General features: G+C 36.8%; 2 long non-coding RNA genes across 3 annotated transcripts; both read right to left on the bottom strand.

The window, feature by feature from the left end:
* Window positions 1-1,044: 1,044 nt before the first annotated feature.
* On the bottom strand, window positions 1,045-13,384 carry LOC127513571 (uncharacterized). Of its 2 annotated transcripts, XR_007930429.1 has the most exons (3): window positions 8,836-13,297; window positions 7,413-7,504; window positions 1,045-6,102 (listed from the first exon to the last, which is right to left on the bottom strand). It is a non-coding gene; the product is annotated as an uncharacterized LOC127513571 (long non-coding RNA). The 2 variants fall into 2 exon arrangements; XR_007930430.1 differs by lacking the exons at window positions 7,413-7,504; window positions 8,836-13,297 and adding an exon at window positions 13,305-13,384.
* Window positions 13,385-19,318: 5,934 nt separating this feature from the next.
* LOC127513614 (uncharacterized) lies at window positions 19,319-39,777 on the bottom strand. The gene is made up of 3 exons (XR_007930439.1): window positions 39,492-39,777; window positions 31,751-32,011; window positions 19,319-23,106 (listed from the first exon to the last, which is right to left on the bottom strand). It is a non-coding gene; the product is annotated as an uncharacterized LOC127513614 (long non-coding RNA).
* Between the last annotated feature and the right edge of the window lie 32,312 nt (window positions 39,778-72,089).

The following is a 72,089-nucleotide window of genomic DNA, read 5'->3' on the forward strand; positions in this document are numbered from 1 at the left end:
TTTCTGCCTGTTTTATTTGTGAACTTGCTGTGATGTGGCGGGTCTTCAACAGCTGGCTCAGTCAAAGATGTTTAATCTGGGTAAATTTATGGGAAAAAGGAATCAGAATTGGAGACGAAACGTTAAAAATTGCTAAAAGAGCTGTGAAGTGATGTGCTGCTGTAGGTCGGTAGACTAACATAACAAATATCAGTCAGAAAGCAAAGCTATTTGTCTATCACTTCTCACATAATTTGTTATAGCTCTAGATGAAAGTTTGGGAGGAGCATGTAAATCTAATGCTGTCAATCAACACAAGAACATACATTAGCGTTCAAAAGTTTGGGGTCAGAAGGATTTTTTTAAAGTGTTTTTGAGAGAAGTCTCTTATGCTCACCAAAGCTGCTTTTAACAGTAATAATGTGAAATATTAATACAATTTTAAATAAATGTTTTCTATTTTAATGTATTTTAAAATGTAATTTATTCCTGTGATGGCAAAGCTGAATTTTCAGCATCATTACCCCAGTCTTCAGTGTCACATGATCCTTCAGAAATCATTTTAATACACTGATTTGCTGCTTTTTACATTTCTTATTATAAATGTTAAAAACAGTTGAGCTGCTAAATAATTTGGTGGAAATCATGGTATATATTTTAAGTATTCTTTGATGAATTGAAAGATCAAAAGAACAACATTTAAAGTACTTGAAACAGAAAACTTTTGTAACGTTATGTCTTTACTGTCACTTCTGATCAATTTAATACATCCCTGACGAATAAAAGTATTCATTTCTTTCTTTTAAACTTTGAATGGCAGTGTAAACAACCACTTAAAAATGATTAACATAATTCTGTATTTTCCCCCATTTATTTATATTATCTTTATTAATTAAGTAGTATAAAGAGAGAATATGGCTCTTATAGGTAAGCAACATGTTTACCTCCATCTCATTCAAAGATCATATGAAAATGTTGTGATTGATTTACTCTGATTCAGTTTAAGATCGAAAGATCTGTTGAATACAGATACAGTGGTCCCAAAAAGTATTTAGACACTTAAGCCACAGCCAAAATGAATTTTATTGCATTATATAACAAAAAAATCAAAACATTTCATAAAAACAAGTTTGTTGGGTTTTAAATAAAAAATAAATGATATACAGGTCAATGACGTGACAGGTCATTTTTTTGTCCAAAGGCCTTAATAATAATAAAAAAAACAAAGATATGACATCCAAAGTATGCAAGGTAGAACAACTAGATCTCTTTTATTGAATCCAAAAGGTTTAATTATATTTTGCTACATATAAAGGTATTTTAAAGATTTTGAAGTGTTTAAAGGGCAATTCAGTTTAACTGTCCAAAGGCCAATACAGCCATTTCATTTGTGATTAAAATATATTAAAATGTAATAAATGTATATATTTTTTATTCTGGCATGATTTTATAACATCATATATCAACATATTGCGAAATGGTATTAAAATTTTGTGTAGAAGTCGTTGTTTTATGAGAAAGAATGTCTGGAAAATGAATTTCATTGATGTCATTCAGAGGAACCAATATAAAGGGACCATTTTGGATAAAGTCATGCGGTCAATATCATGTGACAAGATGTGACATCATTCAGACACCTGCAAAGGACCACATGGTCATGAAGCAAAGTAACTATCTCTCTCTTAACTATTTGAAAAATTAATGTTTTCACTTGCTCATACACATGTCCTGAAACGTCAGGTCATTCGGTACAACTGCTATAAAACATGGAAAATGTTGTAATATTTTAAAAACTTGTGCGAAATATAAAATGTTTGATTGTCCTTTTGTTGGCTAGCTAGCAAGCTAACTAACTAGCTAGCTAGATATCAGCCTGTTAGCATTGTTTGAAAATATCGTCATTTGGTGTAACCAAAAGTGTCATTTGGTAAAACCAAAATTTTGGTTAAACCAAAATACTTTTTTGGTGATCTTGTGAAAAATGACAAAAGCAGTGTTAATTGATTATAAAAAAAAAAACACATAATCTCATTGTTAACACTTAATCAAACTTAAATTAATTATATCTCCATTATGTTTTTTTTTTTTTTTTTTTTTTTACACTTTTCAAAACCTTATTCGTCAATAACCCATACATGTAAAAATATAGATAAAAATGTCATTATTTCTGGCTATCAAACATTAGTTGCTCGTGTTTGTAGTTAATGTAATGTAATGACAGCTGTGGTTACTCTTGCCAGGACACCTGTGTGAAGAAATTACTTCAATTATCCACTATAGAATGACCTCGGGACCAGATGATTAAAAATAATAGTTATCAAGTTAGTATGAGAAAAGCTCTAGGAGCATTTGCATGAAGATGCCACAGTCAAATGCAATAACATTCATACATTCTTAAGTGTTCAAATACTTTTAGGGTCATTGTATGTTTAATTGTATGTTGTCACACCTGTGTGTATTGTAACCCTAACAAACTGCTTATCGATTACTCTGCACAAAAGTGCCAGTGTTTCAACAGAGGGAGAGTTAGACAGAAAACAAGGCAGGGGGAATGACGGAAGAGATAACTATTAATTTCCCCTCAATCGCTCCATTAGTTAATCATTTCTACTTGAAGGAAGCAGCACTGTATAACAAGAGCTTTAATTACAGAGAAACATATGTGCCCCTATTTGGCAAGAGCCACTCACAGGGAAAGAGAGAGAGAGAGAGAATGAGAGAGAGTGAAAAGGGGGCACAGAGACACTGGGATAGCTTTACAGAGAAGTGCAATTTAAAAGCTGTAAAGTTGGGAGGCTGGGCCCATCTAAACTGTGTTTTTATTATAAAAACAATGTCAGGGCTAATTTCCCCCACAGACAGCATTTAACAATGAGCGATGCAGCAGGTTTTAGGAGGCTGCCACGAAACACGATCCCAGGAGCATTAAGCATATTTTCAAACATGTGGGAATGCTTTCGTTCTGACATAAAAGCTGACCTATTCCCAAGCGGGAAGCCTAGCTACCATCAAATAATGTTCGTTTTGACAACTCTCTGCGCTGTTTTGTCCAGAATTAACCTTGAGACAACCCTGCATCTTTGAAGCTTGGGCTCTGATGTGAGGAAAAAATCTGGTCGAGGCCAATAACGCTGACGATCACGGCAGCATTATTGAAAAATGGACGTGAGCTCGAATTTTGACCCTGGTGAGGTGATTGCCATAAAGTGTGAAGGGATTTGAACTCTACTTGAACCTCGGTCATTAAGTGGAGAAAGAATGGTGACATTACAGCAGTGTGTACATTGTAATCATTACAATCACGAGCCACAGTGGCTATAGTGTACGACAAGGGGTTCCCGAAGAGTTCAATGCAGTGAACGCACAAGGAGGACACATGTGGTGTGCAAAAGAGCAGCCCATCTACAACATGCCTATCAAAACAAGCCAGGAAGCATTCGATAAAGCAGGCAAGATGGAACGAAACGCACCTCGGAAAAGCAAAATGTCGATGGGCGGAGGATCAATGGGACACTTGTAATGGATGGCGATGGATTGTGCGGTTTAATATTACATCTAGCAGGTCGAGCATTACAATATCTCTTCCGAATAAATGTTAACCTATAATCCCTCTGCTAAGAACACCTGCTTTGTTTGTCCTCGCAGCCATCGATTTCACTTTATTGAATGCTCAAACACAGTGCACCTAGATTGATCACCACTAATTAAACGTTCTCAGAACGTTCCCTTTCATGTTTCTCAGCTCGCCCCTTCATATACGAATGTTAATTTGCAAACCATCTGATATGGTAAGCTCCGGTTGGGTAATGCATTTCGATGTAATGTGCTTATTTTCTTCTTTTGATTTTGCCAGGGCAAATCAGTGGGCTTGACCTGTGCTCTCGACCTCTAACCCTTGACCCTGACACATCTGACCAGGCTCCACTCCAGGGGCGGCAAATTAATACAGGGGCCACAGATTGTTAATTGTCGAAAAGATTGGCTAACTGATTCATCACCTCAGTCATGGCCAATGCTTTAGTTTGACCCCTCTGAGATCCCATAGGGCATCTGTAAGCAACCCCAGCTGCGCTCTCGCCCATAGCTGATGTTTGCAGCGTAATTATTCAGTATCGGCCCACTTATTAATCAAGTCAATGCTCCACATTTTAAATGGAAATTGCAGGATTAATACAAGCATTCATTTTGTCTGGGCGAGATCGTGATGGCTTTAGCTCTGCTAATCAAATTGGAATAAAAAAGCAAGCTGAGAGGAGGCGATGATTGAATTAGGAGAGGCACTTGGGCCACCCACACACACTTACACGTTATGCTGCACGTTGCAAGCAGGGCCCAACCCTAAACCACCAACGCCCCAAAATGAGCATTGCATGTAAATTATGAGACCTTTTCACACTGAAGTGAATATATAGTCACACATGTTTATAGTTAATGGCTAATCAGTCTTTAGACCATTAATATCTATGGATGCAATGTAAGCAGTTTAAAATTCAACATTTCACGATGTTTGTTCTAATCTTAAAAGGACTTTGAGTATCTGTACATATCTTTGAAGGTATACAGCACAACAAAGTCAAGATAGGAATATAGAAACACCAAAAACATTGTTTAGGGTTTTACTGGAGTTATAAATAGTCATAAGGAGTGATAATAAATAGACAGCATATGGGTTTATTTAGCATTATGATTAAAGCATGTGTGACCCTGGACCACAAAACCAGTCATAAGTTGCACGGGTATATTTGTAGCAATAGCCAACAATACATTGTATGGGTCAAAATTATCGATTTTTCTTTTATGCCAAAAATCATTAGGATATTAAGTAAAGATCATGTTCCATGAAGATATTTTGTAAATTTTCTACCGTAAATATAAATCAAAAATGTATTTTTGTGAGAGGATATGCATTGCTAAGGTCTTTATTTGGACAAATTTAAAGGCAATTTTCTCAATATTTAGATTTTTTTTTTTTTTTTTTTTTTTTTTTTTTTTTTTTTTGCACCCAGATTTTCAAATAGTTTTATCTCGGCCAAATATTGTCCTATCCTAACAAACCATACATCAATGGAAAGCTTATTCAGCTTTCAGATGATGTATAAATCTTAATTTAAAAAAAAAAATGACCCATGACTGGTTTTCTGGTCCAGGGTCACATATGATAAGAATAAAGATTTGAAGTGGAAAAATGAATGTTGTTAGCAAACAATTGTGTAGGATAGGAACTTCCTCTTGGGCTCACCTGAACACAAACAGAAAGTGACAGGAAGTCATGAATACAAACAGAGAGACTGGCTCCTACCAGAGGTAATGAAAGAGAAACTAGTTCTGGAGTTATTTCACATGAAACAATGACAAATGTGACATTTATTTTTTTAATTAAAAGTTGGAATAAAAAAAAAAATAATGTTCATTTTCTGTAATTGGTCTTAAACGATAAATAAAAGTTGAATATCTTACTAATTGGCTATAGGTACAAATGTAATCCTTCCAAAAATGTTCCATTTTATGAATTGGTATCAATACAGCAAAAATGACCTTGATAGTATGTGGTTTGGTACTGAAAAGAAAAGAAGTGTTATCACCCTTCCTTTTACAGACAGAATAGTATCATAAGTCTTGTGATTAATTAGTTTATGAACAGGTGGGCACGTCTAGCATCTGTGCTTTTCTTATTATACACCATTGCCAGCTTCCTTCCCTTAATTCCCTCTTCACACATACACACACACACACCTCCGATTGATGGACAGATCAGATCAGACAGAGCTGACAATAGTGTCCTATCTGGTGTTTGGAGGTGTTGTTTGTTCAAAATGACAGGGATGTAAAGCGTTCTCTCCATATGAGTTGCCTTCAGTGCTGATAGGTGATAGCAGGGCTGCCACATCCACAGTCTTGCTCCGATTAGCATCAGGTCGTGCTGAGGTGTTTCCTCAAAGTCTGTCATTTCCTGTCATTTGTTTGTCAAGCCCTGGCACGCCGACCCCTTCACCACGAGTGTTTGTTCTAGGGAATGCACAGTGGCACACTTTTTTTCTTCTTCTTTTCACCTGCCCTCCTCCGGGTTGGATTTTCTCTGCTTGATATGGTCTTGACACTCTTTGACAGTATGTAGATTTGCTGCTGAAAGTAAAAGGGATTAGAAAATACATGTGCTGCTGGAAATATTGTGAATAACTTTAAAATCACTGAATATCTTTTTTTTCCCTATAATGTGCTTATACTGTAGGGATAATGTTCACAATAAAATGATTTTAAACTACAATACAATTATTTTAATATCAGTTATTTCATGCCATTACAAACACATATGCTTTTCTTCTAAAAGAACACAAAATTAAATAAAAATGACTCCAAATCAGGCTCCAAATTAACAAAATATTAAAGTATTATGAAAGTGGTACATATATTATACTTTTATATATATATATATATAAGACCAGTGACAATTACATTGGTGACAATTCATTATCATATCAAATACACTACTGTTCAAAAGTCAGTAAGATTTTTTTTTTTAAAGAAATTAATACTTTTATTCATCAAGGATATGTTAAATTTATAACTGGCAGAAAAGAATTTTATAATGTACAACATTATTATTTCAAATACTGTTCTGTTAAACTTTCTGCTCATTAAATGATCCTGAAGAAAAAACGTATCATAGATTTTACAAATATATTAAGCAGCACAACTGTTTTCAATATTGATAATAATAAGAAATGTGAAAAATCACCTTTGCCATCACAGGAATAAAATTAATTATTTTTTAAAATACATTGAAATAGTGTTAAATAATAAATTATTTAATAATAATTAAATAATTTTAAATTGTAATAATATTTCACAATAATATCACTATTTTACTGTATTTTTATTAAATAAATGTACACTTCATTAGCGTAGGAGATTAAAAAAAAAAAAAAAAAAAACTTACGGACCACAAATGTTTGAACGGTTGTGTATGTAATATAAAAATGTAATTTTTGGGGATCTAATCTTTTATGGCATTACATAAATACTGGATGATGAACAGCAATTTTATTTCAATGAATCTTGTAGATTGACGTTAAAAATGAACTTTGTCCGTTTCTAAAAGAGCACTGATTCTTTCATGAAGACAGCCAAATGAAACTCACAGGGGAGAGAATTAATGACATTAAACCAATCACTGTGGCTCAAAAATGCAGCCTGTAGAGGTTCAAGTTTGATAAACGTGGGAATTTCTCAACTTGTGGTGATTTCCTGTCTGTGGAAACTCTGGGGCCGTATATAAAAAATAGATGAGCGCTGAGTTTTTTGGCTTGTATATAACAGTCCTCCCATATTTTTGTACTGATAAACAGTTATCTCAAGACTGTAGGCTACATAAATCATCCTTGCTCTGTTTAGACACTGTGCATTTGGGCGGTTCAATGAAGTAAACTGTGTACCTCTGAGATGATTGAAGGATGCATCATATTCGTGGAACAATATTCCGATTTCTTTTAAAAGCTGATATCCGTTTCTAATGTGCTGTGTCTGACTGAAAGCAGAACCCATGTGTTCATCAAGGTTATGCACTGACAACATATACATGGCAATGTTACAATGGTAATATCTTCCATATTCATTGCATTTCTACTTCTGACTTGCTGATGTACTTGATAAAAAATAAACTTCTAACTGTTAAATACCGCGGGTCAAGTGTTTCCTGGCTTCTTACATTATTTTCTGTTTACTTCAGATGTTGGTCAGATGCTTTAATTGGACCTGTGCTATTTATACAGGCACTGAAATGGAAATGCCAGAAACAAATCTCATAAGGTCATAATCTTCATAGACTGTCCCAGGTAGACATGCTTTCATACGTTAAATTATATAACATTAATTTAAGAATAAATCGAAAGACTGTGATAAATTAGTTGTTTTTCTTTTTTTTCTTTTTTTTTTACAGTAAAAAAAGGTCACAATTTCCTGTACATTATTAAAGGTTCACATTTCTTTATCGCAGAGCATTGGAGTTATACTTTATGACACAAAGATATCATATGGCATCAGAACACAGCACATTAATTGTATGGACTATATTTATGATACTTTTATGTGCTTTTGGATGGTTGACAGTTTCAACCATCATCCTCTCATTCCTCATGCATCTTTTGTGTTTCACAGTAGAATAAAATATGAGCGTGTTTGAAAAGGTAGAGTGCACTGTAAAAAAAAAAAAAAAAAAAAAAAAAAAAAAAAAATTAGAGGATTATTGGAGTATATTACAGGAAAATACTATTTCAGTCTTTCTACTTCAAAATTCCGCATTAATTTCAATGTGCTGTTTCATTGTAAATATTTGTGACATTTACAAGCATTTTTTTTTTGAGTGAAAATTGTAAATCCTACACCACTTTTTTTCTCCCAGCGTTAGTAAATGATGACAGAACATTCCATTTTTGGATGTAAAAATACAAAGAACATTTTAATGATAGAACATGTCTTTTAAAGTACCAAGAATAAAATCAATCAATCAATCAATAAAAAGCACCGCAGGAGGAATATTAAAGGGATAGAAATTATCTGCAAAATCGTTTTTATTGATTGATTAATCGAAGTTTCCCAAAAAAAATTTTAATTAAAATTTAAAATTTTAATTTAGAAATATTTTCTGTATTTTCAGTTAATAAAAAACGTGTTCAATCAATCAATCAATCAATCAATTAATCAACAAATAAACTCCTTGTTAAGTTGCTTCTGTTTATTTTTTCTTGTTTTTAGCATCTACTAAATTAAAATTTGAAGAAAAAAAATCAGCTTTACTCAGTGTCTGGATGTAGCATCTTTGGAAAATCCCACAAATATTTCTAACAAACAGAAAATTACTTGAAAATGGAGCACAGCCCCGAAACACAGCACAGCCCACTTTCCTTGATGAATGATGTCGTTAAGTCAAGCTATCAGTGGACATGAGTGAAGAGATGCCACAACAGCCCAGCTCACCAAACAAACAAACAAACAAAAAGAGAGAGAGAGAGAGAGAGAGAGAGAGAGAGAGAGAGAGAGAGAGAGAGAGAGAGAGAGAGAGAGAGAGAAAAAAAGTTTTGATTAATGTCAAGGACATCCTGCATGACTCTTCCGTCTAAAGACATTCATCACTCTCGATGTTGATCCTCCCTCGTATGTCCACTCCACTCTTCCGGGATGGAAGCAGCAAGGAGCTTGTGCTAACAGAGATATAACGCTCGGCTTATGTGGTCAGTCAGCACGTAGCCCATGCCAAACTAACGGAAATATATATGATGCCCAAGTTTAAAAATGCTAACAGTTGAAAGTAAAGGGCCAAGCCTAATATACTAAACAATAAGCTTTTAATTGTCTTAGCCACAAATCATTGGTCAGGAAATTAGCAAGATTTAAGCAAATGCACTACTTAAAAAGCTATTGCTGTTTAGAAAACATCAAAGACAGAATAAAGTTTTTGGCAGAATATGGGAAGTTGTGTGTGGAGTGATGAATCCCAAAACACGAGTTGCATGGTGATGCTCCAGAGCGGTGTCTTTGAAAATCTGGTGAGAAATATAAAAATAAATGCATCTCTACCACAGTGACGCATGGAGGAAGAGGTGTCATTGTGTGGGGAGTCTTTTTAGCTGCTGGTATTGGTGAGCTACTTCACTCTGAAAAGTCATTTAAAGCTTTGGAGCACAGGAGAATATTGCAGAATGGCTTACTTCCCACAACTGAAAAGTTGTTTTCTAAAGAGGAATGATCAGATGATATTTTTCAACAAGACAATGCTCCTGCCCAAACTGCAAAGACAACCCAGAAGTGGCTTGAGAACAAGTCCAACAGGCTCATGTTTTGGCCTTGGTTTGAACCCTATAATGATTTGAACCCTATAATGAATATTTGGTCTCACATTAAACTCAAACAAGCTGGGAGACATTTTTCAACTACACATGAGCTGTTTAAAGCCATTAACATTGAGTGGAACAACACTGACTCTTCTTCCTGTAAAAAGCTCTCTAAAAAGCTTACCCACATGGCATAAGCATTTAAAGAAAACAAAGGGGAAGGTTATTCCACACTAAGTTATTTTTAGGGGTTCAAGCATGAAGTGCTGAAACCATATGTAATTGCTCAGATTTTTATTATTTTTCTTCTTCCCTAAAACTGATCGGGCAGCCCAAACCATAAGGCAGAGAGACTTGAAATTTTGTCAGATTATAGTAGTCTTGCTCGCTACTCAAATACCCAGACTCATCCAAATCAGCCAATAGGTGGCGCTACAGCGATCAAAAGTTGAAAATCGCTTATAACTCCTAGAACTTTTGTCCTAGAATCAAGTGTTTTATATCATTGGAATCTTTGTCTCGAGACGGACCAAACATATATCTCCAATTTCATTTCCGCCTAGAAAAATTTTCCGCCATTTTGAATTTTGTCCAAAACCTACTTTTGCGAACTAGTCCTAGGTTTTTCGCCCGATCGGAACCAAACCAGTGCAGAAATGTTCTCTGGAGTCTGAATATCAATAATTATCAAAAAAAAAAAAGTTGAAATTTTGATTCACGGTCGCTAAGGGGTGCCAAAACGTAGGGTGTGGGCGGAGCCACTTTACTAAAATGGCTATAACTCGAGAATGAAATGAAATATTTGGACCAAACTCAGTACACATGTGTATGGGCACCTATTAGACAAGGTTAATGGAGGCCGATCGGAACGAATCTCAGTAGGCATGTATAACTCATGGTCCTAGAGGTCTGTAAGAATTTTGAAAGAAATCGGCCACTTGTTGGCGCTAACGAGTTTTATACCTCAGTAATCACGTGGTGTTTCACAGATCCACACAATATGCATTTCATTTGATAGATCTCCTCATTCTGAACAACTGTGCCTCAAGAACCAATGCTGTCAATCAAATCGTTCATTAATTATTCGCAAATATGTGAAAAACCTACTTTTGCAAACTAGTCCTAGGTTTTTCACCCGATCGGAACGAAACCAGTGCAGAACACTTCTCTGGACTCTCTAGATCAATAATTATCACAAAAAAAAAAAGTTTAACTTTACCCTTTGGGTTGCTATAACAGGGTCATTTAGAAAGTGGGCATGGCTCAACATACCCAAAAACCTATAAAGCCTAAACGAAAACTCAGAACTTCACAATAATAGGTAAGCACATGCAGCATATGACTCTAAAGAAGCATGGCAATTTTTATGGAGATCGGACCATAGGTGGCGCTATAACTGTTAAAAAAATATTTTAAAAAACATATGTTTTTAATGGTTTTGGATGAAAATGTGTATAACTTTGGGTGTGGTCGACTTATTTTCACAGGAGTCATGTGCTTAGACTCCTGAAACCTTGCCGAGTCCAGCGATACCAGACTTGCCAGGTTTCGGTTTGTGCAACGTTGTGATTTAGCCGCGAAAATCTTCGAAACCGTTAATCCGATCGAGACGAAACCAGCGTACGAAACACGGAACTTAAGTTGATTAACAAAAATGTAAAAGCCCAAATGTCAAAATTTTCATAGGAAATGGCAAAAAAATCCAATCAAAGACGTTCTAAGGTCATTTTTTATGCTCCCATATATATAAGTATCTATAACTTCAAAACGAAATGAGATATTTTCACCAAAATTAAAACACATATGTATGGGCACACTCTGAGGACATCCAAAAAAAGTGGTGGAGATCAGGCAATAGGTGGCGCTATAACTGTCAAAAAACCTTTACAAAACATATTTTTCCTTATTAAATTGCCTCTATTGGCTGTAAATGGTCTTTTCCATCTATGATCTAAGTGTTTACATGCTTGCTGAATAAAATATAATACCTTTTTATGTGCTTAAAGGCCTTAAAGTGCTTGAACCCCAGTAAATGCTGCTTGCAGCTTGAATATTTAGGGTATTTGTGCAATTCTTGCTAATTTCCTGACATGTGATTTGTGATTAAAATGGTTAAAGGGTTAGTTCACCCAAAATTGAAAATAATATAATTTATTACTCACCCTCATATCGTTCTACACCCGTAAAACACCCGCTTTGAAGCAGTGTTTTGAAATTGCATATATGTTCCTGATAAATTATTTGTTGTTAAAGTGTTTACGTTCACAAACCACTGTTAATCTTAATGGAAAAGCAATATGGGATTTGGCATGACAGAATGCACACAAAGATGCACTCATCTTAAGTTCATTGCGAAGTTCATTCCTCACAAATTTCCGTTATAATCAACAAACCTGACTGCACAATGAATCTCTTATTTACATAATTGTTTGTTATAATGAGAGGATTTGTGAGAGTGCAGAACTCAGAATCCACTCACCGCTCAAAATGCCAGAGTTTTTGTACATGCCAACTTAAACATCTTTGATTGGCCGTTGCGTTCAAGATATCAACAGATATGTTTGTGATTGGCTACATTGCTCAATGCTGCAAAAACACATTGTAAATAGAAACCTTTGACGTTCTCCAGAGCGCAAACACAGATATGCACTGGATAATTTGCTAAATACTGCCAAAAGAAAATGACAGAGAAAACTGATTCTAGACAGCAGTTATGGGCAGCTTTTACCTCCAAAAGCAACCAGAAGCAGCAGCAGGCAGTGGTTTGAGAGAGAAAATTGCTCAAGTCTGTGGCCAGGAGAATGCTATAAGCCTAGCCCAGCCAAGTTTCTGAAGATAATGTGTTGTTTAAAGTTACTGTTGTAGAAATAAGTATTCCTGCGAGTTAAATGCTGCTGAAGATGTTTCATTATGGACTATGTGCATGGCTAAATCCACAGAAATAACGTTTTTTTGCTCTCAATAAGTTCGCTGAATGACCAGTTAGCACTGCCCTCAAATGCCACCCCCTTGGCATTAGTCCTGCCCTAACCTAAGAGTCTACTAATAATCTAATGAAAGTTAGTTGACAAGTTGTTGCAAATTAATGAGAGTTAGTTGCCATGTAGTTGCAAAGTTTTAGTTAGTAGAATATCTAAAGTGGACTATCGAAAACAAAGTGTAACCAGAAATTTTACAGAACATATTCAATGCAGCTATGTATTATAGAATATTTGAAAGCTTTAAAAGTTTTGAAGCACATTATAAATTTCAGTTTCCATGTCCTAAGTTTCATATATCACTTAATGTGCCTTAATACACCTTTTGTAAATTGAGCTATCAATGTTTTTGTTAACAAGAAGAGAGGGCACAAGAAACATGACTTTCCTTGTTCTACATTGAACAATCCAGCGAGGGCTCTGTGTCATTAATTTCTCATATCTTCATTATACCTCTCTTCATGCAGAGAATAATAAATAGACTATAAGTACATGGAGGTGAAAATATTAACACACTCACATAAACAGACGCAATTGCTCCCCTTGACTTCCTGAGAAATGTTACATGCTGGGAATCCTAAAAAGAAGTGCTGAGAATGCAATACTGTCAGAGTTTACAGAGGTTTAATACAAGCATCTGTTCTAATGAGGGGGGACTGGGAGGACACCAGAGTCTATGGGAAAAGCGGGACACTTCAGTATGCTTATAAAGTTTGATCTAAGGGCAAGAGACTTCCTGTTAATGTAAGCAATCTTCCACTGTTATTACTAAAGCCACTCTGGACATCCACTCAGGGGCTGAGACATACACCATTATATATCGGCCAGAGGTCAAGAGTAAAACATATTGTCCCAAAAGAAGGAGAAGGGGGGGAAAGTAAATATGGAATAAGGCAAGCAATTTAAAATGACAAAACATTTATAGATCCATACAAAACTATTATATATCTAAAGGATAAATAAAATACTTGGTTACAGACAAATATATATATATATATATATGACTGGGTGGCCCTCTAAGTTTCTCTTAAACATCCAGTGAGCTCAAATATTTTGACAGTCATGAGAGAGGCAAAATGGATCAGTCAGCATGCAAAATAAAAGCACTGAGAGAGAGAAAGTGTGTAGGCAAAGAAACAACAAAAATATGTAAATAAATGCAAACTAACACTTAAAAAAAAAAAAAAAAAAAAAAAAAAAACTGAAGCGATTAATTCAAATCCCACTGTAAAGTGTTCAGAGTCAATCAGAACATATGACACTCAAACTCCAGACAGAACCTACCATTATAAACAAAACACCTGATACAAAGCTTCATATTTAATGTGCTCAGTCTCTTAAACATCTAACGTGTGTCTTAAGATGTCAGATATGAAAGGAGCATGACAAGGTGACCTCGTTACAAAAACAAGTGTCAGAACTCAAAGTGTGTCACACTGGAGTTCACGACATTTGGTTTCATGTATAATTCAGAGCAGCGCAAGATACAAAATTATTTCATAGAAATCCCAAGGAAAAGAGCTTGATGAATAAATCCCTCAACTGCCTTCCAAAGCTCATAATTAAAAGAGAATATTATAATTAAGAGAATACAAACAGCTTCAGATCAAAAGGTCTTTTCCTTCTGGTTACGAAAACTACAGAAACAGGATTTATCAACATAGCTGCAAGTCAGTTGACTGGTACCAATGCGTAAGTGTATAATTTTGAGGGCATATTTAGGCTTATGCAATGTGATACAAAACTTCACTAGTAGGACTTCTAATAAGATTCTACTAATTTTACTAGCATTACTAGTAAGATTGTTGCTTCTAATTAAATGTAAATTTAATTACCTTTTGGTTAAGAGTGTGTACATAGATCTGTGTATGTGTACAATAAATGGAGATTGTATTAGCAATGCTTAATGTCTTCTTAATACACCATAATAAATGGAGATATTAACCAAAATATCAATATTCTGAAAGCCAGAATAACAATATCCTGGTAGGAGGTCTGTGCTGATTAGTTAAAAATGGGTCCCACTTTATAATAGGTGTGTTTAACTACTATGTACTAACATTTAAATTAATAATTTTATACAATGCACTTATTGTGTACATATATATTTTACATAGTACCTGTATTTAAAATACCTGTGCATGTAATTGTAGCTGTAATTAATTTATGTAATTACATCTATAATTAAATAGTTGACCCTTCCCTTACACCTAAACTTGCAGTGATGAAGCATTTTGGGTACCCCAAAGAATCTTTCAGTGAACAGTTCTTAAATTAACTTTTCTTTGTCATATATAGTGAGAACTTTTTAATAATTTAAAGAACCTTTTGTGTAATGGAAGGGTTCCATGGATGTTAAATGTTCCTTTATTTTTAAGAGTGTATAGTGCTGTTTATACCTAAATTATGCTGGAGTGTTTCTTCAACCTGACCAATTAAAGCCAGGACTGGAAATATTTGTTTTATAATAAAACTTATCCCAGACCCAGACTTCAAAACTTAAATTATGAAAACACATTAGTATTAGTTATTATTACATTTAAATTATGATTATCCAAACAAAGAGTAAAATAAACAAAAAATAATCTGTCTGGAAATGATTTATGTCACTTACACAAGTGATTTATGTCACTTACACAAAGGTTGTGTACCAAGGAAAAAATACTCATTTCCAAAACTGCTGCAATTTGCAATTTTGTCAAATTATGCAAAAAGTGTTTTGTATGTTTTGAATATGTTTATTATATATAAAATGTGAATCATTCATTTGAATCCAAAAATGTGAAAAGAACATTTCCACCATGCATTGTAATGTTATTACAACACAATATTTGAGATGTGATGAAAATTACACTGTGGTAGAAATATTAACACACACAGAAAAAGATAATTCTCCAGTGATGTGTATCCACTGTTGGACCTTGTTGGTTAAATAAACTTGTGAGAATGTGAAAATTATGATTAAAGACAGTTTATATAGGCCAAAGTTTCATAAATGAAGCCTATAATTCATATTACTTAATAGTTTAGGGACAGGCAACTTCTACCTCAACAAAACAATTCTAAACGCTCAATAACAGTGGTCATTTCAGCCTTGAGACCAGAAATCATGATATTCAATAATTGAGGGTGGCCTTACAGTGGCTGAAGTCTGGAAGAGTGTAGGAAATCAGTACAAAAGCTTTTTGGCCAAAGGTCCCCCAGTGGTTAAATGAACACAAATGTTATGAGTTCAGTTAAAATTAGTGTTGACCCAGGACCTGGACAGTTACCAAGATCACATTCCTGCTCTATCACCACACTGCCTTTGAGGAAAGCGCTCAAGGTTGCTGTCCCTGAATCACTGCAAAGTAAGCCACTCCAGAAAAAAAAAAAAAAAAAAAAAAAAAAACCTTGTGTGTATTTGTTTGGGACAGCGATAGCCTCATCCAGGTCTATTGTCACAAAACTGACACCAACTGACATCATGTGCTGTTTACAGCAACATCTTGAAGTCAAAAGTGTGCCGATTCTTCACCGAACAACAGCACCTTCTGCTGCTCACAGCGCATGCACCCTAAACTTCACATCAACTGGGTTTAGTTTACACTGTGTGAGTGTCTGTGGGGGAAACACTGACAGACTACGAAAGAGAAGGGGAACGAGACAAACCAAATCAAACAGAATACCAACCAAGACGGGTGACAGTGTATAGGTCATATGTTCCTTTGACTTCTGACAGCTAGATGGATTGCTTTCATTTGAAGAAAAGGAAAATATTTAAAAAGTAAATGCATTAATATTCATGCACTTCAGGAGGAATAGATGTCTTGTGTCTTCTGAATAAGAGAGGGTAACTAATCCTGACAACAAGACGTGTGCGGTCTGATCTGGGGAAAACACTGAATACCACAAACAAGCAGAGTCATGATAAGCACCATTAAGACCATATAAAGGTAAAAATAGGTTTCTGAAAGAAGTTTCTTATGCTTTGATCCAAAATACAGTAAAAACATTAATATTGGTAAATATAATTCAAAATAACTCCAGTGTCACATGATCCTTCAAAAATCATTCTAATATGCTGATTTGGTGCTCAAGAAACACTTCTTATATTATCAATGTTGAAAATAATGTGCTGTGTAATATATATATATATATATATATATATATTTTTTTTTTTTTTTTTTTTTTTTTTTTGTGGAAAACCGTGATGTTTTTTCTTTTTCAGAATCCTTTGATGAATAGAAAAATCAAAATAACGCATGTATTTGAAATAGAAATCATTCTAAATGTGACAAATTTAATTCATCCTTGCTGAATAAAAATATTAATTTCTTTAAAACAAAGAAAATCATACTGTCTCCAAACTTTTGAATGGTAGTGTACATATGTCAGGAAGTCAAACATACATATACATATAGATCATGATAAAAAAAAAAATAGAAGATTCAGAAGTTTAAATGGATTTAAAATATTTTCATCTATGCCATTCAGAGTCTTTGAAACTCACCTGAATGTTAAAGAGATGAACCTTGACCCGATTTAACATGACGCCCTATCTGCGCAGAGGACAACATGTCATTACAGGAAGTAAAGCAATCGTAATATACAAAAGGAGCAGAGGAAGAAGACTAGTGACAATGGGAATTATCGCTGTTATTCTCTCTCTCCCCCTCTTGACAGGCAGAGCTTTAATTCTGTAATCCACACAGACAAGAGGTGATAAAAACAGCAGAGGAACCTGCTCCCTAATCGCTCACTAATGGTTATGACAAAGACCTGTTTCTTTTACACGTACACACACACCAGACAGACACAGACTATCTAGAGCAAATACAGTCAATAATTAGCTCCGTCATTAGTGGAGCATTAGGAGACGTGAAGTTTTTTGTAGGGACCTGAATGCGAGGCCTGTGTCATTACATGATTTTAAGATTCCTTTGGTGACGTTAAGGAGGACTGAAGGCTTATTGGCAAAAGACTGTGGTGCATATTAAACTAAAATATGCATTGATATCATGGTTATGAGCGACAAAACAAACACTCTGCCTGTTGAAAGCAAATTACTAATCAGTATCATGTCAAAATACAAATTAAATGTCTCTAATTAGTATTTCAAATTTAAGCATATATATTTTATGCATAAGGGTTTTTCTTTAATCCATGTGACTTTAACTTAATTACTCAATTAAATTCATCCCTGCACTGGCTGAAGTAAGCGACTTCTCTCAGAAAACCGAGACACTTTAATTTACACTTTAATTTACATTAGTAATGAAAAACTAGTAATGAAATGAACTGTTGAAGAGTTCATTTCAATAACCCTGTTCAAAAAACTAATTCAGATTTTACTGTGCTGAAAACAAAAAGTTTTTGCATGTTTTAATCAGTGATGAAAGCCAAACACACAATCAGTTCATAAACATATGTCCAGTAGTAAAAATCAGAATCAGAATGAGCTGTAATGCCAAGTATGTTTACATACACAAGGAATTTGTCTTGGTGACAGGAGCTTCCAGTGCAGAAAAAAAAAAAAGTACAGGCATACACAGGGATAAAGGCAATAAAAATGAATATAACACAATAATAATAAAAAAGTCAATAAAATTAAATATAATAAAATACAATACAGTAATACAAATATAGAAAATACACAATGGAAAGAATTTTGTACATAAATGCTATACAGATGTACAAATGAAAGTGTACACGTGCTATATACAGTTATGTGCAAAACGTATGTTTATTTTGATGGTCCCCTTTAGAAAATAAGTTGATTATAAGTAATGTTGCAGCTATACATATCAACTAACTCTAATTAGAGTATTAGTAGACTGTCTGCTTTATATCTGCTAACACTTTATCATTATTTCGATGTTCCCCAAACAGACATTCATCTGACTATAAGTAACTTTGCAAGTACATGTCAACTTATTCTACTAAATCTACGCCTAACATTCTACTACTACTCTGAGAGTTAGTTGACATTTAGGTGCAACGTTACTTAGTCAACAGAATGTCTAAAGGGGACAAAGTGTAACTAAAAGTAGAATAGTATTCAATATTTGTGCTATTTGGCTATTAATGCCCCATCACCCAAATGTTCAGTACACTCTAATGCACTTACTGTAGTATCAGCTCAAAAAGGATGATTCTCATTCAGTGAGTAACGTGAGCACCGCTAGGATAATTTCAGTTCAATTCAATGAAAACATCTGAAGAATGTTCATGAGTCACTAAATAACATCACTACATTAAAAACTAGTTGTTCAGTTTACATGGATTTTATATTAATGCGACTAACACTATCTGCATTTTTTTTTTTTTTTGAGAGAGAGCAAATTTGGTTTTTACAATTAAAAATCAAAGTTTCAAAAGGCAGTTTTCGCAGTGATATCATAGAACCACAATTTTAGCTTCCACCAGAGAACATTTCAATGAACAGTTCTTAAAGAACCTTTTTTTTTTTTTTTTAGTGTGAAGAACATTTTAATAATCTAAAGAACCATTTTCCAATGTAAAGAACCTTCTGAGGAACAGAAACCATTGAAGTGAACCCATGTGCAATTTATTTTAATCCAAAAACATATACAAATACAAGATAAACAAAGACTTTACATAACATAACCATGAAACAAACTCACCTATCATTGGGTTAAACAGAAAAATACTAGACAAAGAAACAAGAACATGAGGGCTATTTATACAGACAGACTAATGACTAACAAGGAACACCTGTGCATAATCAAACAATGAACCAATGAGAACATAGGACACATGACTAGACCAACCAATGAGAACAAGACACATGGAAATCGGGGAGCACATGGCAGGATAACATAAGAGCTGTGTCCCAATTCAGGGGCTACGCACTTCGGAGTGCATGAAAGGGGCCTCTGAATTGGGACACAGCTAAGGTGTGTTCGAAATTGGCTGCGGCTGGATGCAACCGATTGGCAAGAGCTGCCACTTGCATTCAGGGAGGACCTGAAAACAGAGACATAAAGTCGGACACTTTCTGCTTCCTGCAGTGACGCTTACACTGCGTTTGCATACTTTATCACAGCTTAAGTGAAATAAATGCAGTATTTGTCAAATACACAGACATTTCAGAGACATTTTCATTCAATACTTTATGTACTGCTTACAGCGTCTGTTTGAATAAGAATAATGTTCAACATAAGCATATACTTTAAATACCAAAGAAGTGGGGTATACATTTTTTTATCAGTTTTATTTTGATAAACATGACACAATATAACATCATGACTACATGAAAAGAGCTTTTACTGTACAAAATACAGATTTGTGAGCATTAGTGGAACTGAAGGTTTCAGAATAAACACAAAACACATGTGATTGTTGTCATGCGGTGAATCCGGCCAATCGTGGAACAGCTGTGTCAGAGCCAGTGCAGCCACTGGCTGACTCAGCCGACTGCTCTCGAATCGCTCTCACGGTACTTTGATGCCACAAGTACGTCACAGCCATGTGGCATTTGCACTGTCTCAAGTTAGACAAAATTTCGAAACGGCATGCTTTAATACAGCCGCCAGTCAGTCTGTGCAGCGCTGCGTGAAGTCAAACAAGCCTATAAGGAGCAAGGGAAACACATGACAAACAGGAAGCATGACTGTGAGAAACTAGATAATGCTAGATAAATCAAGACCTTGTTTTCATCTCGGAACAAAAAAAAATGGAGAACACCTTTTGAAAATTAAAGCTATTATCAATCATCTGTAGCAAACTGTCAGTCAACGAAATGTAATTATCTAAAGACTCAAGGCCATGGCTTGGCCAAAGTGAGCAAGGTGCTGCTTTGACAACTTTCTCATGTCTTCCTCCTTCAGTAAGCCAAAAGTGGGGCGCTCAAATCGCTAAATCACTTTGTTTATGTGCTATTCTGTGTGTCTGTAAGAAAGAGAGAGAGTTGCTGTGTATCCTGAATGATTTATTTGCTGGCCTTCACAGCTATGAGGCTACAGCTCTGATTCAAAGCTCCTCCGTAACACTGACAAATGACATATATTCCTGGCTGACATGAATACTGTACTGAATATGACCTGCTCAATGGGGACAACCATCCCGGCCCTCTCTATTTTGAAGTTCCTCAGAGGGCATCGGGACACAGAAGTGAAGGGCTTGAGATAGAGATCTGTGACATTCATCCTCAGGTGGTTTCTAGTACATATTTAGCACTGTAAAGCTTTTGCAATGGATCTTGCATAATCGTGTCACCCCCAGAGGTGCAGTAACTCACACATAATGTTAGTACAATAGACCTACTAAAACATCCATTTACATGTGTTTTCATCCAGACCCACAATTTACCACAAAATATACTGGATAACTTGTTCAAGTGCATTGTTAATCTCGTCAAAAGAATTAATGACAAAAGTGTTTGTTATTAGTGTGTGTGTGTGTGTGTGTGTGAGAGAGAGAGAGAGAGAGAGAGAGAACTAAAAAAAGTGCTATTAAATGATTAAATGATTATAATTAAATGATTTGGTAACACTTAAAGCCTTCATGTATAATGCATCATAAAAGTATTTTTAATGCATTAATTATGCCTTGTAATGCATCTTATAATGCAATGTATGGTCTCATGAATAATTGTAATATATAATGCATTATAACGTACATTATGAATACCTTTTGTAATGCATTTTACATGGCTTTAAATAAAGTGTTACCAATGATTTTAATTAAAATGTAATGTTGACAAAAATATAAGAGAAAACAACATCACAAGATATTAACCATGCACTAACAATGCTTTTTGAACAACAACAACAAATATCCAATTATAGTCAAACTAATGCCATCATAAGGACTTTTCACACTTGAAATAGTTAACCCTGGGTAAACATTTTCCTGGGTTATCTTGCTTCATGTTTCACACTGTTCATAACAATTAATAATTAATCCTGGGTATTCATAAGCTGTTGTTTCACACTGTACATTCCTATATCCTGGGTTAATGTCCTTAATTTCATATTTGTGGTGTCAGTGTCATTGATTGGACAATCAGCACACACAGTTTATTTACATAAAGGCTCTAGCGTTGCGCATCCTCATATTATATATTGCCGATTGTACTATATCAAGTTTATCCCAACTGGACTTTTCGGACTATAAAGGTAAGAATGAAATGGTCTTTTCTTCAATTCAATTTTAGTTAGTTGTGGGTTGCTATGCAGTTAACCGCAACATTCTAACATTGCATGGTTTCACACTGTACAAGTTTAAAAAGCAGGGTTTAGAACAATAATAACCCAGGATTAAGGACTGTGTTAAAAGCTTTATACTCAAGAAAGCTGAAGCTGAACAGTGAATGAACGATGTATTTGTTAGCGGGTTAATTAACTCATCCAAACGCATCCTATACAGAAGATCATGTAGACACAACACAAACATAATATTACAATAATATTAAGTTAACTATTAACTACATTTTAAGAATATTTCCTTCAATATACAAAAAACAACTGAACTTTTAATTGACTGAAGAAAAAAAAACTGTAAAAATGTACAGTGCTCAAGTAAAATATGACACCATACAGTAGCCTACTGTCAAGTAGTGGTCAGGCCAGAAGTCTTTAAAAAGTTTTACATGTTAAATGTACTGACATAATCAAGGCGTGCAACCTAAATGAATTAGCCATGGTCAATTTTTGTTTAACTTATATAAAAAAAAAACAAAAAAAACATAATTTTATTTGTAGAAGCAGACAACCTTGTCTCGACCCCCAGAGACTCTGCAGAGAAATGGCTTCCTGTGAAGAAGTTTATCCAAGGGTATGCAAGATTAACGAGGATATTTTCATTGGACGCCTCCGTTCCATGCCACGCATACTCTGAGGTGATAAGATCAGATTATTTATTGTGCCTTCCTCTCCAGGTCATTTACTATGTTAATTTTTATGAGCCGTGTGTTGCCTTTGTCTGTGGGTTGTGTGCTGCTCTTCGCAAACCTCGGGCGAGGGGTGGAAAAAAGGGGATTTGTGTACTTAGTGCACGCTCTGCCAAATTAGTCACCCATGCCGATTATTTCTGCCATTCAGGGCTGCTATGGAATGTCTAATTTAAGTTACACTCTGTGAAATTCAATTCTATTAGCAGAGCCGGAAAAATAGGCCTCTATTTGCGGGACCTTGTGGTTTGTATCTGAAGAGATAATGAAATGTTACTTGTAACAGATTGGTTTGACTTGGATCCTTCAGGCAGAGGAGTTCTTTGTTTCTTGTATCTAGGTCTTCTCAAGAGATCACACATATCCCAGTAGAACCAAGCTATTTGGAAGAGTCCAAAACGAATGATGCAAATATGAGGCTTTGAACCTGTAACGAAACAAATGACAAGAAAATAATTAAGTCATGCATTTATGACATGTTATTTTTGGAATTTCAGTCACTACTTCATCAAATGCAACTGGTTTATTCAACTTGGGATTGTTTACTTTGGTTTTGTGATATTGAAAACACAGTAGGGTCAGCGCAAAGGGTCGACCTCAGCACCCCTATAATAGATCGGGGTTAAGTGCTTTGCTCCCTTGGCCAGAGGAACTGCAACCCACAGGATATGAAACCAGGAGCAATTACCAATGAACTAACCAGAATCTTGTATACATTAGACTAATTGCTCTGTCTACAATTTTCTAGTGACAGCAACTATGAAAAGAACTTGTGTCGAGACTTAAGTGCACCTTTAGTGGCATAAGCCCTCAAGATACCTGTGAGTGATGTGAGAGGCTTAACCACAGTCTGTCTGTCACCTCTAACAGACAAACCTCACGTCGACAGAGACAGCTTTAACATCAAGGCCTTCATGGATAATTCATGTATAATTACAGAAAGCTTTCAAACTGGTTTAAAGCATGGTCCCTCCCATCTCTCCACTCCATTCCCCCACCACACACACATACAGACATGCATAAAGTGGGGTCCAAAATCCAGAGACCACAAGTGAATGTTTCTATATACATTATATATACTTTTTTTTTTTTTTTTTTTGCAATTTAAAACTTTCTTTTTCATTTCAAATTATATGATCCTTCAGAAATCATTAGAATATGCTGATTTGCTGCTCAAGACATTTCTTATTCTTTTCAATGTTGTATTTTTGTGAAACAGCATTTATTTGAAGTCTTTTGCAAGATTATAAATTTATTTACTGTAATTTTTGATCAATTTAAAGTGTTGAATAAAAATATTAATTCCCCCCAACAACCATGTAGGAAGACATATCATGGCTATATTCCAGGATGCACCGCTTTATGGAAATAAATGTTGTGATGATATTTCCATCAAGAGGTGCATATTTTTTGGTCAAGATCTTATTTTGACAATGCAGGACTCTAGCACTCTGTAAAGTCTGCTCTAGCACATTCCAAAGACTTTCAATGAATTTAAAGGTCTGGACGCAGAGGTGCCAATTTATGTTTATATTCTTCATGTTTCCTCCCAACCATTCTTTCATAATTTGAGCCTGATGAATCTTGGCTTTGTCATCTTGGAATATGGCCATGATACATCTTCCTACATGGTTATTTAAGAAATGAAAAGCTACACTCTCCTTCAATTAGGGTTAAAAGAGCTGTTCCCAAACATATAACATGCTAGAAACATAACACAGCAATCATGATCCAGTCATACACTTTTAAGTATTTGCCTATTTAAATCAAAACCCTTTTTTTTTTTGGCTGGGCAATGTATAATAAATATAATATAATATAATATAATATAATATAATATAATATAATATAATATAATATAATACATCATAGCATCATAGCTGACTTTTCAACATCACATACATACATTTTACTCGATTTCCAACTGTCATAACTATAGAACTATAAAACTATGGTATTGATATATTTTTTTTTTTTTTCAGTGTGAGATTGATATTGATCATTTTTAAATGTAAAGAAAAATTTGCTCAATGTTATCACTACCCTCCTTTATTCTCAGTCCCATTCACATCAGCGCTAATAATCAAGAGCTCACAGAGAGGTGAGAGGTTCTAACCCATAATTTACCCTTTGTGCATGTGTGTGGGTGTGTGTGAGAGAGAGAAAGCTAGTGTGTGCGTCTGAGAGTGAGAGGGCTCCATTCAAGGTCAACTGCAGGTGAACACCGGGTCAAACGGAGGTCGTTCTAGCTTCTAGGCGGGTCAATAACGCCCCCGGATCAGCATCCGCACACAAGCAGTGCCTTGGCCACACATCAATTTGCCAGCTTGTGAAACAGTAATAAAAGAAAAAAAGCAGGTGTACCAGAGATGAATTGAATAAAACAAACGTATGGGTTGACTGCAAAATAGCACTAGCTTTCAAGTCCTAACTCCTTTTCATGTAAACGGCTCTGTCTGACACCTCTCATACATCCCTTTTTTCTGCCTCCCTCACACTCTCTCTCCTTGTAAAGAAGAGAACTCGAGCAGAGAGAAACGAGCCACTCGTTGGGGTTGGCGAAAGGTCAGTGCTGACAGGATGCAGGGTTAAACTGCCAGCTTAAAATACTGTTCATGACCCTCGCAGCCTTGTTCTAAATACCCCGCTTTTGTGTCACCGTCACTGGCAGCATCAATATTCGCCCCTCTCAGATTTATTAGACATTGTTGGGCAGGAGGGAAGAGACCATTTATGCACAAAAGTCACATCGATCTAATAGGCTAATTCAGCCACACAGCAAAAACAATCGCATCACTGTGCTGAGCAAATAGCTGGGTGCTGTTAGGAAAAGATTTTTCTATGTTTCAAGCTTTTCAAAAAAGTTGTTTCTATGTTTTTAGTGAAGCAACAACAGGAAATAACGGGGAGATAAGAGGAGGGGTAGGAAATGACCTGAGGAGGAATCAAACTTGCGTTGCTTGCAATATGTCAAAGCACATGCACTACACACCAGGCTACATGTGTTTTTGGTTTTTTTTTAGAATTAAATTCTAGAATTAAAAATATGTAATACATCTATCATAATATAATTAAAATGTTGTGATTTATATGTTGCTTGCAAAAACATCTATTTTATGAGAATACAAGACTATTTATTTTTGCATGGCAGTAAATGAGCAAACTTTTTTTTTTCAAGGAAAACGTCTCAGGTTACTACTGTAACCACAGTTCCCTGAGAAGGGAACAAGATGCTGAGTCAGTGACACTTTTGGAACACTCCTGCGTGAATGCGTCTGAAGCACGTGTTGACACTAGTCCAATGGTGAGACGGAATGTAATGGGTGGGTGATTTCACGACCAGGAGAGCACATCCAGAATGACCTGCGTTAGCTTCAATTAGCCGAAGCAAGTCCATCACATGCAAGTCCATGACGCAGCGTCTCGTCCCCTTCTCAGGGAACTATGGTTACAGGGAACTCGCGCTGCATCAATGACGCTTTGGGAGCAAAATGCCCAAACGCCATACTTACAAGTGCCTGTCCATGTGAAACTGTGGCACAACTAAGACAAGAGCACCTGAGAACCTGGAGCAATGCCCAGGTCCAGGCTATAAAAGCATACGAATGTGAGCGGGGAAGACCAGCCTGCCACATCACAAACCCTTTTGAAGTGATACACCCGAAATTAAGTCCTTGGACGCCACCATACTCCTGGTAAAGTGAGCTCTGACAGCCAAATGTGAAGGCTGACCAGAGACCTCATATGCAAGAGAGATAGCCTCAACTATTCACTTGCTTCACCTGCTAACTTGCTTAGAAGCAGGAAGACCTTTATTAGGCGATCCATAACAGACAAACAGTTGATCAGATCTTCTCCACATGGCAGCTCTGTGGACATACATATCCAGTGCTCTAACTGGATAGAGAAGATTCAACTTTTCCTGGCCCTGATCCTTGAAGGGAGGAGGACAGAAGGCTTGCAACACAATAGGCTTCTGTACATCAGTTGGCACTCCGGGGACATAGCCGGGCTAAAGGGAATATAAAGGAATGCCTTAACCCTCTGGAGTCTAAGGCTGATTTGGGGTCCTGGTGTAGTTTTGACATGCCCTGACATTTGTGCTTTTTTCAGTTGTTTATGAACATATTAATGACAAAAGTCTAATTACACTGTATTCTGCAGAAACTAGGCTTCAATAATATGTGAGCAACAAGTATGTACATTAAAACCTTGCCCCTAATGAGCCACATAATGAGCCATTCAGTCAGGAATAAAGAATGCAATGACAAAAGAAATATATAATTTGTTTGAAGTTTATTTAAAATATAATTAACTATATAAATGAGAGTCAAAGACACATTTTGAGTACACAGTTATACATGGAAATAAATCCTGTTCAAAGATATAAGTGAACATCACATACCTGGCATTCGGTGTTTCTGCAATGGAGAAAAAAAAAGAAAGAAGAAGAAGAAAAACAAAACTTTCCTGCTTCCAGTCAGTGATCTCAGTATCATATTCATGCAGTCCAATGTGGGCAAATACCTGGTCACTATGATGTCACTATATTCTTTTGTCTCTGTGAGAAAACCTCTGTGAGCATGCTGATAACAGAATCATATCAGCTATTGTATTAACGTTAATATAATGTCCACTCTTAACAGAAAACATGATTTTTGTGATCTCATGCATGCATGTATTATTGCACATCATGTGAAGAAAATTTTGTATAGGCCTATATTTTTAATTACAGTAGGCCTACCGGTTAAAAGATTTGACACATTACTTTTTATAATGTTTTTGAAAGAAATCTCATGCTCATCAAGCCTGCATTTATTTGATCAAAAATACAGAAAAAACAACAATACTATGAAATATTATTACAATTTGAAATAATGGTTTTCTATTTTAATATACTTTAAAATATAATGCATTTCTGTGATGCAAAGCTTTCATCATTCCTTGCGAACGAAAGCTTCATTGATGTGGCACTATATAGGCTATTTTACAGTAAACTCTTCATAATCTGTCCAAAACAGGTCAAAGAAATATTGTCTAAACATTCATATTGCTATGACATTTTATGTATCTTATTTGTTATATTATAGAGCCTATAAATGTTAATGTGCAGTTTAATATGTTGCTAACACATTTTAGTTTAGTATTTATTGCATATTTTAGTCGATTTCACTCATCTCTGTATAGCGATATTTTTTTGGGAAAAGCCAATAATCATTCACACAGAGACACGTTTAAACAGTGGTTTTGCAGCTTAATATTGACAGACACGAGTCTATATCGCGATTAGAATAAATGATTTAGAGATAAAAAAAACTTACCATGGCATGACATTCAATCCTCAGCTTGATCAATTTGATCCTCGAAATGGAATTGAATCCAGTCATGCTCTTCCTCTGAGGTAAATCCTTTTAGAATTATTCCTCAGCACATCTCAAAACGATGAAAAGTACATGAAACTGACTAAGCTTGATGTGTTTTTCTGAGTTGACGTGGGCGTTCACTCTGTTGCAGGGATCGCCTCAGAATTTTCGTCTGAATAGCGCCCACGCTCCGTGGGCGTAGCCGCATTAGCGGATAATGAGGTGACTCGCAAACGACAGACATGTCTCTCTTTTCAAAAACAGATTACATAAACAGAGAATATTTGTTTTCGATTTGACTTACAGTATTTAAAACCTGACATTTCAACGTTTCTTTAGACATATGTCTCATGTTTGTGTGATAAGTATTCACTAAGTTACAGTTCATTTTCTGAGGGAGTATCAGATTGGACTTCATTCAGAGAGAGATGACAGGTCGTGCATCATGTTAGTTTTCTTTATTTTGCTAAAAGCACAACATTTAGTTTTTACTGTGAGTGTACACAAATAAGACATTCTATAGTTTCACTTGATACATTACTTCTGTCTCTATGACAAAAAATGATGGATTATTTTAAGTTGATTTTGCTGCTATGTGAAAAAAAATCTAGCAAAACGCGCCGGCGTGTTTCCCGACTTCTGAGTGTTAACCATCCCTGGTACAAATTCAAGGCACGTAGGGAATACCGAAAGGGCCTGAAGATCTACTCTTTTTAAAGACAAAATGGCTAGAATATAGACTGTTTTTAATGTCAGAAACTTTTCTAAAACTGATTCAATGGGCTCGAAGGGAGCCATAGATAAGTCTTCTAGAATGATAGCAAGGTCTCACGCAGGGACTCTAGTACGAGTTTCAGGCCTCAGCCTCAAAGTGCCATGAAGGAAACGAGTTATTAGAGGGTTCCTGCCCAAAGATACACCACCCAAAGGGACATGGTAAGCTGCAATGGCCACCACATAGACCTTCAAAGTGGAAGGGGATATCCCTGCTGAAAAGCGATCTTGATGGAACTCCAGCACTGAACCAACCGGGCAGTTTACTGGATCCCACTGTCGCATGTTGCACAAAGAATTGAAAACTCTCCACTTCAGGGCATAATGTTTCCTTGTGGATGGAGCTTTGGAGTGAAGTATGGTCTCTACAACCTCAGTTGAGAGACCAGAGTCTATGAGTTGGGCCCCCTCAGAGGTCAAACCCACAGATTCCATATCTCCGGGCGGGGGTGAAAGATGGTGCCTCCCACCTGAGACACAGGACCCTGGGATAGGAACCAAGGATTCCTCTATATATTCAAGGCACGGAGACACGGCAGAGTGATCTTGATCATACGAAGTGGGTTGCCCCTTGGGGAAAACCCCTTGGTCCTGAGCCAATACTGCAAGGGTCTCATGTACACAGCAGGCCAAAAGGTATCACGTTGGACACAGCTGCCATCAGACCCAACAGTCTCTGAAATGGTTTCACAGTGAGTGACTGGCCTACTCTCGAGGCTGGTCTCTGGTGTACTTTGATCAGCCACATCGGTGACCTGAAGCAAGTGGCAGGAAGCAAACGATTTCACTGCTGTTTGACCCTCCTCAGAGGGCACGAGCCTGACACAATGTCTTGTAGACCCTGAGTCATGTGCTCGCTGGAAACCACTGCGCCTGATGCACCGAGGGTGGCGGGGTTGGCAGAAGGGCCTCCTGAGGTCAACGAAGTGAAACGGGCACCGTATAATGAGGTGAACACTGGCCCACCCAGCAGGGAGCTGCCCTCAGAAGCCTGACGTTGGTTGTGTCAGGGCTTCTTTTGAGTCGAAGCCTTTTGGGAGGCTTCGACAGAGAGTGTCATCCCAGTCCCCATGATTTCTGTGGGGGAGCACGAGATGCAACACTCTTTTTTGCTGTGCCCTGTACGAGGAGCTTGAAGCCTGGGGCTGCTCACGCCCAGCAGCCTCAGAGGGAGGAGGATAGAGAGAGAGGTAGCATTTGAATGCTTCCACTTGCTTTTTATTCTCCTTGAACCTCTCGATGACAGTGTTCATGGCGCCGCGAAGAGGCCAGGGGGGCGATAACAGGGCATCCAGAAGAAAGGTTTTATTTTTTACCTTTATTTCTGAGAGATTAAGCCAAAGATATCTCTCAGCAGCCACCCGTGGTGCCATAGACCGCCTAACACCTCTGGCAGTCTCTTTGGTGGCCCTGACAGATAAATCTGTGGCCCAACGCAGTTCTCGAACCGCCTCGGGCCCTACCTCCTCACCATCATCCAAGTCCCTCAGCAGGTCAGCCTGGTATGCCTGCAGTATAGACAGTGTGTGCAGACACACACCAGCCTGACCCGCTGCCTTATTTGCTTTACCCACTAGCACTGATGACGTTCTTAGTGGCGTAGTGGGTAGCATTGGAGCCTTCAGGGATGATGCTGAGCTAGGGGACAGATAGCTCGCAAATGTCTGTTCAACCCTACTTGGGGGCTGAAAAGACGGGACGAGTATGGCTTATTCCATGATCTAGATAACTCATTATGAAGATCAAAAAAGAAGGGAAGGCCCCATGGTGGAGGTGTAATGTTAGATGGCAAAAAGCTCTCGTCCAGTTTACTTTTAGGACAAATGCCGTTTCTCGAATGGCCATTCGATATTCAGTTTAGACACAGCATGAGTTATCACCTCCACCAGCTCCTCGTACGCTGGAGAAAGAGGTGGCAAATCCTCTTTCCCCATCCCGATGCTCAACACATCCACCTCCTCAGAGCTGGATAGCTGAAGCACCAGGCTCTTTCCCCGGGCGGAAGAAGCTGCGTTGCGGACTTACAACAACCGAGAGAGTAAAGCAGAGAGAAGGCGGAGCCTGTCTTTAACCCCGCCGAAAGATCCATTTGCGAATCCCATGACTTCTGTCTTCATGGTCCAGAGCCACGAGGAACGTGAGTCTGAACACTTTCCTCGAAAAGTGACAGATGGGAGTGGAGTGTGCGAAGCAGCATTCTCTCACAATGCTCACAGTCAGCCCCCTTGAAGGCTGACAGAGCATGATCCGCTCCCAAACACATAACACACAAGTCGTGTGAATCTCCACCCATAAGGAAACGAGGGCAAGGAGGAACACACTGCTTGAATGCTTGGTTTGCCATATTAATGTGTGATTTTTGTGTACTGCACCATATTGGGACAGACAACAACAAATAAGACACAATTGAACACAGATCACTTGCTGAGTCACAGAAGCTAAAGCCGGTCATTCCGGATGTGCTCTTATACTTTCCTGGTCATGACGTCAACCGCCCGTGACGTTCTGACTCACCACTGGACTAGTTGACACATGTGCTTCAGAAGCATTCACGCAGGAGCATTCAAAAAGTGTCATTGATGCAGCGTGAGTTCCCTTGAAAGGGAAGTCATTTCACTTGATGACCATATTAGTAATGAGTGGCTGCAGTGTTCGCACGGTGAAGGACAATAAAAGAACACTTTTATTAACACTTAAACTAATAGCACTCAGGAGATTGTAAAGGAATACAGGTGAACATAACCACTATACATAAATGAGACCGAACAAAGAACTGAGGATACTAAGGGCTTAAATACACAGAGAGACAAAATGAACTGAACAGAAACATGTATTGTACATGGAACTAATTAAACAAGGGAACTAATTAGAAACTCAGGTAGGCAAAGCAGGAACAGAACACAATGAAAAGGAAACAAAACTGACTGTACTCACCAAATTAGGATTTGCCACCTCTTTCTATGGTCCCAGGTGGAGCCAATGGAGGGAGGAGCCAAGGCGGAGCTGACTGGTTGAAGATTTCACCCTCAGTAGTGGGAGTGTGGGCGTGGTCTTCCTCCATTCCCTCGTAATCCACTAGCTCACACACCTGGTCAGACAATTTGTGGGGCTTGGGCTCCGGGGCGATGGCGGGCTCAGTCCTTTTGTCTAGCATAGACATCACGGAAGACTCTGGCTGTCCATCTGTGGTGAGCTCTGGCATCATGCCCATGCAGCAGGGCGATAGCAAGGCAGAGCAGTTAAACGGCCGGCAGGTCCATTGTTGAGGGAGGAGAAAAAAGAAAAAAAAACAGTCTTGGTTCAGTCTTCTGCCATGACTTGCTTGTAGTGATCGCACAATGAAGGATAATTAAACAGGGATTTAAATGGGCAAATGCTTAAGAGTCTATGATTGGACCATTATTAAAGTGATTATTATGTTTTTCTAACCCTAATTGATTGAGTGTGTAGCTTTCCATCAAGAGGTGCATCAATTTTTGGTCAAGATCTTGTATTGACAATGCAAGAGTCAAGCACTCTGTAAAGTCTACTCCAGCACATCCCAAAGACTTTCAATGAATTTAAGGTCTGGACTCAGAGGTGCCAATTCATGTGTGGAAACGGTTCTTCATGCTCCCTCCCAACCATTCTTTCACAATTTGAGCCTGATGAATCTTGACATTGTCATACTGGAATATGGCCATGATGTGTCTTCCTAAATGGTTGTTTAAGAAATGAAAAGCTACAAACTCCATCAATTAGGGTTAGAAGAACTTTTGCCAAAAGCTAGAAACATAATAATCACTGCAATAATGATCCAATTATTATTATTATTATTATTATTATTATTATTATTATTATGGCCGGGCATATTATATTATATTATATTATATTATATTATATTATATTATATTATATTATATTATATTACATTATAGCACAATGTATAGATAGGCTACCTCATGCTGTGACAGAATAATTTATTATTAGTAGGCTATATGTTAAAAAATATATATATATATTTAAGCTACAAAAAAAGATAGTTTCCTTTGTTTAATTTGTTGTTCATTTGTTCCATTTATATGTATCACATACTGGTGTAGCCTAAACTTCCAGAAATACAGTCATAAAATCATCACTTTATTGGCATTACTGTCAGCATTTACAGTATGTACAAAACATATGGCACTTTAAAGTATTAAAATAGATAATATGGAACATCAATTAAGGTAAAGAGATACATGAAATGAAGGGGAAAATATAGCAAAGATAACAATATAAATACAGACAAAATGTAATTTCTTGTCTGTCACCAAGCTTACCTTGTGATACTGTATATAACCAAAAACATAATAATAATAATAATAATAATAATAATAATAAATGAAAAAGAAACAATAAGTGAATGGGTGTAAAAGACTGGCATGCGATGGATAAAACATTTTCTTGTAGACCTATTTTGTTTTATATTCTTACACATTCTTTAAATATTGATAATAACAACTTCATTTGAATGCTGTTTATAGGCAATATAATCTAGCCTATTTTTTTCCAATAATACCCAAACTTACATTCAAATAACATATTTCAAATCATAATAATAATAATAATAATAATAATCTTACATGAACTTACATGAACACATAATGATGCATATGGCTTTTATCAGCAGGGGCTAACCACCACTGTTAACCAACCCTTTACCCCCTGGCACAATACATAGTAGTTTTCTAAGGAAGTTAAGTTTGGTAATTTTGGTTAGTGTCATTTTGACAGTATAATTTCTTGTAAACCTTGCATACTGGAGTTTCTATGAAAACACAGGAGAAATAAGATAACAAACAAGCGGTCAGGTATACATCAAGATTATGAAACGAACACAACGGAGAGCTAATTTCCCTTCTATCATAATTTATCTCCACCCTTTAAATATGTAAGACACATTTAAACGGATCCATGCATGTTCTAGGCAAATTAAAGCAGCTCTAATTAATGCTATGCAAAACACGGCCGTACGTTTATTACTTGATTTATCTTTGTTCTACTTAAGAGGGGCAGAGTTGTCTTGCCAATTTGTCTTCCTCTCGCATACTTAAGATTCAGTATGTGTTTAAATGATTTATTTAATAAATAAGTGAATAAATCACCTCACAGCTAATTTCCCTAATGATATTAGAAAAGAGTAACTGTACAAATTGTGCAAAATAGAAGCCGCTATTAACCTGCAGCACCTTTCGTTTGCCGGGTTCACAACGTCCATCCATTTTCATTTGTGCAAAAACAAAAACATGATTAAAAGATTTGACATTTGACACAGATTTCACAAATAAAACCACTTTGCTTTCCATGTCTAATAGACGAGGGTCAGCTCCCTGGTTCTCACGGTGATACATCAAAACACAGCACATGCTGTCCCATTTAGGACAACCACACCAACACTAAGAGGTCTAAAAAATATCAAAACAAATAGCAATACATATAAATAACCACTGCATACAATAAATTCTGGTTCACAGTGGCGACAAGTTCACAACTTGATCTTTTTTTTAACCCACCATTCGTTTTTTTTCCAGCTGGGGTATGGGGTCCCTGGAGGCAGTGAGAAATAGATGGTGGAACTTAATAACTAGAGATGAACATTATTCCCCCAGCTACAGCGAATGTTTCACTGCTTGATTATGAGTGAATGGCCGACACAGACTAAAATGTTCCGTTTCCACAAGCATGAAGAGGGCATAAATAATTCAAAATTTATTCCCGCAGAAGGAGGGACAATGAAAATCATAAATTATCCATGTGCGATGCTTTAATGCAAGAGCTCAATGAACCTGCTCTAACTAACTAGTCTGTTTCCTCATTACACGCTAGGCACAGACCTCTTAACCCTTGAATATTAATTTAGCGACAACTACGGTGGGATGGGCTTTCTGTAAATGGGAATGATGGCTAGTGGAGAGGAAGCGTGGGTATATGGCGGGATTATGAAATGATCCTCAAGAGGTTACCATCTATATTTGTCTCTGCTACCATCTGTAAATAACAATCTCAGTGTGAGTGCTGGTTTGTATGACTGTAAGAGATGGATAGACATGGGTAGACAAATTTAGAATGCATTTAATTTTACAACACCAAAAAGTTGCATGTTTTTTTTTTTTTTTTTTTTTTGCAAATGCTAATGTGAAAGGGATTGTTTTTGTAGTGTTCATCTAGTAGCAAAGGCCAAAATGAACAGAATAAAGCAGAAACTGAGAACGGAGTCATTACACTGAGACTACACAGTTCTACAGTGATAATTTCCTAACAAGGTCTTGAGCACAGGAAGAACAGACCTGTAAATGTACTGTGTTTCATGAGTAATTGTGACATATATGAGTCCCATGATTACACTAAGAGCTCCATATATTTAACAGAAAACCAGAAACATTTTTTAAAAACCAATGAAATTGATAAAACTTGAATGGACCATGAATGGATTTGGCATTGTGGTGTGTCATCTGTCTTACGTTATTACTGCTCATAACAGTGATGGGTCCAGACTTCCCCAATGCAGAATACTTTCAAATTAGAGAATTAGCCCATGACATATGCGATTTGGAGGAATCAGCTAAAATGCCAGATATAATACCTAAGATCTATAAGGTTTTACTCAATCAGACTAATTGAAATAGAACATCGAAGATTTCTGGTGGAAGCTTTGGATTACTCCGCTGAATAAGACAGGAAATTATATGTAATAAACTTTAACAGGGCTAGTACCACATGGTGACAACAGCCAGCCATCATGCAACATGAGACAATGGCTTTTAGTAGCAATGTTTTTCCAACTTGCTTGCTCAATATGTAAGAAAGTACTGTATAAACTGTATAAAGCTGCTGCATGTGAAAGGATACACACACAAAAATGTACATCCCACCTGGAGCTCTACAGTATCAATACAGCATCAATACTCCAGATGACTAAAAACATGTTAATTTAACTTACCTTAAAAAAATAAATCTTGAAAAATGTTTAAAGAAAAATAGTGCAACCTAGAAAAATACATATGAAACATTCCTACATCTAGGATGTGAATAAAGTGATTTAAAATAAAATAAAATAATAATAAAAAATAAAATAAAATAGTTTGGAATATACCTGTCAAAGAAATGGAATACCTCTATTTCTACAAATTTTTCCCCTCCCCTCTATTTCCACACATTTTTTTTCTTGTGACAGCCACAGGCTTTGAAAAGTGTTTAAAAGGGACATGCCAGTTGCAAGATGGGAGGTAAAAAGAGAGATCTGCTTAATATGCGTTTCTCTTTTATAATCCAGAGGTTCTATTAGCAGATTACGAGCTATGGAATGTGAGGAGAGACAGAACGCAGTGTGTGTGCCACAAGAGACAATACTGGCTTAAGTCATCCACTGTGTGTGAGAGAAAATTCAAAGCACTTTTCCAAACCTTATTGCTGTGACTTCAAATATCCAAATTTGATCCCATAAACTTGATTTCAATACAAATAAACACGTATTTGTCTCTCCTGGTTGCTTCTGCCCACAGAATGTTGCAGTTATGGAATCAACCAGCAGGGGCTAACTGAACTATGATAACCAGTCAAACCCTGACACTTTGGTGCCTTCAGATACTTTTGGCTGTTGAACAATTGACACATTATTAGCTAGTGATTTGTCCAATAAAGTCACAATGGTAGATGTGTTCAAGTGCAAAGTGTTTGTCAGGGAAACACGCAACTTGCATTATTGCTCTGAATTTCATCAATCGGCAGCATGTAAAAGCCTCTGTGTGGATTATATACTGTTTGCCTAACTAATTCTGCTAATGGATGAACCTCAATGTTCATGGTTCCCTTCATATTATTAACAAATTTGTTTATTAAACTTTTTTTGGGGCATCAACCAAGTAAATATCATCATCTGCTTAGAAGGGTGAGAGAGAAATGAGTCTCTTGATGCAGTCTAACTGCTGTCTACAGTGTGTATGAGATAAAATTCTCTTCATTTCAGAAAAGACATATGTAATATTTATGCTTTAGCCTTAATTACAAATGTTTTCATTCTGTGCAATTGTCATGTGTATGTTTTGTTTTGGTTTTATTCTAGTTCCTGCTTCCTTTGTTCTCATTTTCCCGCCATTGGTTCGTTTCTGTGGTTTAGTTCCCCACAACTTTTCTGTTTCTACATTGATTACCCTGTTTGTATACAAGCCCTGATTTCTCCTTAGTTCTTTGTCCTGTATCGTATACTCCTTGTAGCTCATTCAGCAAAAGTCTTTTATCCAATAATGTAACAAGAAGATGACTGATTAGGCTATACAATACTAGACTGATGATAGAGGTACACAGCAATAGATCGAGAGGATTTATTAAAATCGAAGAACAAAAAGATAAATGCTGTGAAGCTGCACTTGGTCTGCATCTGTTTAGCTGCTCTATCATTTAAGGAGTTCCTGAATATTAATGCCAGCAAAATGGAGATGTGGCACAATAAATATGAACAAATATGAAACTAATTGGACCTATACAAATGAATCTATAAATATGGTCTCCATCCAAGCAGATTTGTCTCACTCAGTATTGTTGCATGTATTTACCGTATTCTTCCAGCATGAGAAAACTTCTTGTTAGACTGTAATTGTTCTCAGACATTAACAAAACTATATTAAGCTATGTGCTAGAAGTGTGGCAGGCAACTGATAACAGCTGGTGAAAGTCTAATAAAAGAACTTGGCTGTAAAACAATATAAATGCAATTGAAAAGATATGCTAATCATACTACGCCGATGGTTAGTGATTGTTTTATTCAAGATTACATTTAGAGCATAAATTAATAGTAGGCTGCTGTCTTCAGCATCCTAACTGAAATGGAATCTACAATTGTGACATATTTGCAACACTCTAACTAGCAATTAGTGTTTGCCTTTAGTGTGTTGTGATACTGTACAAGCATTTGCACATACAAATATTAGCTAAAATAATCATTTTTAATTAAACTAGATCAATTTGTTTGTCATACTCGGCACCAAATGCTGGGTTACCTTCTTCTTCTATCTTCAAAGCATAAATGCAATGATGTATTCATCTGCACAGTCACGCAGAGCCGAAGCACAACCAAAACAATATTTTTCCCAAAAAAATTCATGCGGTTTTGTTTTTTAACTGTGTCTAGTGTACCTTCGAATGTGTTGTGACAGATTGCTTTAGCACAGAACGTGAGACATCTCTTCCAATTTACTACAAGTTATAGCATGAAATAAACATGAATGAACAGCAGAAGGTATGTTGAAAGATACATAACTTAATAAAATATATCATCTCTCATGTAATCACACAATCAGTGTTTCAGTCAAGAAAAGATGTCAATAAAACAGCTTGTGAACATGACACTTGATATGTCATTTATAAATAATCCAATGTTCACAGTTTGTTAGTTAGCTATAAAAACACTAGAGGTGAGCTTGTTAATTATTTATGTATGTTTGAATAAAGGTTTACACCAACCTCAAATATTGAAAATGGATCAATTTTGAATTGAATTGTGCAATTCCATATACATGATATTTTCAGAGACTGTTATCGCGCCATCTCCTGTGATATTTTCAGAAACTATATACTATATAGGGCATGCATTCGACAGAAAATTCTAACCATACAGCACAAAAGCTTGAGACTTTACCACTAATCTATTGGTATTGGCATCGACAAATGTGATTCTAAAAAATCTGATATCAGAATTGGTGCATCCCATTTTTTAGGTTTTGAGAGTATATCATAGCAAAAGTAGAGAAATGCACTACACAGCTGCTTGACAGTAAAGGACAAAAGTGACCTGTTTCATCTCAACCACTACCTCCTTTTCCACCACCCTTTCCTCCTTGAGCCTGAACCCTAAGCCTGAGTTGCCAACAAACAACATTCCTCCAGGGGAGCCGAGCGCCCCTAACAAGAATCATTATGGTGTCCTAGGGAGAGCGAGGCGACAGCTGGCCCTCCGCACATGTGACCCTTGCCACTTTGTCGACTTAACGTTGGTCATCGTGATCAAAGCCTGCAGAGGAGCAGCTGTGACCGGTAAGCTAAACACAGTGATTTCTGTAAATAGAAGCAGCGTATGAACTTCTGTACCAGTGGAAACTGGAAGCATCAGTAGTGGGCTACAAAAGAAAGAAAAAAATAAAAAGTATTTTGAAGGGACAATGAGGTTTATGGGGGAAGAGGTGGAGTCAGCCAAATTTAGACATAAGGGACAGCTTTATTAGATACAGATTTAAAAGTGTCTCACTTCCACATTCACAAACAAAATCACAGATAAACTAGTCTCATTAAAAATCACAAGCTGTGTACATGCATAATTTAGAGTTCTAACATATAAACCCACTTAAACTTCAACTTAATTTTCCCCCTTTTTACAAATAAAGATATAAAACTGACATTAAAACAGAAAAGAATCTATACAAGCTCAATGTGAGAAATGGGCAAGGGAAGCTTTTTAATGTGGGAACGCTGAGGTCAGAGAGAGCACTCGGTGCAGCAGACAATTCCTCCCCCCACATCAGTTCCTCTCTTTTAAGTTCTGCCCTGCTTTCTGAACCCATGTTCCACAGAAAGCCTGCATATTTTAACACAAACACCGCTAAATATCCAGTTTGGTTTGCCATATTCAGATCTCCCCACAAGGTTACTTCTCTGCCCTTACCTCTTTTTGTTCTTCAGACCACTGGCGAAACAGCGAAAGGTCTTGGCCGCATATAAACGAATTTCAAATGTCATGTCTTGCACAGCTAAAATGAAAGAAAATGCTCTCGCTCACTCGCGGCGGCGGCCTAGTCAATGAATTTGTCAAAATTTTATGATAATTCATTCAATTATTCCTCAGACATTTAAATGATAGCAGAGGAATAGACAAGTGTGGAGAGAGCGAAGGGGAGGGCCATAGCAATAATCCCTCTCCTGATATTAGCGAGCCTCCAGAGGGGTTTTAAAAGCTCTGTATCTCTGTGTGGAAAGGACTAAAACTTCACTCCTTCTCACAAAACAGCGTAAATCCCTCCCTACTCTCTCTACTGCTCAATACGAGGGGCCCTCACACACACAAATGTGCACACACTCTCATTTACACTCCCATACTAGAAAGTCATTCTAGAATTAATGAAAAAAAGTTCACCAGCCCACACAATCTCAGCAAACGCATCCTTTGCCGGTCTCAGAGAGAACAACAATAAAACCGGCCCCGTGCTCCTCGTGCTCTTGTGACCTTTGACCCCCTCAGTCCTTCCTGCTCGGGGTCGAGTAGATGGGAGACTAGAGGGAAGACCCCTGAGCGCTTCTGCATTCACCATGGCTAAGCTCCCCCTCTAGTGTTCACATGTCTGTATTCCTCTAAGCAACAAAAGCAGCAGCCTGTAAATTTCTGACCTGAGTTTTCTTGTTGGCTTCATGTTGAATGCAACACAGAACAGCATTCGCTGTGCTGCATCTACTTGTAATGCAGATTTTAACATGAAAAGCAGCATTTTTCTACATTAGCCAATTCTTCCAGTGCCTTAAGTGACCTGATTTTTTTTACATAATGTCTTAGTGCTTTAGACAGTAGAATGGTGGCTGCTTAAGTATAATAATGTAAACTTTAGTTTCAATAATATCTACAAAAATGTATATATATAGAATAAATTAATACTGTTCTTTTCAACTTTCTATTATTCAAAGAATCCAGAAAAAAACGTTTTCCACAAAAATATTAAGCAGCACAACCATGATAATAATAAGAAGAAATGTTTCTTGAGCACCAAATCAGCATATTAGAGTTATTTATATATCTGAATGATCATGTGACACTATTATATAATATAATTATAACATATTACAATAAACATTTGAAATAATAAATATTTTATTTTGAGACATATTTAATATCTAATAAAAATGATAATCTGACAGCTTCCTATGTCCTTTCTTACAGCTGCAGCGGTAGAGTGCTTTAAAGTGATGGACACAAGCAGAGGGAGAGAGGGGCGCTTGCCTGCGGGGGAAGCTAATTATGCACTCTCTCTAAATTAACCAACTTTCACTGGGACCCAGCCTCCATCTGACGTGCTCGGAGAAAGGGCGGAGAGGTGAGATGAAGAGCGCGAGAGAGAGCGGCGAAGCTGGAAAACAGAAACAAACCAATAATCTTGTACTTTGCCTCTTGAAGGCGAGCCACAGTGCCTCTAATGTAGACAAGTCATTTTGTAGAAACCACTAACGCCCGCGGGGGACGGGGAACACATTGCGGGCCGCCTCATTTCAAAGATCTTTTGCAATCAGCGCCACAATGGAGGCCCTCATTTTATGCTGCTACATCATAAAAGTGCTCTTTTGTTACATTTCCATCCTTAAAAGGGCCTTAATCCCTTTCTTTTCAGGCAAGTCTATGGCAAATTCCACAGGGACATCCCATTCGCTGCAAGGGCTAGAGTGACCCACTCAGAAAGCAGCGTGCAAGGCTTTGAGCCTTTCTTCTCCTGCCACTCTCGTGAGAACATTAAATCGTACTTTTCATTCCCCTCACTGTGGGGGGACGCCCCTTAATGATGACAGAGAAAGAGAAATTCCTCCACTCGGGTCCTATGATACCATTCTGCTGTCAAGCAGGCGTCTCGGTGGACAGAGAATCAAACATGGCTTCCTGCAGGTGGAGTGGCGATGAAGGTCACACCGCAGCTCAGAGGAGCAGGGGGAGAGGCAGCACTTCAGAGGAGTCGCCAGCTTTCTCACACCAAATTAAGTCATCCGTGAAAATGTACGTCTCTTTAGCACTGCGTAAATGTTTGGCTTTTATTGGTCTAATAGGATGGTTAGTTTGATATTTGCGTCTTTTTACGCTATAACTTGTGTGTTAGAAAGTAAGCAGGCCACCAATCATGTCACTATAGTGATCTCTACCACACTTTAACTTAACCTATAGGTTTTAAATATTTTCTCTTTTTTTAAATCGGGGGATTCTAAAAAATAGCTTGCGGTCGGGTTTGGCTTTCCTTACCTTTGTGTGGCTCTCTGTTTCAGAGGGGAGCTGATTAATCAGTTTAAAATTGAGCCGTGTACCTCCAGTCACTTCATACTCTACTCAGTCTGGCCACTCGATGTTGGGTGCTTCAATGAGAACATTGTACTTGTATAAAACACTTGTCAATCAAGCCTTAAAATGTACCCCCCCGTCACCATTCATCCATGCGTCCCACATTTATCGTATTTTAGAGTGAATTGATAAGTATTCTTAGAATGTAAGAACCATGCCAAATATGGCTTTGGCATCATTATTTTTCTTTTAAGAGTCAGTGGGCGGGGCCTATACTGTGATGATGTAAAACTATTCATCGATGTCTTGCTCTAGAGGCAGTCATATGCAAATGTATTTGCCCAATATAATATAATATAATATAATATTCCAGAACACCTGAAATTCTCATTAACTGTTGATGTCCATACATAATGAGCAAAACTAGTTCTTTGTGCATAGGTAAGCAGGAGGTGTAATTTCTGCGATTCTCTTTCTAAGCACACTGCATTGTCTATTCAGGTCAGCGGCAGAGAGACCCGGATGTTGAGGGTGTAATGCGGTGGGATTTAGGCAGGTGAAAAAGTCTGCCAGTGTTCCCGCTGATAGCAGAATAGAGACCTCAACAACACATCCCGAGCTTTGGGAGCATTTTACCATGAGTGTCGCTCCTTTGTAATGGATTTTCTGTCTCCAAGGGGTTAGTAGTTGAGCAGAAGAGACAAGGAAATATGGTAGTGTGTAGTGTGTGTACAGAAATGCAATTTCCACATCTTCTTTTGTGATCCCAGATTGGAAATTAAAGTCATATGCGAGCCTTACAACATGCTCGCATTAAACCTTTGTGATGAACAAAAACAAGTAGGGCTCAGCGACCTTGAACCAAACTTCATTCAGATGTATTGACAATGCTGAAAATAAAGACGTTGTCAGTGTACTGAATACTTGAACTGCAACAGGAATACTTGAAGTTACTGTTAGACCAACATGCGCTGCTACAGCTTGGCAAGACTGACTATAGTTCGAAGCCAGAAAGTGTGTGCGCTCGTGTGTTTTTAATTTACACTAGAGTGTCAGTACAAATCGTCTGCCATTTCTAACCACCTTCACTCAGATTTGATGGATTATGCGGTGAAACATGGACAGTGTCCTGCGTGGTTAGCACAAAACTTAACAGGCATTATCACGCCATAACATGTACTGTGTGTACTAACCACAGTACACATTGTGATAATAATAAGAAATCTTTCTTGTGCACAAAATCAGCATATTAGGCTATATTCAGACTGCAGGAAAATCTGAATTTCTTTCTTAAATCAGATCTTTTCAGGCAGACTTTCTGCACTATTAATTACAAGTGATAAAACAAGATTTGTGTGTCCATCTGCATGGGATGATTTGGTAACAGCGCAGCGTACCTACGTATGTGACAAGGCTTTCAAAACAGATGCAGGAAAAATGGAGGTGCATCATCTCATTCTCCAAACAAACGCCTTGCCGAGTCGCAGTGCAGAACTCCTCCGTCGCACAAGAAAAGCTCAACAACGGAGAAGAATGGTATACATTGTGATGTTCCGTCCTGTAGTCATGGCCAAAATCTTTGGACATACCATTTGAATACCGTATGAATACTTCCAGCATTTCCATCAACGGTTTTGACGTTACTATTGTGTGTCGCATTAAAGGGTTAGTTCACCCAAAAATGAAATTTGTCATTAATTACTCACCCTCATGTTGTTCCACACCTGTAAGACCTTTGTTCATCTTCAGAACACAAATTAAGATATCCTTGATGAAAGGTATATGACTTGTCCATAGACAGCAATAAAATCAACCATTCCAAGGTCCAGAAAGGTACTAAAGTTAAACAGTCGACGGGACTACAGTGGTTCAACCTTAATGTTATGAAGTGACGAGAATACTGTTTGTGTGCAAAAACAAAACAAAAATAACGACTTTATTCAACAAATTTGTCTCTCCCCTGTCAGTCTTGTATACAGTTGACGCAGTGAACGCAGTTCAGCGCTTCCGTGTTTGTGTCTGAACACCAGCTCAGTATTATGCGTTGTGCTGCTCACGTGAACAACAATAATGACTTTATTCAACAATCTCTTCTCTTCCCTGTCATTATCCTTACCCAGGTGACGCAGTAAGCACAGTGAAGGCGTCTGTCTTTACATCCGAATGCCGGCTCAATATTGGCTAAATCTGATCACGTGAGCAGCATGACGCATGCGTGCGATGCTGACGCTGGAGCCGGACAATAATGAGTCTGCGTTCTGACGTAGAACCTGGAAGCGCTGGACGAAAACAACGTATGAGAATGACACAGAAGAGAAGATATTGTTGAATAAAGTCATTATTTTTGTTTTGTTTTTGAGCACAAAAAGTATTCTTGTCGCTTTATAAAATAAAAGTTGAACCACTGCAGTCATATCGACGGTTTTAACGATGTCTTTAGTACCTTTCTGGACCTTGAAAGTGTTGATTATATTGCTGTCTATGTATACGAGTCATATACCTCTCGGATTTCATCAAAAAATATCTTAATTTATATTCCGAAGATGAATGAAGGTCTTACAGGTGTGGAATGACATGAGAATTTTCATTTTTTGGGTAAACTAACCCTTTAAAAGTGATGCAAACAACAATTTGACTGAGATGCATCTGTAAAAATCTGTTTGGAAGGAATCGCATTTCAAACCACCTCCAAATGTGGTTTGAATCAGACTCGAAAAAAAATCAGATTTTGTTTTTTTTTTTTGTTTTTGTTTTTTGCTGTCCAGACTTTCAAAAACCCATCTGGATAAAATCTGGATATGCAAAAAACCTGATTTTTGCTGGCAGTCTGAACACAGCCTTAGAATGAATTCTGAAGAATCATGTGGCACTGAAGACTAGAGTAATTGCTGCTGAAAATTCAGCTTTGCAATCACAGGAATAAATTACATTTTAAAATATATTTCAATAGAAAACAGTTCTTTTAAAATGTAATAATATTTCACAATATTACTGTTTTACTGTATTTTATTAAATAAATGCAGCTTTCAATTTCAGAAACCAAAAAAAAATGTGAAGATAAGTCTTCGGACTTTATTTAATAAGTAACTTATCAGTTTTACTAAGACAGACCTCTGAGACAGAATTCAAAAAAGAGCTATTTATGTTTGTAGCACTGCATTTGCAGTCGAGATCAAAAACCGGACCAAGGCCCTTGCAAGGTCTACTGTACAAACTCAAACAGCAGCAGGACGCCAGGGAGGTTCCCTGGATGCAAAACAGACCCAGCGTGGAGAACAGGAAATGAAAGCTTAATCCCTCCAACCTTTGACTTGCCTTGGCCTCTTCCATTGACTCAGCAAGCTATTCTATTCTCCTGCTGTACACTGTTCCCCTATTCCCTATTCACCCCATCTCCTCTCCTCAATCCTCTAGGACATGAAAATAAAAAGAAAAAAGCACAACTGTCTATGTTTACTCATTTTATGATTGACGCTAGATGTAGCAGGTCAAATGAAGCGGCAGCTCCGAGCACCATTTCCGATCCCTCTTCATTTTATTTTCCAACAATTTATTAAGCAATTAAAATTCTCCTATTACGCACTCTTTTATGCAGTCATTTTTTTTTTAAGCAGAGCGAAATTATTACACCAAATCATAGCATAATTATCATAACATTACACTAATTCCCAAAGAAGTGTTTAAATTATATGGTTGGTTGATTGCGAGATGAATTAGAGAACCGTTTTTCGACGAGTCTCATCCAAGCCAAATATGGATTAGACCTAGAATCACAGAAAGCCGTAAGGAAAGAGATGCATCTTACCCGAGTCTTAGAGCAAGTCCATATAAAGGTTAAGCAGCAGACATTTAAGAAAAAAGAAAAAAAAAAGTTGAGAACATGCAGACGCTCAACAGATACACTCGCAATCTATCGAGGATATCAAGTGATACTCTGTAGCACGAGACTGGCATAGTTTTAATTGAATTTAATGCAGATTTGTAGTACACTGGGGGACAGTCTTTGTTAGCTGATTTCCAAAAAAGGAAAATCCAGTCATAAAAGGGGTATTTTTAAATATCATAAGGTGATTAAGAAGTGTGGAGCTCACCAGAAAATCATTTTGGTAAAATTAGTCATCCGTTTAGGTGGATTTAGAGAAGCGCACTTACACATTTACTTGAAGGCACACAGGCACTAGCAAATACTTCATAGTATTAACGTAACCAATTACAAATATGCTCTTTTTAACTTAATATTGGCTTTAATGGATGAGGCTTAGCCACATATGAGTAGCATAATGGAATGCCTGAGCGCTCCATTGTGGATCAAACGAATTAACTGTCGCGATTAAGAGGGATCTAAAGCGCAACATACAGCACACCTCGGGATCACGTGGCTGCATTGTTGGTGTCGCTCCATACCATATGATGAGCTCTGTCCCGGCTCTGTTAGCATGTGGCTGTATGGAAGGACAAACACAGGGGGAATTGAGAGCTATTCAATGCTCAGTGGGCCTTCGTATTCACTTACACCCCCCATTGCTTATAGAATTGAACGGGGCTTTGATCCCCAAATCTAATTGTTTAGTGTTGCACAAATCAAATAAGTGGCTAGTGGATTGTTTATCTGAATAAGTTCAAACAAGACCTCATTTTGGGAGGAAAAATGTGGGCGTACATGTTATCAATTACGAATGCATGCTAAGACAACTCTAACAAAATAAATTATGCTAATGAGCTTGATTAGAGAAACGCATTCAAAATGCAAAATCCAAACAGAGATCAGTGCACGCTAAAGTGGTTATCAGTCTCTCAGGTAAGAACTGTCAAATCCAGCTATGGTCTCAATCCCAGGCCTTTCAAAATTCTACTTTCATCATGTTCTCGAGTGCAGCTGGCTCACAATGGAGAGTGTTTACCCCGACGTATTCCCGCAAACAGCAGCGGCACAAAAAAAGATTGGTCTGTCTCTGCGCCTGGCTTATTGTGCGGACGTCAGTAAAGGACTTTTTGTGCCATTGTCCGACGTGTCAGGCAGAATGAGAGGGGGTGTTAAGAGGTGCAAAGATGTGGGAGCACACCTGCTGAGCTGGCCCAAGCAAGCCCTCTTTCTCCCCCACTATTAATTTGTGTTGCTCCGAGAACTCCTTTTGTTGTCACGGAGCTGTTGGTGGCTACATGTTTGAAGTGTCACAAGTGTCAGTCTTTATTACATTCGGTGTGAGGATGGCCAATGAGAGATAGCGAGAACTACGAAGCACGAGAGAAATAAAGGCAAGTAATAATAGCCCCGCTCCAGCCTAAGGAACCTAATGTGTCACGAATTAAGAAAACTTGGCAAGGCTACCTGGGATTGTGATGTTCCGGCGATTTCAGTGCTGGAGGTTGTCACGCTAGCTAATGCTGACTTTGAGGCTCAATTGTGGCACCATTTGTCAGCGATCATTACCAATGGACTAACATAATTCCCGCCGCTGATTAAAATGTCTTGTAATTTAACAATGACACAGGATGGATTAATCCACCACTAACTAACAGAGCTGGGATATTAATATGTGTAGACAGTATACACACACACACACACATATATATAGAGAGAGAGAGAGAGAGAGAGTATTTATTTCTTTTAATTTCTTTTATATTTTTTCTTTTAATTATTTCTTTATAATGTATCAAGTTTACACATGACTGTGGAATAAACTATGATGATTTTTATTAAAATAAATTAATACTTTTAAGCAGCAAGCAAATTGATCAAAAGTGTCAGTTATGACATTTATAATGTTACACACAATTTGCATTTCAAATAAATGATGTTCTTTTGAACTTTCTATTCATCAAATAATCTAGAAAAAGGTTTCCATAAAAAAATATTAATAAGCACAACCATTTTCTTGAGCAAAAAATCAGCATATTAGAATGATTTCTGAAGGATCATGAGACACTAAAGACTGGAGTAACAGCTGCTGAAAATTTATTTTTGTCATCACAGGAATACATTTACATTTGTTTTTAAATTTACATCCAAAACAACACTGGACCCCACTGACTTTCATTGTATGGACAAACAAGGACATTTTTTTGTCTTTTTTTGTGTGTGTTCTAGAAAATACATGAAATGGAGGGGTTGTAAATGTTGACAGAATTTTTATTTTAGGGTGAACTATCCCTTTAAGAAAGCAATATTACATTATGCATAGTAATATTTGCAGTATAAGAGATCAACGGCTGTATGACTACTACTTTCAGTGCACTTGGAATATATCAGCACTACAGCATGTGGAAAACACTTCTGTTTTTGTATAAATATGTATTGCCCACAGTAAAGCCACGCACATTGATTTCTATTTGTTGCTGTATTCACAGAGTGAGAGCCGATGGAAAATATCCATAATTGCTCTCATCGGCACTTCATTTGGAGCGAGCAATACTGGGAGGGAAGCCCGTTGTGACCTTTTGCTTATTTTAATTCCCCAGCAATAAGGCCACATGGAGGTGATCACTGATGCACATAATGGCACACTTACCGATACATGGATCTACACAGAATAGCGAATAGAGAGATGAGACATGGACGGAAATCACGCGCCACTTGCTCCGTGTTCAATGGCGGGTGTTGATGAAGCCGGAGCAAGTGCATTTGGGCTGCTCACCGGAGCCCCATATGGTGTTCCTGGTCCGTGTCATTGGCTTGTTACAATTCTGACTACCAGCCAAGGAACTAGAGTGAGAGAGAGACAGAGAAAAAGAGAGAGTCAGGCCACCAAAGACAGTGCTACAAACCGGAATGGTCCAGGGTCAACAGTACCATAATTACTTTCAAATGTCAGCCTACAATAAAATACAACAGTTCATCTGGCAGAGAGCAAATTAGCTTTGACCATGGCGTAATTACCCTTTCCAGAAGAACCATTAGCAGAGATCAAATCTGCCCGTCCAGTGTTTGAGGAAAGGCCATCAGAGTACACTCCACCTGACAAGGATGCACATTTGCCATTTTGCAAGGTAATTAATTGTCCATATAATAGAAATTTTTATATTTGACTCTGGAATTGAAAAGTGTAATAACCTGCCAGCTTTATCTTAAAGCCTTACAAGTTTCAAAGACCCATCTTTTTCTTTCAAGGATGTCTTTCCTTTTTTTGACAAGTTGAGAGACTATTGGCCAGTGCTAGATTACAACTACTAGTTGCCCATGCTATCCAGTGACGTGTTTAAAAAAAAAAAAAAAAAAAAAAAGTACTGAACCCAATCCTTTGACCAGTAGTGTATTTTTTATAAAATATGATACGATAAGACTATGCATGATATGTATACATTTTTTATTTGCATACAATTAATCCAAAGTGACAGTAAAGACATTTATAATGTTACATTTCTATTTGAGATTATTTTAAACAAATATTTTTTTTTAAATTTTCTATTCATCAAAGAATACTGAAAATCATGGTTTCCATGAAAATATTAAGCAGCACAACTGTTTTCAACTACAAGAAATGTTTCTTGAGCAGTAAATCAGCATATTAGAATGATTTGTGAATGATCATTTGATGCTAAAGACTGGAGTAATGGCTGCTGGAAATTCAGCTTTGGCATCACAGGAATAAATTACATTTAAAAATAAAGTCAAATAAAACAGTTATTTTACTGTAATAATATATCACAATTTTGCTCTTTTACTGTATTTTTGATTAAACAAATGCAGCCTTGATGAGCATAAGTGTATATGCAGAACAAATTAAGGAATAGAAAAAAAAAAAATCCTCCTTTATTAACAACAATTGATGTATTTTGTATTATACATGGCTTCTTATTGGCAGAACACGGTGAATTATTAAATACAGATAACCTTTCTATACTAACCACTGATCAAGTTTATTGACTTCAGCTCCTAAGCAACCGCAAAGATAAAGTCTTAATGACTCTGAGGATACACCATTATCCTCCCTTTTAGAAAGTGAGGATATAGTGCAGATAGGGCACATTGTCCTGACTGAAATTCTTTAGTTATTTCCGCAAAGATGCATTAAGGTGGATTTCTTTATAAGAAGTAATTACATTCAAAGCACACTTTCCCTCAGTCCAAGCGCACAAAGCATTAGGCAATGAATAGAGTGCAGAAAACCTGTGTTCTTTGTTCTTGTCATCCTTAAAACTAATTAGAAAATGCCAATCTCCAATTAGCTAATGCGCTTCTGTTGACCTCTCCGACAATGGCCAACGGTTAAGTTTGGGATGATTAACATTTTAGGAACTTCATCCACAGCCTGAAACTTGGTGATGTTTAATATAAGAGAGAGATTACTATGCTGAGCACTCACCTAAGGTCATGTGATGCACTAAAAGAGCATTACAACAGAGTCTACACAATAATTTTGTGCGGACAGGAGGGCTGCTTATAACCAAATTCCATACCATGTTAATATCAGTACTGGCCAGTTGACTATTAAAAATAATGCTGTTACCATCTTACTACAGGGTAACATAGACCATTTGGCACAATTTCATGCTACGTTCCATTTTCCCTGACAATATTTCACATCATCATGTGCCTTGTATTTTCTCTCAGCTATTTAAAGGGACAGTTCACTCCAAAATGAAAAGTCTGTCACCCTCACACAAAAGAAGATATTTTAAGAATGGTTTTGGTAACCACTGACTTCCACTGAAAGGACAAAAAACACTGAGACATTTCTCAAAACATCTTCTTTTGTGTTCCACAGAAAAAAAGAAAATCAATACAGGTTTGTAATGTCATGAAGGTGAATAAATGATGACAAAATGTTTGAGTGAACTATCCTTGTATCTTCAGAACTAGCAAAGTCTGATTTGAGTATAACACTGTTTTGAGTTGGGTCTTTTTAATAAATTTGTCAAACAGTTGTATGAAGACTGAATCACAGAAGGATTCAGACCATTTTACTAGCCTATAACTTCATTTGGAGTGTTTTCTCACTCCATAAAATAGTAACAGGACACTTTAGAATACAGAGTGCTGAATGAAGTGAAATATTCACCCACAATCAAATTAAATCAAACTGCACCCAATAATTTGTCAGCGATGTAGAGGTATTTGAACAATTCTAACTTTGTATCAACAAGTTGTTGCCATTTGGAGCATAACAAGCTACTTTTTCTAAAGGGTTAAATGATTCTTAAGTAAGTAATTGGTAGTTTTTGTTAAAGCAATCAAAACAAATGTTCTGTTGTGCACAATAGCTTCATCTATACCATACTGAATTGAAAATCATTTCAGGTTAGGCTATACTGCAAATCAAAGAGGAACAATTAACCCAAGTAAAAATTTTGCACATAAAATGTGAGCGGGAAGACTGCCACAAACTTGAATATATTATTCTTAATAGCAATTTACTGGGCGTTAGACTGAGAAAAAAACATGCAACCATGCTAAGTAATGCTAAGTAGTTGAAAATATGCCTGTTCAATGATATATCACACACTCCAATCCTCCCAAGATATGCAAATTCACCTCAATACCAGTGCATATGGGATTATGCCCTTATACGGGTACGGCAAAGAGATTAAGACATGACCTGCTTTTCTCACAATACCTGCAAGTGAGGCATGAAGCATCAGTAATGGTGATGAAAGCCATTACGATCAATTTTCGTAAGCCCCTGTGTGTTCAATAACGCATAGGTGCTGCTTATTTCCTGGCCGATTATTACTGTAAATTCCTGCTGCCTTTTGTAGGCTGCTTCCTGGCATGCCGATTAGCAGGGCGAGAGCCGCATGATGAGGAGAGAGAGAGGAGCCGGGCCTGGGAGCCAGCTTTCTCCAGAGCTGTGAATGGAGGATTAAGCTCAGGGAGCCGGGCATGGACAGGTGCCCAGCCGAGATGCAGCGCTTCCCAGGTACGTGCCCCAACTACATCTGGCCCCGTTTCCCCCTCTTACAGTTTTTTGGCTTTATCGAAATACCGCTGGGTTGAGATTGTCAGAGGAGCTCCTGAGTTGGCAGCGGCCACCGTGATTAGTCATATTGAATTATGCGTTGCGAAGATGTCCCCGCATCCGACTCGCGCACACGTGCGAGTTTATTTCCTCCCCGAACGCCCCTCGAACCGCTCTTCCTGCGTTTATGTTTCGTGACAAGAAGATGCGGATGTGGGTAAACAGGATTATAGCTACGGTTCTGCTGTCACACACATCTCATAATTCGCATGCGTTCCTGACAGGCTTGGTGGCATTTAAAGTTACCTAACATTTGCCTTGGCATACGGCACAGACCCAGGTGCAAATGAGGGCATCAGCCGGAGGTTCTGGTGAACGGCTACGATCCCATTTTTTATTTCTATCTTCCCATCTTTATTTCTATTTGACAATCGGATATGATGCATTCTTCACGTAGCTCAAGTCGCATCGCTATATTCTTTCAGGCAGTCCAAAGATTACAATCCTCTTCATTAATTTTATCTCGGACATAAACTTTTAATATGCCCACGATCACATGACTTCCAGGGCAGTTTAAATGACTCCAACCTGTAATTACTGATCCAGCACTCAATTAAAATAATTTGATTGAAATTATTCAGTGGTTTTAAATACAAGCCTCAAGCTACATAACAATATTTAGAGCTGTGACTGAGAACATTTTTCTGTTTGGGGAAAAAAATTAAATCTTATCCATATAATAACAGGAGGAATTCCTGAAAACAATAAATAAATAAATTGTGTTCCATAAACGTGCCAACTTTACGCACTCATGCAAAATAACTTTTGCACTGGCATGAATTCAATTAATGTGGCAGCAATCACTGAATGCAGGCCATTATGGATTGGGGTGTAACCTCTCTCTTGATAAACAGACAGTTATAAAGCTGAGTGCCACGGTCACTGAACAACTATTAACACCAGCCATGCTGGCCATGCTCTGTTAATGGGCTGCGAAAAAATTATCTCTCAAGCTGAAAAGGCCAACAGAAGGAGATCAAGGTTTATTATGGGCATTATTATAATGGCAAACGAATGGCACCAACTTGGTTTCAGAACTGAGGGAGCAACTATAAACAGAAAACAATGTGTCTATATTCACTATATAACCATAGCGAACAGCTCTTCGGCTGTAATTCAGACAGAGTGTAGCAGTATCTGTCATTGCTTTACAGGTTTAAAATAAATTTGATGTGAAAGTAGCCCAGCTTAGCAGTGTTTCCGTTGTCATGTTTATTCCATGTTTAGCAGAATTAATCGTTTTAAATTCAGCCGTTTACAGGTCAGTTATCACCTCATTCTGTCAGTGCTGAATTAAAAAGATATATGTATTTATTTATTGCATCATTGCAAAAAAAAAAAAATATGGTGATTTACTGTGATGCTCTTCAAATATTTGCTTATAAGTAAATGTTTGAAGAGCATCACACACACACACACACACACACACACACACATATTATATATATATATATATATATATATATATATATATATATATAGCTGTCAATTATGTTATTATTAAATAATAACATAATGGACAGCTTAATTAATACATGACACAAGATAGCAACAACCATTAACTGGACAAAGGTTTTCCTACAGTTTCCTAATCTGCCATCTTACAGGCAACCGAAGATGTGATATGCTTGTGTCACAATGATTTGCTGACTTTTTTGTTAAGAGTTAATTAGCAAAATGTAATCTCATTATCTTATGTGATATCACGAGAATGCATGCATGCTGTTGTTAACATAAAGAACTAAAATATTCTTAACCCATGATGTATCCATGTATGTAAATCTCTATTTTATGTTTATATTTTTGCATCAATGTAACACACACACACACACTAAGCTTTTAATGGTCTTATCCACAAGTTATTGGTCATGAAATTAGCAAAATTTAAGTTAATGCTCTACTTAAAAAGCCATTGCAAGTTTTTGGCTGAATATGGAAAGTTGTGTGTGGAGTGATGAATCACAATGAAACACGTGATGCTCCAGAGCGGTGTCTTTGGAAATCTGCTGAAAAATATCATAATAAATGCATCTCTACCACAGTGACGCATGGAGGAAGAGGTGTCATTGTGTGGGGAGCCTTTTTAGCTGCTGGTATTGGTGAGCTACTTCACTGTGAAAAGTCATTTAAAGCTTTGGAGTACAGGAGAATATTGCAGAATGGCTTACTTCCCACTATTGAAAAGATGATTTCTAAAGAGGAATGATCAGATGATATTTTTCAACAAGTCAATGCTCCTGCCCAAACTGCAAAGACAACCCAGAAGTGGCTTGAGAACAAGTCCAACAGGCTCATGTTTTGGCCTTGGTCAGAGTCCAGATTTGAACCCTATAATGAATATTTGATCTCACATTAAACTCAAACTAGCTGAGAGACATTTTTTCAACTACTCATTAACTGTTTAAAGCCATTAACATTGAGTGGAACAACATTGATTCTTCTTCCTGTAAAAAGCTGTCTGCAAGTTGGCGAAGGCTATACCATGCTAAGTTACTTTATCTACAGTATTTGTGCAATTCTTGCTAATTTCCTGACCAGTGATTATATATATAAGTTTTGGGAGCTCATTTTTAGTCCATCTCCTATCCTGAAAAGTCTGTCTTGCAGATATGGAATAAAAATAAAAATGATCTTCCGAAACTTACTGCCAGATTAATTTCTTCAAACAGTGGTACAAGAGGATGTGGTGCTGGTTCTTCAAGAGTCACTCTCAATCTATCTGTCTATAAAGCCTATAGAAAACAGTATTCATGTATTTTACAACCCTTTAGCTTGTGATTCCTATTAAGTGGGTCATTTTTTAGGATTCTTTACCAACCCAAGTCACTAAGATACTGACACCTTACGCTTCTGGAGACTCCAGGTAGTTTGCAGTTCTGGAAAATGGTAGCGCTAGGTTCCTGATGGTTTCACACTTAATTCTTCACCTTAATTCTTAATTATTTTGCAGTTAAAATGTGTCTTTTCTTCTCCATCTGTTTTTGTCTGACCCTGCTGACCCAATGAGCGTTTCGCTGTCCATTGGTTATGCTAGTATTGCATTAGTATTGCATCCTTCTCATGGGAATTTAATATATTTTTTTTAATAATTAATCTCTTTTTTTGGGTCATTTTATCTGTAAAAAAAAATCTGCCTAATAATTATGTACACCTGAATATAAGGCATTTTTCATTTCCAGCCTTCATGAAAAAATTATATATCACTTATAAATGATTAAATACAAAATTAATAGTAGTTATTAAGATTGATGTGATTTGGAATTGGTAAAATGTGCTTGAAAAAAATGATCAGAAAATCAACTTGCCTAATAATTCTGCAGACGGTAATATATATAAATATATATATATATATATATATATATATATATACACATACACAAAGGTAACTGGATAGCTAAATATATTTTCTCTGTTGCTTTAAAATAATTACAGTTCAGTCATAGCTTGGGAAAAAGTATAATATAAAATATATTTTTTATATAATTATAATTATACAATGCCTATACAATGCTCTATACAATGATCACAGCTTAATCTGCCAATTTTATCATTAAAATGTTTGACGCACTTTTGTGGGAAGCAGTAAGAACAGACTTGTGGTACAAAAAAAATAATGGAGTATTAGTTTTATTCCACTTCATGTCATCGAAGTAAGTGTAGTCTGCAAACCCCCCTGTGAAAAAAAAAAATGTAATGTATAAAAGACTGTAAAAATGTAAAGCAATTAAATGCAATAATTTAACACATCTTAACTTCCCTAAACAAACTTTTTTCCCCTTCTTCTGACCCTCCCTGTCTTCTCTAGCCCTCAGAAACATAACAAAATCAAAGCTAGATCAAATGCGGAGTGAGGGAGGGGAGGGGAGGGGAGGGAGGTGGTGGGTGGCCTGGACCCTGTCCAGGGTGCTCCAAACCAGCTGGTCCCTGCAAGCAGCACCCTGATCTGGCTGCTTCTAACCGCCAGCCAACACACAGCCACTCTCTCAGCTTCACTCTTGCAAGTGCACCACAAATTAGCTGTTGAACTGATGCCACAGTACAGCGCTATGGGGACTCCAGACGAAAGTTAGCTTGTGGTTCTTCCAGCATAGTTTTGACCCCACTTCATGCAGCTTACTGGCGGCAGGAACTTCCTGCTCCAATGGCTTCATTTTCAACTGCTAGTTCAAAAAGATTTTTACAGGGGTTTCTATACTTCCTCCAGGCTTAGAACACTTTCAGAATAATATCACATGAATTTTATATGGAAATGGAGGCCAATCTCTTGCCTTAACATAATGTACTTGTATCATAATTTGCTATTTTGGTGCTTCAGTAGTAGTAGTTTTATATTTTCTTGCTTTCGATGAACGAAATACTGTATTGACGAAGTGTTTTTGTTAAAAAAAAAATACTTTATCTCAGTTGAATATACTGAGCTAACTAAGCCATTTGGGGGTTGATTTTCCAGCCCAAGAAAGGTGTAAAACTGTGACCTTGCGTTGATGTCAAAACATTATTTTGACTATCCGACCCACTTAAACTTCACAACTTTGACTCAACCAGTGGTGTGAGATTGGGTCAGGAAAATATCTTTTTGCTTGGGAACAATCAATATTTTTGTGATACTAGTGGCACAGAAACAATATGCTTTTCTCTTTAATTATCGCCTTTTTTCACATGCAAAATTAAAAAGCATCATCAGATATTGTAAAAGTCAGTCAGTGTTACCAGGTATTTAACCCATAAAAAAAAAAAAAAAAAAGAGCCAATACATTTCTATACTGAAGGAAAATTAAATATGAAATTTTGAGGTAGAAAGACTGAAATAGTATTTAAAACTTCAAAAATTCATGTTTACAGTGTAACTTCATTTTCTGTCTGATACTGTACAACAAATACTGTATGATTTTTATTCAATATCAGTGTCATCAGAATTACATTTATATTCTAATTAGCATCTATCTTATGATTTCCACTTTACGTACACATACATACAGTATCTGTGATATGTCCCATACCTAGACTGAATGTAACAAACCTGCCACAGCTGCAGTGGTGATTCATTAGGCACTTGTCACTGAGGTAAGTGCAAAAACAAGCTCCTCACCAAAGACTCTTGATCCAGACATGCTTATGTCATCAAAAGCACGAAGATTAATTAGACCCTCATTAGATGCCCGTCACATAGTGCACGGGTGCTGCTGATGTCTCTTACATAATGCTTAGCAAACATGTAGCACTGTGCTGTTGGCACTGAAGCAGCAAGCGTAATTTTAGCACGGCCTCCAAAGCATTGTTTCAAAAGACAGAATGGAACTTCTATTTTTAGTACTTTGATCAAATGAGAGCTAAGGAAGCTTAAATGTGTAGTCCATTTCCTGGTAGTGCATTCAATTAATATTGCTGTATTTTTCCAAATTAATAGTAATAATAATAATGTAATATTTAGGATGTATTAAATCAATCAAAAGTGACAGTAAAGACACTTTATTTAACAAAAAAATCCTAAAAAAAAAAAAAAAAAAAAAAAAAAAGTTTTCATTATTGATAATAAGAAACATTTCTCGAGCAGCGATAGGGGTTATGTGCAATCTAACTTCCGTATTCTGTAAAACAGATCAGATCGCTTCCGGTATAGGTCTTTTATGTGCTTCATGAAAAAAAAAATTGCTGTTTTATTCAAGATAACTTAAAAGGAGCGAGCAAAAATGAGCATAACTGATGTCCCCCGCATATGCAGAGTGATATTTAAAAGCTTTTTTAATTTTTCTATATTTAATAGAATAAAACACCTATAACAATGTGAACTAGGTAGTTTCACTGATTACCTTAAAAGTCCACAGATATGCCGTCAGTTCATACTGCTGTTAACACTTTTTCTGACAAGCGGATGCAATAAGAACAGTTTTCCGGTTTGGTCATGTGACGTTCAATACATACCCTATTAGCATATTAAAATTATTTCTGAAGGATCGTGTGACACTAAAGACTGCAGTAATGATGCTGAAAATTCAGCTCTACCATCACATGAATAAATTACATTAAGATATATTAAGAAAAGAAAAGTTATTTTAAATTCTAATAATATTTCACGATATTACAGTCATACACTGCATTTTGTATCAAATAAATGGAGCTTCTGTGAGCATAAAAGATGTCTTTTTTTTATTATTATTATTTTTTTTTATATTTGTAATTCACAACATTTTTGATAGGTAGTATATGTGCATGTTTTATTCAGACTAATGGGAAAAAAGAAGATGAAGAAGAGGAAGAGGATGAAGAAGAAGAAGAAAATAGGGTCTCTGAATCAAATATTAACATTTCAGGGGCTCATACTTGGCCACAGAATTCCCCAGGTGGTTCTTATCCACAGATAAAAAGAGAGAAAGTAAAAGATCCAAAGAAAGACAAAAGTGTGAGGAAAGAAAGGGGACAGAGGGAAGAAACAAATGTAATGTAGTGCATAACTGCACCTTTTCTCTCCTTTTAGGCTGCATTTACACTGGCACAAAAAATCTGACTTTTTGCTCACATCTGACATCTGATCGTAATTTGTTGCACACGTGTAAACACAAAAATCCGCACAAGATCTGATTTTTTTGCATCCAATCTGAGCCACTTCCAAATGTGGTTTTAAATCGGATACATATCCGATATCTGGACATGCGATCTACGTCTAAACACACATATCCGATTCCCCTTGGAATTCCAAGCCACCACAAGGCAAGGGCGGCACATTTGCTCACTAAAAGGTAGCTTTTATGTTGTATTATGAAGCAGACGTGCATGTATGCACTCGCACTAAAAATTCGCAGTTGGATTAACTTTATGTCTATCTATTTTTTTCTTCAAAGAAATTGCGTGCACACGCACACACATTCAGCAGCTGAAATTTAACCTTGGTTATTTTAAAGTCATCATGAAACCAAAATTGACCCTAGTTACTTTGCTAGTGCATATATTCATAGTCTTGTGGTGAACAATTAATCCATGCAAGTTAATACACAGAAAAAAATTGTTTGTCGTGGTAATCTTTAATCAAAATCTGAAAAGTTACTTCCGGTCTGGAATGGCGTTCCTTCTCTGATGACGTCAGTTTGACGGCTAGGGTTAAAAACGCTTTAACCACTCCCCTCTAACCGTTAGTCTGCAATGAGTGAGAGATGTAGAGGAGGAGTGCTAAAGTAAAACTGTGCCCTCTATTCAATTTTCCGTTTCACTTGGAAATACGTCACAACACTGGAGAAAAGTCATTTGCAACTTCCGGTTCACGGGGACTTTAAAAGAGACCGCCGTGGGTTTTTTTTTAATAAACCAAAAGCTTCACTAGGCTACTCTCTCTCACATGCGCTCTCTCCCTCGCTCGCTCTGTCGTTATCATTATATTTGAATTAATTCAAATAAATGTAATCTTATCTGCTACTTTATTCAAACGCAAATTTCCTTTATTTTCCAGTCTATATACGTTCAGTCAGATTTCGTGCTGCAAAACATCCATGACACTGACAGCTGTTAACTTATCCATCCTGGCAGGCCACCCGACATGAAATATATAAATAATTTTGATAGCATGGCCATTCAAAACCCGAGGGTCTACCATGTGCATGTAAAGCTATCAATGACAATCATTTTCGGCGGGAATTAATGTAAACACAGATATCGGATACCAGTCATGTCTAAAGTGAATGTAAACAGATTGGCCAAAAAATAGGATATGGTCAAAAGATCGGATCTGTGCATTAAGACTTTCAGTGTACATGCAGCCTTAGTCAAAAGGGGTTTTTAGTCCTGGCTCTCAATTCACCTGTTTCCAAATAATCGAGAGACCGAGAGAGAGCGAGAGAAAGAAAGAAAATAAGATTAACTCATAACTGTGAACAAGAGCAACAAAAAAAAAAAAAAGAAAAGAAAAAAGATGAGAGGGTTGGCAGCATTGTCCCGGGCCACTTAATTCTTATTTCCAATTCAATGTGTTATTTGACTTGGCAAGTGAGCTGGTGTGTTGTAGGCCAGAAGGACATCTAATCATAGGGATACCAACTTTGTGGGTAGCCCCTTCCATGCAGTATTTGCCTCAGCTTGTGACCTTAAGCTAAGTGGGTGGTTCGGCCCACAAGAAAATACGGACAGAAAGAGAGGAGGAGAAAAAGAAAAACAGTGAATAGCATTAACCTTTGCTTGAAGTTCAGGACTGATTTTCGAATCGCCCTCTGTGCGCAAATCCAGCGAGGGGAAAAAGTAGAATACGAGGAGGGAGAGAGAAAAAAAAACGTGTTTAAAGAGGAGCGGGGTGCTGCAAAAGAAGTTAGCACAGCCTAGCAGGGTTCTGTCTGTGGATACGGACGTGCAAACATGGACAGCACTAGTGTTTTCATTTTAAACATTTACAAATGGACCTCTTAAATGATGGCCTGGAGTTATACAGCAATATCAAATTATGGCTGTAAGAGAGGCAATGTTTTTAAGGACCTGGAAAATCAAATAAAATGGCTCAGTGATTGGCTCAAAACACACAACCAATTTTCCCCACTTATCTTAAGCAGTAAATCCACAATTTATGAGCTCATATGTCAATTTATGTACCTCTGAGAGAACAAATATGATATATTGGCCTCCATTTCATGCCAGAGTGATAAACCAGCAAAAGGTGATGGGGAAATATAGCACACGCTGTATGTCTGTGCAGTAAACAGAGTGAAGAAACTCTTAAAGAACCAGAGAGCAGTTCAACATGTAATACTGCTTTAAGTACTGTATTTATCATAAAAAAGAGATGAATATTTCATTTTAGGAATTTTAGGTGGGATATATAAAAATGAAACAAACCAGTGAACTAAGCCCAGCTCTTGCCAAAATAGATATAAATATCATCAAACATCTGAGGAATGTAGGAAGCAAAAGATAATTCCCACTGCCCTGTGAGGGGGAGGACAGGAAAAAATCCAAGAAAATTTATAAAAGAAGAAGTGATAATGCAAAGATTGGAAGATTAATTCTGTGGAATGGTTATGAGAAACACTGGCAGTGCCTCAAGGGTCAGTTCTGGCGGCTCTTGGCAGAAGCCCTTGCGATGCAGTTTGAAGGGAGATCGTTTTACATCCTACCTCTGCCCGTAGGGACAGACCATTTCCTCTTTCTCACTATAACACAAATGTACCTTTTCCATCCAGTTCTATCTTTGATCTAAGATATATTACTGACTAGCAAATGTAAACATGCAATTTGTTGTATAAAGTTATTGTTTCCTGCTGTTAAGATTTATCAGTATTAGGCTCATTGGAATATCCATGACCTGAGCTTTGGTTTGAGTTGCTGTATTTGCTTCAGATGGCAAGTCTGATGTTGCTCTACTCGCACTTTTTGTACTTAACACAAACACAGACAGACAGACAGACTGACTGACTACCAACTGACTGACCAAATGTGTAATTGTGCATTAAAAAAAGAATAACGCCCCTCATCATATAACCCAGTAAGAAATTAAATCCATGTGCCATCCTTATGAGCTTTTTAAGGCATATCATAATTGTATTCAGAATGAATATTCATGTGAGTGCAAATGTAGGATAAACTTATTTGTTAAATGACGACTCACCTCTGTATCAGGTCATAAGGACTTGCTCACGCACATAACTCAAAACAAGGGCTAGGGGTGAGAGGGGTACAACTCAACGCAGGGCTAATTGTAACACACATGGTTTATAGGTTTCCACACATGCTAGCCTGACAAAACTTAGTGTATTTACTAGTTGCCATGTCAACACTATATATAGAAAAAATTATTTAGCAGTTTAGAGACTTCTTTAATGCTTTGCTAACTAGCAGATGACATTAGCCAGGATTAAACTGTGCAGGTGGGGCACGTTGTAACTGCGTTACTTGTAGAACCTGATTTCACCAAGTGCTACATGCTCCTGGATCAACATCTTTGTTGATCTTATAACAACATTCCAATCAACCAATCAGATTTTACAGTTAATTTTACAGTTTTATAGACAAGTTTACAGTTAATGTCAAGTTTAGGCTTACAACCAGGGTTAGATGCTTCTACATCAGTGTTATTCACTTTTCATTTTCATTTTCGGACAGGAATGTTGTTCCACGATCAACAAAATATGTTGACCCAGGAAAGCATCTAACTTGGCAAAATCAGAACTTGTTACAATGTGCGCTGCTAATAGAACTACGCTATTCTATGACGTTAGCGATGTAATTCACATATAACTTTTGACGATTTTATGATTATTTGATTGATTGATTGATCGATTGATTTGACTTTATTGTCCACCAATGTGTAAATTCTCCTTTGGCTTCTCATTTAAAAAAACAAAAAAAAACCAAAAAACAATTATACACACACAATACACAAATTATACACATACACAATATATCAATATAAAAGTTACAAAGAGTTGCTTACTCTTCATTTAATATTCTAATATTTCAAGACATTGAAAGCATTCTGCCTTGTCTACTGGTCTTCTGTTCTGTGTGTGGAGCTCTGTGTTTTTCTGAATATCTGAATTTCTTCATCTTTTTGCCCACATTGTTTTGAACTATGCTGAATAGCTGTGTGTTTTTTTTTAATTTTTATTTTTTATAAATAATAATAATAAATGAAGAAAAAAAAACAACAACAAAAAAAACATACACCATATTAATGAATCAAGACCCCATAATTGTACTAGATATTTGTAAAATGAATGCGAAAAAAACAAACAAAAAAACTCTGAACCCTAAATTGCTTCTTTCTCCCGCTAAAGACGTAAAGCGCCACATTAAGAGCTGCAGATGACGCGGTTATTTTAACAACAGTAGCAGTGAGCAGCAAAATAGATACCTTTACTAAAGCGCTGCAGAAAACGAAATTACAATTATTTTGAACTGTCATACAGATGACCTTTGAACATTTTTTTTCCCCCCATACATTTAGCATTAATAATCAGCATATTAAGAGAATTTCATTATAAACAATGTTATAATTTTGGAAATTATTTAGAGATAGCAAGGGAAAAAAAAAAAATGAAATTATTAGTTAACTTTGACAATGTTCACACTGTCAATTTTTGGGACTGACAACCACACTTACTTACAGGTGTGAGTCTCCAAATGTCCTGCAACTTACAGTAGCATCTCGAATACTGTCTGTATGAACATGTAAGGTGAGTCAAGCCAGTGTTCTCTTACCAGTAACCATAGCGACGACAGTGACCGAAGTGATATCAAGTGATATCAAAGATGGCGACGTCCATAAAACTGAAAGCCTTATCATTTTTGACACAAGAGTATGAATCACGAGTTCGAAGCTTCTCACGGTTAATCTTCATTAACCGTGAGAAGCTTCGATGTGAACACGCGCCAGCCGGACGCATTAAACCGCTGCACTTGCATCTCACATCCTGCATGACACGGCATTTGAGCCGGGCATAGAACACAAAACTGACGGGAGACGCTCCGGTGGAGAACAGCGACTGGATCTAAAACCTTCAGATGACACACCACTCATATCTCCGTCGCTGTAAGTTACCAAAAGTGAAACCGCACACACGAAACCCCTTAGCATAGTGGCTCTCTCTCACTGTATGACGTGACAGACATTAGTTGTCCAGTGCGGTTCCGTTCACACAGCGCATGCTTTCCGAGAATGCGGTTCTGAGTCCTGAAAATGTACGGGTGTGAGTTCGGTTATAGAATGTGATTGTCACTCCCTTAAATAACCGTACTGTATGTGAATGTAACCATATTAAGGACTCAAATACAGGACTGACAACCGTATTCTGCTGCTATGTGAACGTGGCCTTTGTTTTGTGCTCATGATGAGAGTTCTGATTATTAGATTATATACTTTGTTTGTTTTTAGTAGAGTATTACTTTGAGCAAAATATAAAAATGGTCCATACTTTTCTTAAGGGGTAAACCTGCACCCTCAGTATGTTTCCTCAGTCCCAAGGCCTTCTATGTGGCATACATGTAGTAGGTGTCTAAATGTAAAATAAATAAATAAGTAGCCTGATAAAACATCTGATCTAAACATTTTATATTCATATCCAGTTGGGTGAAATATTTGCTTTTTTGGATAAATATTGGTAAAAAATCACTGCTTTGGCTCTCATGGCCCAAGACTCTCATCTTTGTTGGCTATTTTGAGTCTTTAGGTTTTTTATCTTTCTTTCTTTTACAAAGTACTATGGCTTCCCTGATGGAAATGTATAACTGTTCCAAAAAAGTATTGTCCGGACCTCTGCTGGGAAGGAAAACTGGACCTCTTTAACTGGACCTCTTTAACTGAATAGCAGTGTTCTACAGCATAAACTTTGTACATAGCATTCATATGGATCACCATGCATGAACCTAGAGGGAACCTCTGTACACACAGAGGTTTAATTGGTGCTATTCAGTCATTAAAACGCATTTAAACAACTAAATTCATAAACATTAATATAACATTATTCTTGTTAAATTACTGCACAACATCATATTATTTTGAATATCACTACAAAAAAAAATGCAACTTTATTTTGAAGTAATTAATAAAATAAATATAAAGTGATATAGCATTTCAACAAAAATGTACTTGTTACCAGATAAGCTATACTTTAAAACACCTGAACTACTCTATTTAAAAAAATGCAGTGAAGTTGCTACTTCAGTTTGTTACTCTTCAACACTGTACCTGTAAGTAGCTCATGCTTATCAAACCATTATAAACATTCTGATAAAATGACAAAATGCGTCATTCTGTACCCTTAAAAGCAGCAATTATGTATATGAATATTCTCTAATGATAAACGTAACTGTCTACACGGCACTAAGTTAAATCTCAAAGTAAAGATCTGACACAGTTCCAGCTCTGGAATCTCAATCTCTTCCCAATCCAGCCAGCTGCTGCCAGTCAGGGATGAGGGAAGCGCCTGGGTTTGTTGGTTTAGTGAAGCCCACCGACAGACCCCCCCTAGAGACTACAGGTTCTCCCTAGCCCTGTAACAGTCTGATCCACATGGCTGCACAGGCAATCTGTTTTCTATATTACTAGCTGGTATCACTGTACTATGCACTATAAAACAGCAATTGGGCAGGAAATTAAGTTAGGGGATCGGTATTTGGCAGAGGCGAATCAGGCTGTGGTCTTTCCCTCCGCATACAAGGATCATTAAATATCACATAAGTTTGTTGATAAATTTCCATCGACTCCCCCTCGCTCACGTTTCTTTTTTTCTTTTCGTTTTTGTCAGTGCGCATGGGAAACAAAACATCCTAATGGGTATTTGAACAGCTTGAGATGTGTCGGCCTGGGAACTCACTTTCCTGTGACAGTAAAGGCTGGCTGAGATTTTAAACCTCTCTGTAGCTAAATATGGAAGAGTCTCTCTCTCACATTCTCCGTCTTCCTCTTCCCATGGCTTTCCATCCTACAAACAAATACAGGACAAACTCTCAGCCTAACTAAGCTTCTTTGGATTAACAGATGTGGAGTGTCTTTCTCTCTCAATCTCTCCCCCTCACTTCCTGTTTCTTCTTCCCATCACCCACTCCCTCTCTACCATTTGCTTTTGCTCCATCTCTCTCACCTCCTTTAGTTCCAAGGAAGAGAGATAGTTTCCGTTGGAGAGAGCGAGTGGGAACTCTCTGGTTTGCATGTGGTGTAAGTAGAATGAGTGACAGCATGAGGTTCGGAAGAGACTGGGTTTGTTCACTGCAATTCAACATACAGTTCACATCTCCGAGTGCTCGTGTCAGATTGAGGGAGCCGCTTCCTCGGCTATAAGCAGCTGACAGTCGCTTTTCAGCGTGCTGCTCATTATTTCTGCTGTATGGAGCAAGTCATATTGTTCAGCTTCATTTGTTATACAAACAAAACGCATGTTCAAAAATGAAACAGCTCTTGCTGTAAAAATTTCTAGTTCCAAACATCCTATGAGTTGATCTTTTTCCGTATTCTAATTAGGACAGAACTTTACAGTTTTATATTTTTACATACAGACTGCCCAATATACTTTTGTTATTCCTAATCCTATAAAATATTAAAATTGTCCACCATCCATAACGCAAGCACGACAAAGAGCCGGTGAAACTTTTAAAGAAGCATTTCTATCTTCATCACAATAGATAGTTTTTAACATCACTAATTGTATGTGCTAATCATGCCAATTAACACACTATCTAGCATGTTCACTTGTATAGAGATAAATTCATGTTAATTGGTGCTGCCAGTCAAACTGACTATGATATTAACAGTAGTATAACATAAATGTTTGATTCCATTCCAGCCTGGAACCACAGGAGATAGTGCCATTTTGTATTCTGACCAATCTAACAAGTACAATATTGTTTCTTTTCTTATCTTCTTAATCATAAAGCTAATTATCATCCTAATAATTAACTGCAAATTTGGTTTAATTTTTAGGCTGTTTAAATTTGTCTGACTCTAATTATAAAAGTAATAAAATGGCCTAGATCTTTATTTGGTACTGAAGTTCATAGAAGATAGAAAGGAGTTCATTCCTAGCAATGTCAAGCAAAATGTTAAAATACTTTCTAGAAGCCTGTTTCTGTCTCTGTTAAAAATAAGTATTTGCAGCATTGCTTCTTGTATTTGTGAATTTATATTTCAGAGTTACTGTTTATAGCTCACATTTGAAAACTTTGTCTCATAATTGCAACTTCATATATCACAATTGACTTTGTATCTGACATTGAAACTTTATACAGTATCTTACAACTGTGACACTATTTCTTGTGTTATTTTAGTATTATTGAGATACTATTGTAGTTTTTAGTTAATATTTTGAATTATTTTTATTTTTGCATTTTCCTTTTTTATTTTATAGTTTTAGTGACTTTATTGTGTTTTTGTCATTTGTATTAGTTTTTTTTTTTTTTTTGTAATATTTTCTTTAAATGTCTTTATAGTTTTTAATTCAATTTTTATTTCAGTTTAGTTATTTTAGTACATCAATTTCAACTAAATGAAAATGAGATTTTTTTTTAATACACCATAACCCATAAAAAAAAAAATAAAAAAAAAATGAATGACAGCCAATATGCTGTTTTGGACCTTATTGCTTTTCATTGTATAGAAAGAAAAAAAAAATAGTTGAAATATTCTTCCAAATATCTTCTTATACACACTTGAAATGACATGAGGGTGTTTTCTTTTTTTGGGTGAACTATCCCTTTAAGGGAGAAGGTGTTAAAGTAGAACTACTCTACCTCGACATTGTGTAGGAAAGTGAGAAAAAGAAGGCGACGTCACACTTGTGCTGTAGCTTGTTTCCTTTCAGTAGACACACACACACACACACACACACACACACACACACACACACACGTTCTCACACACACACAAACACACACATACACAGCAGCCCCGTTAGGCCAGGATAGTGCAACCAGCCAGCTGAGATAAGGAAGCAAACAGGGGATAAATCCCAGCAGAAGCAGGGTCTTGATGGACAGACAGGCCACCATTAACAATGCCTGGGATTGTGAGAACAGTACACTGATGGAGAGATACCCTGGCATTTGGCAGCCGTGAGAAGTGGCCCTTAAAGATTTCACACTTCCAATTTCTGTGAATTATCAGCCATCTTCGACCTGTCACTCAGGCTGTCTGGTTAGAGATGCCCAAGCCAGGTCAGGCCCGGTCAGCTTATTGACAAAGCAATCCTGAGGTGATGTACCTCAGCCTGATAAAGCATTAGAGCAAAGGGCCGGGACAAGCAACTACAGGGCCAAGTAATGGCCTGCTAGGCTACCAGCCGTGATGACAGAGTTAATTATGACTGACTGTATGGGGGTAAAGTAGGATGAATAAATGTGGCAGAGACAAGAGTCAAGGTGCATTTTAACAGGATCATTACTTTTTTAGTGGACATGTGATTATAGGATTTCTCTATTTCCGATCCAAATGAAGTTGACATTCTTCATATATACAGACTAATGTTCAAAAGTTTGGGGTCACACTGTAAAAAAAAAAATCCCGTAAAATTACGGCAAAAAACCAGCAGCTGTGGTTGCCAGAACTTTACAGTAAAAAATAAGGTAGCAACATAAAAAAAAATTCTGTTAAATTTATGGTAAAAAACGTATTTCATTAACTGATATAATGTTAATTTACCAACCTATTGAAGTACTAATATCTGTTTTGTATATTTATAATAACTGACAACCACCAAACACAGTGGTGATGAGAGTCACATGATGAGAAGGACAATACTTATATATAGAAGGTGCACACAGTGTCATTCACACAAACACTAACACACATGACATTTATTTATTTATTTATTTTTTTAAAATGCAATAAACATTAATTTAACAACATTAGATGTAACATAAAACCCTAATTTACATAACTGATTAGAAAAATCTAAGAAAAACTAAGAAGTTATTTCAACAAAAATACATCAAATGTGAAGTGTCACGCAGGGAATTGTGGGAATGTCAATTTACGGTTTTTCACTGTAAATTATACAATGACTTGTTATTTTTCACTTCCAAAAAATGTAAATTTAATGGTATTTTACCGTAAAATTACATAAAATGTACGTTAGATAAATTACAGTTATTCACCGTATATAGTACGGAAACTTTCTGTAAATTAAATGTTTTTCACCGTAGCATTTTTACAGTCTTTTACTGTTAAAATCACGGCCATTGTTGTTTTGAACTTTTCAATTCGTCAAATAGAATGTATCATGGTTTTCACAAAAATATTACGCAGCTAAAAAAAATATTAAACTGTTTTCAACATTGATATTAATAAGAAATGTTTCTTGAGAACCAAATCAGCATTTTAGAATGAGATATTCAGTGACACTGAAGACTGTAATGTAATGGCTGCTGAAAATTCAGCTTTGCATTCATAGGAATTAATTACTTTTTAGAAGACATTCAAACAGAAAACAGTTATTTTGAATTGTAATATTTCACAATATCACTATTTTTACTGTATTTTTAACAAATAAATTCAGCCCTTGTGAGCATCTAAACATAAGTAAATAATACAAATTTACAGACCCCAAATATGCATGTAAAAGATCAACCAGTACATTCTTCAAAATATCTTAATTTGTGTTCCACAGAGGAAAGAAAGTCATACAGGTTTGGAATGACATGGAAGTGAGTAAAAATATATATTTTTATATATATTTTATATGATAGTTTAAGGAATAGTTAATTTTTTATATATATATATATATTTTTTTTTTTTCTTTGAACTATTCCTTTAACTATCATTTCCACCTGCTGGCCCCAATATAAATAAGTACTGTTTGTCTTGCCTCTCTCTCCTTTTTTCCTCCTTTGCCTCTCTTTTGCCCATTCATTGTTTCTCTTTTGCATCCTTAAGAGTATTGTTCTTTCTATTTTTTCTATGGTCCCTAATAGTCTCTCCTCATACCTGCTTGTCGGAATTAGACATATTCTTTTGTTCTGAAAGGAGGGAATTAATTTCTACATGTGTCCTGCTTCAATGACTCTCAGCTCTTTTTTTTTTTTTTTTTCATTTATCTCTCTCTCTCTCTCTCTGTCTCTCTCTCACTCATTTTATCTTCACTTTTCTTCTTGCCACATTCTACCCTTCTGGTCTGCAGCAGATGATGATTAGACTTGCCCTTGTGTTGTTCTTTCCGTTAACCGATGACGACTGCTGTTGTATATGATCAGTGTGCATCTGTGTGTATAGATGCATTTGTGATGGGACATCATTGTAATTGTAGGTGCAAGTCACAATATGAGAGCAGAAATGTTAGATTCTATGATTAAAATTGAATGTTTGGTCAGATTTTACTGATTGCAGCATATTTATGGATGCATACTATCGTGTGTTAGTGACTCAAATAAATGTATTTCCAGTATAATTTATTATATGTAATAATGGTAACACTTAACATCAGTACTCTGTAAACTTCGGTAATAACACACTTACTGCCGACATGCATAAATCAGTTGTCTACCTCTTATTTTCAGTATCATCAACATAGATACTTAAAAAATGTTTTAAGGAAAAATTTCCATCATTTTCATCAATTATCTCTCTCTGTCAACAGTTTTTAATCGTTAAACACATAATTAATGTATTTATCCTTTTAAAATCTGTCTGTAAGTTGTTTTTTTTGTTTTTTTTCATATCAACCTGATATTTAAAATGCCAAAGTTTTAAAGCCGGACCTTCAAAATCTGATGGTTTGTAAAGTGTTTGCAATATTAGAATCTACACATGAAATATAATTATGCCTACTCACAACAGGGTGTTATGTCTGTACTTCTAGTTTAATTGTATCCAACCTGATTGAGGTATACATTTAATTGAAATATATGTAATGACTGCTAATATGTCAAAAATATTTGGGCAAAATTTCCAAGTTTTAACTAAAGGTTACACATTTCCAGAATAATTTAGCAAAAACCAAGAAGTATTACAATTATCCTAGCTCTCCCCTACTAAAACAGGGATTATTTTGGCACTGAAAGATCCCCATCATAAATTCATGCTCCATTTGAATAGAATCGCTGCACCAAACAATCCACTTTTATTGGTCTACTTAATACAACATTACACTTTTAATAAGGATAGTAATAGCCAGCATTAGTTACATAGCCTGAGTGACTTCGCTGGAGCGTTGTATTAAAAGGATTGATGGGCCAGCGTACCAAATTAGAGTTGGGTCTCCCAGATGCAGGCTAACGCTAAGTGCTAACAAATGGCCACACTCAGAGGAGGTTGTGGAAAGGTTGGGTCTTTTTTCCAGAGCGGAATGGAGCCGGGGTGGGGATGGAGACATACGTCAGATGGGCAGATGGAAGCATTCATCAGAAACCGGTGTGCCAGAGTGACTTTGAAGTCCTCTAGTGAGAGGTGAAAGAGAGAGCATGGCCTAGACCTCAGTGTTTATGTAGCCACACTGTGGGTGTAAGGGTTCGTAATGAAGGATGGTGACATATGGAGCTGTCTGATTACACTCACATTGAGAGTGTGTGCATTAGTTTCAAACAAGATTTAATGTACGCAAACAATAAAAAAAAATGTATTAAACAATCGATAGTGTGTATGTTAAATAAAGGATTAGTTTACTTTCAAATGAAAATTAGCCCACGGGTGTAAAATATCTAGCTTCCGCCAGACTGCCTTCCGTATTCAGCGTACGAAGAAAGTGTAAAACTCTTGCAGTTCAAAACAGCTTACGTTACGTCCTACGCCTTCCTTATTCAACTTACGGAAAAAGTGTAACTGACGCAATGGCAGTTTACACTTTCTTCGTAACTTGAATATGGAAGGCAGTCTGGCGGAAGCTAGATATTTTACCTCATAACTTGTTAAATATGGATTTTTTTTTTTTTTTTTTTACACAAACGCATCGCTTCGCTTCAGAAGGCCTTTATTAACCCCCCGGAGCCGTATGGACTACGTTTATGATGGATGGATGTGGATGGAAAAACTTTCTTCAGCTCATACTTGTGACCCCTGTTCACTGCCATTATGAAGCTCGGATGTGTCAGGATATTTATTAATATATCTCCGATTGTGTTCATCATGGTTAACAGTGATTCACTAACAATGGAAGTGAATTGGGCCAATCCATTAATATTAAAATACACAATGTTCTGATAGTATATCAATAAGACAGAAAAATGTAAACGTAATGTTTTTTATAAGAGAGAGATAGAGATAGATATACTGATATCACTCATTCATTCATGGACCATTGATGGTATTTGAAAAAAAAAAATCATACACAATTTTCTGTATTAACTTTACTCAGGTGTTTTACCCATATTTTGAATTATGTATTGCATTGTGTTGTGTTTTATGGTTGATGGAAACGTCTGTCATCTTCTGCTAGGACGTCCATTTTTCTGCTGATTTATTTATTTATTTTATTTTTTTCCTTTGCAGTGGAAGACAGATCCAACAATCTGGGACCACTAATGAAAATGCTTACATTTTGCATTTTTACAATTTAATACCATGTTTTGTTCCCCTTTATGGTTTATAGCAGCATAACAACTTGTTTGATGAGCAAATTAATGAGTATTTCTTAGCATTTGGCGTCTCCTCTTTCTTTTAAGGACAATTTGGCTGGTACTGTAGTTTTATTTTGCGTCAATCTCAGCACTATTCTCTGGTGTGTGTTTTTTACGGGGAAAAAAATGTCAGTGTCGATATTGCCGCTTACTGGTTGTTTCAGCAACGGTCTACTGTCCTTAAAATGACGTGGCAACTTAAAATAATGTTGGCAACTCTCTACTCACAGTGTGGTGGACAGGTAACAGTAGCGCAGTGAGTGATAAAGAG

The sequence above is a fragment of the Ctenopharyngodon idella genome, chromosome 5 (genome assembly GCF_019924925.1).
Source record: "Ctenopharyngodon idella isolate HZGC_01 chromosome 5, HZGC01, whole genome shotgun sequence".
NCBI lineage: Eukaryota > Metazoa > Chordata > Actinopteri > Cypriniformes > Xenocyprididae > Ctenopharyngodon > Ctenopharyngodon idella.